General features: G+C 37.2%; 1 protein-coding gene and 1 pseudogene across 3 annotated transcripts; both read left to right on the top strand.

The window, feature by feature from the left end:
- The first annotated feature begins 20807 nt into the window (after window positions 1-20807).
- LOC140803233 (uncharacterized) lies at window positions 20808-28314 on the top strand. 3 transcript variants are annotated; one of them, XR_012111800.1, is made up of 6 exons: window positions 20808-21360; window positions 21946-22149; window positions 22318-22498; window positions 23152-23287; window positions 25889-26056; window positions 27147-28313. XR_012111800.1 is itself a non-coding variant. In XM_073158980.1 (6 exons), exons 5-6 carry the CDS (start codon window positions 25944-25946, stop codon window positions 27579-27581), a joined length of 558 nt encoding a protein of 185 aa, XP_073015081.1. In that variant the 5' UTR covers window positions 20808-21360; window positions 21946-22149; window positions 22318-22498; window positions 23152-23287; window positions 25889-25943; the 3' UTR covers window positions 27582-28314. The 3 variants fall into 3 exon arrangements, 2 of the variants coding, with proteins under 2 accessions (XP_073015081.1, XP_073015082.1); XM_073158980.1 differs by having other exon boundaries at window positions 25889-26066; window positions 27147-28314; XM_073158981.1 differs by having other exon boundaries at window positions 23152-23317; window positions 25889-26066; window positions 27147-28314.
- A 12478-nt stretch (window positions 28315-40792) lies between these two features.
- On the top strand, window positions 40793-42500 carry LOC140802815 (uncharacterized; annotated as a pseudogene).
- Window positions 42501-72089: the final 29589 nt, after the last annotated feature.

Here is a 72089-nt window from a genome sequence, read left to right as displayed (position 1 = left end):
GTGTTGAACGGCTTATAAAGGAGTTTATAAGCGTAAGGAAAATTAGAAGTATGACTTCTATAAAGGAGAAAATAGTTCAAAGTGTTGAACGGCTTATAAATGAGTTTATAAGTGTAAAGAAAAATAGAAGTATGACTTCTATGAGAGAAATGTAAATTTTGATTTATGGAAGTGTTCCTAAATTAAAATTTGGCCAAGAGAATAATGTAATTGAAAATTGTGATTTTCATAAACATTATTATGGACTAAATCAAATTAATTCAAGTGTTGAATTAATTAGACACTAGTGGACCTTGTAGAGTCCAAATAATTAAATTAATTCAAGTGTTGGATTAATTAAATAATATTGAGTCTTGTAGAGCTCAATTAAAATAATTATTTAAACTAGTGGGACTTGAGTAAATTCAAGTAATATTTAATTTGTCTCAAATATATTTGAGATAATTAAATTTAGTCTATGGTTTTTTATTTGATAGAAAACTATATTATATGAATGCATGGGAGGTGAAGAGTTGGGGAATACTTTTGAATAAAATATTGGCATGGCATGCCACCTTTTGGATCAACTTTTTGCAACCCCAAGAGAACTCTTCCCTCCTCCATTCCACTCCATATGGCCGAAACTTCCATCAAAAAATTCTCTCAAGATTTTTCTCCATTTTGTTCTTCAAATTGTTGAAGAATAAAATACTTCTCTTTGATAAATCTTCTTGTTTTTCTAGTGCAAAACAAGAAGGGATTTACCTAGTTAGTGGTGGGCTTGATTTTGAAGGAAAGAACTCAAAGAAAAGGAGGAGCTTGTAGATTTCTTCATGCCATTCAAGAGCCAAGTTGTTTACAACTTGGTTGGTGCCATCATCAATCTCTTGAGATTGATAGGTAACGATTTTCTAACACCCTATGAATGTCATTATGTGTGTTTTTGTATTTGTTGCACAAAGAAATGGGGTGGCCGAAATTTTCCTCATAAAATTCGATTTTTGTGCTTCCGTTGCGCTTCCGGCCACCGTAACCGGTCCGCTTTCAAGTGGTATCCGAGCTATGGTTACGTTTTTGTGTAGCAAATACAATATATATTATGTTGAGATCGATTTCTAACCGCATGAGTGTGTTTTTGCAACAAATCGAGGGCCGTTTATGGGGAAAAATTCGGGCAGCAAGTTGCTGCCCGTGTCGGGCAGCTCGGGCTGCCCGAGGGGCTGCCCGTTTCGGGCAGCTCGGGCAGCCCGAGGGGCTGCCCGAACAGCCCCATCATTTTTAATAAAAAAAAAAATTTTTTTGTGGTTGGCCGGAATCCGGCGACGGAGCTCCGGCGACGGCGATGACGACTAGGGTTTCCAAAAGTGTTTTGGATTATCAAAGTGTCATGGGCCTTGAGTTGTTGGGCCATTGGATGGCTAACATGTTTGTGAATTTTAAATGGGCCGAAAATGTTTTTGGTGAAAAATGATTTTTGGGCCCTTAAGTTTAAAATTACAAAAGTTGCAAATATTTTCTCATGAAATAAATAATTTAAGTTGGACTTTGATTATTTATAGTAAATTGTGATTTACAAGAAATTCGGTTATAAATAAATTAATTTGAAAGTAGACAAAGGTGTTTGTATACTTTGTTAATTTAGTTTATAATCGTGGCGGTTAGTGATTGGATCAAGATATATAATATTGGATCAATTAATTATTGTGATAATTAATTGATGGTGTATGATATGTGATATTATGCATGAAGGATGATCAAAAGCCCAAGCCCAATTTGCTAGGTGTATGCTAGGATATTTTGTGTTGAATGATTGTAATAATTATCAATTTATCAAGTGGGCTTGGTTTATGGCCCGTTCCCACCCCATGAGATGTATCCCTATTTGCCATGGATATTTATTTGTAAATATTAGTATAGTGGATGATCAAGATTGGAAGATGGTGGCCGTGATGATTATGAAGATCGAAGACATGTAAATATTGGAAGCTTATGTAAATGTTGCATTTGCATCCCGTGCATTTACCCTAGGATTGGACCTAGGTCCGTGTTTAGCTCACACGGACCGTTAGTTTTGGGGCGATTGATCATCCTTGTTTGTTTACTGTTTATAATATATGCATGATATGTTATAAATAATGAGTATGTGCGTTATTATTATGATAATAACAAAGTTGCATGAATCCGGCAAACATACGATCAAACATGGCGAGCTTTTAAAATAAAATTAATGATGAGACCTTTCAAAATTAAAAACCCTCATTTTGAATAAGATTCAAAATTAATATCAAGCCCGAAAAGGGGAATTATAAAATTGGTTATAATTTCCTTGTCTTCCATCGACAATGGGTGCATGATGAACGCTACCCGTACTCGGGGCTCGGCTCATATTATTGGGGGGGCCTTGGGTGCCGGAAAGCTGTGACATCCATTGACATAGTGATGTGAACTACGTGGAACTCCCATGATTTCGGCTCATATTATTGGGGGAACTCATGGCGACCGTCCATTAAGGTTCAACATCGATGGGTAAGGCTTGACACGTAAAGATGAACGACGTCTATAATGGGTCCTAATCAAACGTGAGACAAAAGTTTACGTTAAGGGTTGCATTGTGATGCAATTGGGAAACTACCTTTTAGGAATTGTGATTGGCTGTATAATCGGGATCATAATTCGCTAATTGGACCTTACGTACCTACTGAGGAAAGGAGTTTCCCGTTTTCACTAGAGGGTAGTGAAAGATGTCAAAACAGTGGGAGTAAATATTTATAAAGTTAAAGTCCATACTTTATATCTTACCAAATATTTTAAATAGTCATCAACATTTATCTGTTTTACTTTTCAGTACAAATTTTGACAATGTCTTCGATTCGCAATCCGATATCTGCAATACTCGACAAACACATGTTAACCGGACCTAATTACCTCACTTGGCTAAGAAACCTAAAAATAGTCTTGAATTCGGAAAGGGTAGCATATACACTGACTGAGTCGCCCCCTGTTGAGGCTCCGACTGACTGCACTCCTGAGGAATTGCAGGCTTACAAGGAATGGTGTGACCATGACTTGATAGCAAGGTGTTATATGCTGACTTCTATGAATGATGAGCTGCAGAGGCGTTTTGAGGGTGCAAAGAGTGCTGCTGACATTCATTTGCATCTCAAAGAGCTCTTTGGAGAGCAAACGCGTCCTCTTAGGCATGCTACCGTCAAGGAGCTGATCACTTTGCGCATGCGAGAGGGGACCTCGGTCCATGAGCATGGCCTAAAGGTGATCGGGCTCGTGGACAAGCTCGTTGGCATGGATCTGATCCTGCCTTCGGAGTTGACCACCGACGTGTTGCTGTTATCACTGCCTAGCTCATTTGATCCTTTTGTGGTGAATTTCAACATGAACAAGATGGAACCGACCCTTGAGGAGTTGGTGAACATGCTTGTTACGTTTGAATCCACCATCAAGAAAGAGAAGTTGGTTCTTTATGTGGGTTCTTCATCTGGTACGAAGATTGATCCACATGGGAAGGGAAAGAAGAGTTCTTTCCAACGTCCCGAGAAGAACGTGCCCTTGTTGAGGCAATCTCCGAACCCTGTTGAGGCAGCCAGACCAGTTAAGGCTGACAAGACTAATGATGTATGTCATCACTGCAAGAAGCCTGGACATTGGAGGCGTAATTGCAAAGAATATCTTGCCCAGAAGTGTTCTGGAAACGGTATGTTCTAAATTTAAGTAAACATTTTAATTAACTCTACTTCTTGGGTATTAGATACCGGTTGTGACTCACATCTCTGTAATGGGTTACAGGTGATGGGAAGAAGTAGGAAGCTTAAGGAAGGTGTGACCTTCTTGAGGATGGGCAATGGAGCAAGAGTTGCTGCCAAGGCTATTAAGGATGTTTACTTATTGTTGAACAATGACTTTAAGTTAATTTTAAGAGATGTTTTGTTTGTACCTGTTTGGTGTAAAACATTGCTTCCATTTCTTTTGTGATAAAAATGGATATTCTTGTATATTTAGCAAAGGTGTTTGCAACATTTACAAGAATGAATGTTTAATTGGTACTTGAGAACTTGAAAAACGATCTCTATAACTTAAAAGTAAAAGATATTCTACTAAATGTCCATTCAAAGGCACACACCATATGAGATATGGATGGGTAAGCCTCCCAAATATTCTTATCTTAGAATATGGGGAGCCCTGCTTATGTGAAGCAGGTAGTGGGAGATAAATTGGATAGTTGATCCATTTCATGTTACTATGTGGGATATCCAAGGAATTAAGTTGGATATTATTTCTATCATCCCCAAGAAACAAAGGTGTTTGTTTCTAGGAATGCAACCTTTTTGGAAAAGGGTTTTCTATTGGATAGAAAAAGGGAGATGATAGAACTCGAAGAAGTTCGAGAGACACCCACAATTATAGAACCCACACCCGAAGAGCCAAGAGAGGAGATACAAGCTCCTAGCAGATACGAGAAAGTCTCGAGACCACCTATGAGGTATGGTCAGCTTCTTGAAGAAGGCCATGATGAGCCTAACCATGGATGTGATCCATGGACCTTCAAGGAAGCGTTATCTGATGCCAATTCATCCAAGTGACTTGAAGAAATGGAATCTGAGTTGAATTCCATGCATTCGAACCAAGTGTAGGATCTTGTGGATCCACCTGTGGGAACTGTTCCTACAGGGACTTGGGGAGGATGGGAAGGTGTTGACCTTCAAGGCGCGATTGGTGGCAAAAGGATGTACTCAAAGACAAGGAGTTGGCTTTGAGGAAACCTTTTCCCAATCGCAATGTTCAAGTCTGTAGTGACCCGTTCCAGAATCACCTACTAATCAAAAACTAAGCATGCAATTAACCTAATTAACAATAATCAGAGATAACAGCGGAAAAGTCAACAAAATAATGGTTATACAACCCAATCGAAGTCTAGAATAACTCCAAATAAAATATCCAATACAACCATATCGAATCAAAACAATACCGATAAACTAAACCAACCAGCTACTCAACGTCCTCCTCCTGCTCCTCCTGAGCTGTCCAACCTGAGGCCTGCCCCGTGGGAATGGGGTGTCCAAGAATAAACAAAACCGAGGACGTGAGCGATAAGAACGCCCAGTACAAAAGTATGAGTATACAAACCTATATGAAATGCACATGCTATGATATGATACCAGGGTAGTCAAGAAACAGGAGTCACAAAAGGATCTCAACAATGCTCAGTCTAGAGGCGCCAAGTGGATAGTGCCGCGCGGTCCAACCTCTGGGTCACTGCATCCACTACAAGACAGACGTGGACCTAAAATGTCCCGGACCACCGAAGCCCTCCCGACCCGTCGGCCACTGTGTACTCTCGGTGTCCATGCGTCCACAAGACAGGGCTGAGCGGCCCCAAGATATAGCTTATCTCGAAAGAGATACAGCTCAACAGTAAAGGCTATCTCGAAGGAGAATACGGCTCAACATGAAATGCAACGTGCAGTAATAAACGTGACATAATAGCATGCATCATATGACATATATCAATGCACCACATAATCATGCAACACATATATGAATGTATACTCAACCAGGATATCTCGGATAGTACTTTCGTACCTCTATCACAGCAAGCCTAGCCTTACGCAACACCGCTAATCAGGTCTAGAACAAGCCTACGCATCAAAAGCATACTCAATCAATACTACCATGCTCGACTAGCAAAACCAGTACTCCCTAGTACTACCAAAGGTTTAGGGTTTACCTTCGTCCGTCGACAGCCCTTTGATGTCGATTGCCTCGTAACTCAGACGTCGCTACGCTACCACTCCTGGCAGCTCCTGGCTATCGCTCGACCAACAACTTAACCCTGGAATCTTCCAAATCTCTCACTAAAGATTCAATCTCAAGAAATGGCAATACCAAAATGAGGAATTCGAGCACTATTTATAGGCCATGTTCGGATCCTCCGAACAACACTTCGGAACGTCCGAACGCTACGTGTCCATTGGCTCTTGACAGCTCATGATCGGATCCTCCGATTATACACTTCGGACCGTCCGAACATGCACGTGTCCAGCTGCTCTTGACACCTCATGATCGGATCCACCGAACCTACACTTCGGAACGTCCGAACTCCCACGTGTCGATCAACTCTTGACACCTAATGATCGGATCCACCGAACTCACTTCGGACCTTCCGACCTCTTCGGTGCTTCCGAACCATCTTCGGTCCGTCCGATCATGACTCGGTCAAAATTACACATTAAACCTTCTTAATCACCAATACTCCGTTAATTACCCAATTTGGAATTCGGGCTACTACATTCTCCCCCCCTTAAAACGATTTCGTCCTCGAAATCAAGTTTAGAGAATGAACAAAACGAAATAACAACATCATTACCCTCAAGAGCATGCGTACGATTTTGGGATATAGATTTCTGTTTTGGGATTTCCGTTGACCAATTTACTAGTTTCCCCATTCTATGTTGTAGCAATGGCCGACCACTTTGGTGATGAGAGTAGTCAGGGAAGTGTAGGTCGTTGGGGTGACCAGGACGATTTGTTAAGCGTCATAAGTTACCGCATGTTTCTCTAGATGTCATTCTTTCCGTTTCTACTCCGATGGATCATTCGGTTTTAGCCAAGCGTCTAGTGATGGGTTGTCCCTTAGATTTTGAGGATAACGATGTTGTTATTTCGTTTTGTTCATTCTCTAAACTTGATTTCGAGGACGAAATCGTTTTAAGGGGGGGAGAATGTAGTAGCCCGAATTCCAAATTGGGTAATTAACGGAGTAGTGGTGATTAAGAAGGTTTAATGTGTAATTTTGACCGAGTCATGATCGGACGGACCGAAGATGGTTCGGAAGCACCGAAGAGGTCGGAAGGTCCGAAGTGAGTTCGGTGGATCCGATCATTAGGTGTCAAGAGTTGATCGACACGTGGGAGTTCGGACGTTCCGAAGTGTAGGTTCGGTGGATCCGATCATGAGGTGTCAAGAGCAGCTGGACACGTGCATGTTCGGACGGTCCGAAGTGTATGATCGGAGGATCCGATCATGAGCTGTCAAGAGCCAATGGACACGTAGCGTTCGGACGTTCCGAAGTGTTGTTCGGAGGATCCGAACATGGCCTATAAATAGTGCTCGAATTCCTCATTTTGGTATTGCCATTTCTTGAGATTGAATCTTTAGTGAGAGATTTGGAAGGTTCCAGGGTTAAGTTGTTGGTCGAGCGATAGCCAAGAGCTGCCAGGAGTAGTAGCGTAGCGGCGCCTGAGTTACGAGGCAATCGACATCAAAGGGCTGTCGACGGACGAAGGTAAACCCTAAACCCTTGGTAGTACTAGGGAGTACTGGTTTTGCTAGTCGAGCATGGTAGTATTGATTGAGTATGTTTTTGATGCGTAGGCTTGTTCTAGACCTGATTAGCGGTGTTGCGTAAGGCTAGGCTTGCTGTGATAGAGGTACGAAAGTACTATCCGAGATATCCTTGTTGAGTATACATTCTTATATGTGTTGCATGATTATGTGGTGCATTGATATATGTCATATGATGCATGCTATTATGTCACGTTTATTACTGCACGTTGCATTTCATGTTGAGCCGTATCTTCTTCGAGATAGCCTTTACTGTTGAGCTGTATCTCTTTCGAGATAAGCTATATCTTGGGGCCGCTCAGCCCTGTCTTGTGGACGCATGGACACCGAGAGTACACAGTGGCCGACGGGTCGGGAGGGCTTCGGTGGTCCGGGACATTTTAGGTCCACGTCTGTCTTGTAGTGGATGCAGTGACCCAGAGGTTGGACCGCGCGGCACTATCCACTTGGCGCCTCTAGACTGAGCATTTTGAGATCCTTTGTGATTCCTGTTTCTTGACTACCCCGGTATCATGATCATAGCATGTGCATTTCATATAGGTCTGTATACTCATACTTTTGTACTGGGCGTTCTTATCGCTCACGTCCTCGGTTTTGTTTATTCTTGGACACCCCATTCCCATGGGACAGGCTTCAGGTTGGACAGCTCAGGAGGAGCAGGAGGAGGACGTTGAGTAGCTGGTTGGTTTATCGGTATTGTTTTGATTCGATATGGTTGTATTGGGTATTTTTTTATTTGGAGTTATTCTAGACTTCGATTGGGTTGTATAACCATTATTTTGTTGACTTTTTCCGCTGTTATCTCTGATTATTGTTAATTAGGTTAATTGCATGATGTAGTAGCCCGAATTCCAAATTGGGTAATTAACGGAGTAATGGTGATTAAAAAGGTTTAAGGTGTAATTTTGACCGAGTCATGATCGGACGGACCGAAGATGGTTCGGAAGCACCGAAGAGTTCGGAAGGTCCGAAGTGGGTTCGGTGGATCCGATCATGAGGTGTCAAGAGCAGCTGGACACGTGCATGTTCGGACGGTCCGAAGTGTATGATCGGAGGATCCGATCATGAGCTGTCAAGAGCCAATGGACACGTAGCGTTCGGACGTTCCGAAGTGTTGTTCGGAGGATCCGAACATGGCCTATAAATAGTGCTCGGATTTCTCATTTTTGGTATTGCCATTTCTTGAGATTGAGTCTTTAGTGAGAGATTTGGAAGGTTCCAGGGTTAAGTTGTTGGTCGAGCGATAGCCAGGAGCTGCCAGGAGTGGTAGCGTAGCGACGCCTGAGTTACGAGGCAATCGACATCAAAGGGCTGTCGACGGACGAAGGTAAACCCTAAACCTTTGGTAGTACTAGGGAGTACTGGTTTTGCTAGTCGAGCATGGTAGTATTGATTGAGTATGCTTTTGATGCGTAGGCTTGTTCTAGACCTGATTAGCGGTGTTGCGTAAGGCTAGGCTTGCTGTGATAGAGGTACGAAAGTACTATCCGAGATATCCTGGTTGAGTATACATTCTTATATGTGTTGCATGATTATATGGTGCATTGATATATGTCATATGATGCATGCTATTATGTCACGTTTATTACTGCACGTTGCATTTCATGTTGAGCCGTATCTTCTTCGAGATAGCCTTTACTGTTGAGCTGTATCTCTTTCGAGATAAGCTATATCTTGGGGCCGCTCAGCCCTGTCTTGTGGACGCATGGACACCGAGAGTACACAGTGTCCGACGGGTCGGGAGGGCTTCGGTGGTCCGGGACATTTTAGGTCCACGTCTGTCTTGTAGTGGATGCAGTGACCCAGAGGTTGGACCGCGCGGCACTATCCACTTGGTGCCTCTAGACTGAGCATTGTTGAGATCCTTTTGTGACTCCTGTTTCTTGACTACCCCGGTATCATGATCATAGCATGTGCATTTCATATAGGTCTGTATACTCATACTTTTGTACTGGGCGTTCTTATCGCTCACGTCCTCGGTTTTGTTTATTCTTGGACACCCCATTCCCACGGGGCAGGCCTCAGGTTGGACAGCTCAGGAGGAGCAGGAGGAGGACGTTGAGTAGCTGGTTGGTTTAGTTTATCGGTATTGTTTTGATTCGATATGGTTGTATTGGATATTTTATTTGGAGTTATTCTAGACTTCGTTTGGGTTGTATAACCATTATTTTTGTTGACTATTTCCGCTGTTATCTCTGATTATTGTTAATTAGGTTAATTGCATGCTTAGTTTTTGATTAGTAGGTGATTCTGGAACGGGTCACTACAAAGTCCATAAGGATTTTATTAGCCATAGCTGCATAGTATGACTATGAGATATGGCAGATGGATGTCAAGACAAACTTTCTTAAATGGGGATTTTAAGAAAGTTATTTACATGTCTAAACCTGAAGGGTTTACATCTATCGGAAGTGAGCATATGGTATGCAAACTTTAGAGATCTATTTATGATCTAAAGCAGGCATCTAGGAGTTGGAACCTCAGATTCGACAGTACAATCAAATAGTTTGATTTACTAAGAATCATGAGGGACCCTATGTGTATAAGAAGGTCAGTGGGAGTGTTGTGACATTCCTGGTGTTATATGTTGATAACATTCTACTCATTGGGAATGATGTAGGAATGTTGCAATCAACAAAGATATGGTTAGCGAGTAAGTTCTCGATGAAGGACTTGGGTGAAGCATCTTTTGTATTGGGATACAGATCTATTGAGATAGATCGAAAAGATGGCTTGGTCTCACCCAGTCCACATACATTGATACCATCGTGAAGCAGTTCTCGATGGATGAGTCCATGAGAGGACATCTACCAGTGTGTCATGGCGTGTCCCTATCCAAGTCTGTCTCCCAAGACAGATGCAGAGATAGTGGCGATGACACGCATTCCGTATGCTTCGGAAATTGGTAATATCATGTATGGGATGATATCTACACGTCCTGACGTGGCGTTTGCACTATGTGTAGTGAAAGGATATCAATCGAACCCTGGTCTTCCACACCTGAAAGCTGTGAAAGACATCCTCAAGCAGTTGAGAAGGACCAATAAGTTGTTCTTGGTCTATGGGGTGGAGAACTGAAATTGGAAGGCTATACCGACTCTGGCTTCCAAAGCGATATCGATGACTCGAAGTTAACCTCTAGGTTTGTATTCATGCTCAAAGGTGCTGCTGTCTCTTGGAAGAGTTCCAAGCAAGACAATACTGCGGATTCCAGCAAAGAGGCCGAATACATTGCTGCATCGGATGCAGCAAGAGAGGCTGTTTGGATAAGGAATTTCGTCTAAGAGTTGGACGTCATTCCTAATGGAGTTGCTCCTGTCCCAGTGTTTTGTGAAAACACGGGAGCTATAGCTCAAGCAAAGGAGCCAAGGTCTCATCAGAATCCAAACTCGTATTGAGAAAGTACCACATCCTCGGAGAGATTGTGGATTGAAGAGTAGTGTCTATTGACAAAGTCGGCTCCGCAGATTATGTTGTTGATCCACTAGCTAAGCCTTTACCTGGACCATTATTCGACAAGCATCGCGAATCAATGGGTTTTAAGCATATGGGTAGTTGGCTCTAGTGCAAGTGGGAGATTGTTAGAGTAGGTGCCCGTCGAGCCAAGTGTTGGCCGAGTGTTCACAATGAAACTCTATGAATAAGCAGTCTTTATTTTAATAATATTTGAAATTATTACTTTGGCAAATCTTTATCTGTATACCCATGCTAGCTGCATAGATAAAGCCCTTGAATATACAAATAGTAGAAAGAATATGAGATGCTCATATGATGAGTATCATGAAACTCATATTTGTAATACTGTATATTCTAAACGGTTCCTAGTCGATTCAGCCGCCACTAAGAAGGATATAGGCCGCTCGAGTTAGAGACTAGTATCTGCGATGTGAGTACCATGTTTCATTGGTAGGGGACATTGTGATGTCCGAACATGCAGATAGGTGCTCTTGTAGAGTGCACTGAACAACCCTCCATAAAAGGACTTTCCAAGTGGTTCTCACTTATCGAGTGGAAAAGTCCTGGTTTATGGTTGTACAGAATTAGTCCTTATGACCCGGGACAACATTGAGACTCTATGTGCTAGAATTACACTTTGACTTATTTACCGACTCTCATGGGGTCATCAGGTGGCAAGGTTGGGTGTTCTGTCGAAACACATAGGAGTCGATGCATTGTAGTCGGGGATTCACCGCTTACCTTCGGGTATGGATATCCTATGTGTTATCATGTGTATGTAGATCGAAATCTCTGGCCAGAGTATGGTTGTAATTATGAAAGGTGTTTCATAGATTACACCATCGATGCAACTACGACATGACACATAGTATCGATTCATTGACAACTCTCGATAAACCAATGGTTGTCGAATCGATCGGGATATATGAGTTGAAGGGACCGTACTGTACGCTAACCATAATTGAATGGTTCTTGCAGGCACTATCATGTGATACCTAGGGAATCACGTAAGCGATGCTGCTAGGCGTTTAACGTGATTGGTTGGGTACTATCAGACTTGAGTTCTGACGTTCTTACTATCAAGGAGTTGATAAGTAAGAATGGAGCAATTGGGGTATGCTCGTATAAGGACATGTTTAGTCCGAATCACATGGAGATGTGAACCCACGGCTAGTTGTATCAATGAACCATTGAGGGCCACACAAGTACTAGCTTTGTAAATCCCGATGAGAAGTAAAAATAGTTCAATGTGTTGAACGGCTTATAAAGGAGTTTATAAGCGTAAGGAAAATTAGAAGTATGACTTCTATAAAGGAGAAAATAGTTCAAAGTGTTGAACGGCTTATAAATGAGTTTATAAGTGTAAAGAAAAATAGAAGTATGACTTCTATGAGAGAAATGTAAATTTTGATTTATGGAAGTGTTCCTAAATTAAAATTTGGCCAAGAGAATAATGTAATTGAAAATTGTGATTTTCATAAACATTATTATGGACTAAATCAAATTAATTCAAGTGTTGAATTAATTAGACACTAGTGGACCTTGTAGAGTCCAAATAATTAAATTAATTCAAGTGTTGGATTAATTAAATAATATTGAGTCTTGTAGAGCTCAATTAAAATAATTATTTAAACTAGTGGGACTTGAGTAAATTCAAGTAATATTTAATTTGTCTCAAATATGTTTGAGATAATTAAATTTAGTCTATGGTTTTTTATTTGATAGAAAACTATATTATATGAATGCATGGGAGGTGAAGAGTTGGGGAATACTTTTGAATAAAATATTGGCATGGCATGCCACCTTTTGGATCAACTTTTTGCAACCCCAAGAGAACTCTTCCCTCCTCCATTCCACTCCATATGGCCGAAACTTCCATCAAAAAATTCTCTCAAGATTTTTCTCCATTTTGTTCTTCAAATTGTTGAAGAATAAAATACTTCTCTTTGATAAATCTTCTTGTTTTTCTAGTGCAAAACAAGAAGGGATTTACCTAGTTAGTGGTGGGCTTGATTTTGAAGGAAAGAACTCAAAGAAAAGGAGGAGCTTGTAGATTTCTTCATGCCATTCAAGAGCCAAGTTGTTTACAGCTTGGTTGGTGCCATCATCAATCTCTTGAGATTGATAGGTAACGATTTTCTAACACCCTATGAATATCATTATGTGTGTTTTTGTATTTGTTGCACAAAGAAATGGGGTGGCCGAAATTTTCCGAATAAAATTCGATTTTTGTGCTTCCGTTGCGCTTCCGGCCACCGTAACCGGTCCGCTTTCAGGCAGCCCCTCGGGCTGCCCTTGCTGCCCGAAACGGGCAACCCCTCGGGCAGCCCGAGCTGCCCGACACGGGCAGCAACATGCTGCCCGAAATTCCCCTTGTCCATGCCTTGATTTTTGTTGCAAATTTCATTCTCATGCGGTTAGAAATCAATCTCAATATAATATCTTGTATTTGCTACACAAAAACGTAACCATAGCTCGGATACCACTTGAAAGGGGATCGGTTACGGTGGCCGGAAACGCAACGGAAGCACAAAAAATTTCGATTTTAGCATATATATTTCGGCCACCATAGATTTGTGTAGGAAATACAATAAAACACCAAAATGACATTCATAGTGTGTTTAGAAATAGTTACCTATCAACCTCTTAAGGTTGATGATGGCTCCAACTTAGTTGATATACAACTAAGCTCTTGATGGCAAGACAATCTACAAGCTTCACCTTGTTCTTGAATCTTTCCTTCAAAATTAGGCCCACCACTAGCAAACTAGAACCCCTCTTATTTTGCACTAGAAAAATAAAAGGATTTTTCAAAGAGAAGTATTTTTCTTCCTCAACACTTGAAGAGAAAAGTTGAGAGAAAACTTGAGAGAATAATGCTTCAATATTTCGGCCATTGTGAGCTAGAATGGGGGAAGGGAGACTTGTCTTGGACTTGCAAAAAGTAGAGACAAAAGTATCATGCCAAGCCTTGATAGTTGCAAAAGTTGTCTCCAACCCTTCACCTCCCATGCATGCATATTATATGGTTTATTATCAAAATAAAAACCATGGACTAAATTTAATTATCTCAAACATATTTGAGACTAATTAAACATTACTTGAATTTACCCAAGTCCCACTAGTTAAATAATTAATTTAAATTGAGCTCTACAAGACTCAATATAATTTAATTAATTCAACACTTGAATTAATTTAATTATTTGGACTCTACTAGGTCCACTAGTGTTTAATTAATTCAACACTTGAATTAATTTAATTTAGTCCATAATAATGTTTATGAAAATCACAATTTTCAAATACATTATTCAATTGGCCAAATTTTAATTTAGGAACACTTCCATAAATTAAAATTTACATTTCTCTCATAGAAGTCATACTTCTATTTTTCCTTACACTTATAAACTCATTTATAAGTCGTTCAACACATTGAACTATTTTTTTTTTTTTACTTCTCAACGGGATCTAGAAAGCCAGCACTTGTGTGGCCCTCAATGGTTCATTAATACAACTAGCCGTGGGTTCACATCTCCATGTGATTCGGACTAAACATGTCCTTATATGAGCATACCCCAATTACTCCATTCTTACTTATCAACTCTTTGATAACAAGAACGTCAGAACTCAAGTCTGATAGCACCCAACGAATCATGTTAAACGCCTAGCAACATCGCTTACATGATTCCCTAGGTATCAAATGATAGTGCCTGCAAGAACCATTCAATTATGGTAAGCGTACAGTACGGTCCCTTCAACTCATATATCCCGAACGATTCGACAACCATTGGTTTATCGAGAGTTGTCAATGAATCGATACTATGTGTCATGCCGTAGTTGCATCGATGGTGTAATCTATGAAACTCCTTTCATAATTACCACCATACTCTGATCAGAGATTTCACACTACATATACATGAAAACACATAGGATATCCATACCCGAAGGTAAGCGGTGAATCCCCGACTACAATGCATCGACTCCTATATGTTTCGACAGAACACCCAACCTTGCCACCTGATGACCCCTTGAGAGTCGGTAAACAAGTCAAAGTGCAATGCTAGCACATAGAGTCTCAATGGTGTCCCGGGTCATAAGGACTAATGGTGTACAACCATAAACTAGGACGTTTCCACTCGATAAGTGAGAACCACTTGGAAAGTCCTTTAATGGAGGGTTGTTCAATGCACTCTACAAGGAGCACCTATCTGCATGTTCGGACATCACAATGTCCCCTACCAATGAAACATGGTACTCACATCGCAGATACTAGTCTCTAACTCGAGCGGCCTATATCCTTCTTAGTGGCGGCTGAATCGACTAGGAACCGTTTAGAATATACAGTATTCCAAATATGAGTTTCATGATACTCATCATATGAGCATCTCATATTGTTTCTACTATTTGTATATTCAAGGACTTTATCTATGCAACTAGCATGGGTATACAGATAAAGATGCGCCAATATAATAAATTCAAATATAATTAAAATAAAGATCGTTTATACATAGAGTTTTATTGTGAACACTCGACCAACACTTGGCTCGGCGGGCACCTACTCTAACATGGATCAGGGTCAAGAAGAGGATTAGAGAAGATTAGATAGCGTGGAGATCCGGGCTTCGAAGCAACATAGGATTCAGCACTGATATGTAGTTGAAACTAGTTGAATTCTTGTAGATAACACAAGATTTGTATGTTCATGTTTAATATGTAATTTGATTAAATTACATTACGTTTACGCTTTGTATTTTAAAACAAAAAAAAATTTAGACCCTGTTTTATAATTGATTAATTATTCCCAATAATGATTAAGAACTTGATTAGCGTCCGGGTCCCCACATATCAGGCCTTGTACAATTTTTAAGGTACATAAAGGCACCGATAGCACTTAGATATGGTACTTCTGGACCAAGAATATCTTCATCATCTTCACATGGACGAAATGGATCTTTTTCTATGTTTAATGATCTAACAACCATTGGAGTACTTAAAGGATTTGCTTTATCTATATTAAAACGTTTAAGGATCTTTTCTGTATAATTTGTCTGGTGAACAAACATTCCACATTCTTTTTGTTCAATTTGTTAACCCAAACAATACTTGGTTTTTCCAAGATCCTTCATTTCAAATTCTTCCTTTAAGTATGAAACAACTTCTTTAATTTCCTTATTCGTTCCAATGATGTTTAAATCATCAACATATACAGCAATAATTACACATCCGGATGTTGTTTTCTTAATGAAAACACAAGGGCATATTGAATTATTTACATATCCCTTTATCATCAAGTGATCACTTAGTCGATTATACCACATTCGACTTGATTGCTTTAACTCATATAATGATCTTTGTAATTTCACAGAATAACATTCCCTGGGTTTTGAACTTTGTGCTTCAGGCATCTTAAATCCTTCAGGGATTTTCATATATATATTACTATCAAGTGATCCATATAAGTAAGCTGTAGCAACATCCATAAGACGCATTTCTAAATTTTCAGATACCGCCAAGCTAATCAAATACCAAAACGTAATTGCATCCATCACAGGAGAATACGTTTCTTCATAATCAATTCCAGGCCTTTGAGAAAAACCTTGTGCAACAAGTCGAGCTTTATATCTTACTATTTCATTTTTCTCATTTCACTTTCGAATAAAAATCCATTTGTATCCAACAGGTTTTACATCTTTAGGTGTAAGGACTATAGGTCCAAAAACATTACGTTTATTTAGCGAATCCAATTCAACCTGGATGGCATCTTTCCATTTTATCCAATCCTGCCGATTTTTACATTCACCAAAAGATTTTGGTTCATGATCTTCGTTATCATTTATGATGTCGATTTCCACATTATAAGAAAATATATCATCAATTTCATCTATATCTTTTCGGTTCCATATTTTTCCAGTATTAATGTAATTGATAGAGATTTCATGATTCTCGTCAGTTTGTGGTTCTGACAGAACATTTTCATCATCATATGTTTCTTCAGGAACACCATTCTCTATTTTGTGATCATCGTGTGTTTCTTCAGAAACATTATTCTTTATTTTGTGATCATCGTGTTTCTCTATGAATTTTCTTTTTCGAGGATTTTTATCCTTGGAACCGACTGGCCTTCCACGCTTCAGGCGTTTAATGACATCATGAGTATCTTCCATTTGTTTCTTTGGAATTTCAATTCGATCAGGGGCATTTGCAGCATGTATATATGATTTAGTTACCCCTTTTGTGTCTGTAAATGCATCTGGTATTTGATTTGCTATTCTTTGCAAGTGCACAATTTGCTGTACATCTTTTTCACATTGTTTTGTTCTTGGATCCAGATGTAACAATGATGATACATACCATGTAATTTCCTTTTCGGTATGTTTCTGTTCTCCCCCTAACATTGGGAAGATTTCCTCATTAAAATGACAATCAGCAAAACGTGCTGTGTACACGTCGCCTGTCTGAGGTTCAAGATATCTCGAACTGTTTCTTTTTAAGAACCAAAAAGGAATGATTGATGGACTATCATAACCGATATAAATTCCAACCTTTCTTTGAGGTCCCATTTTCTTTCGTTGTGGTGGTGCAATAGGCACATACACCATACATCCAAAAATTCTCAGATGAGAAATATCTGGTTTTTTACCAAATGCAAGCTGCAATGGGGAGTATTTATGATATGCACTTGGTCTGATGCGAATTAATGAATCAGCATGTAAAATTGCATGTCCCCATATAGAAATAGGGAGCTTTGTTTTCATAATCATTGGTCTAGCAATCATTTGCAGACGTTTAATCAATGATTCAGCCAATCCATTCTGTGTATGTACATGAGCAACATGATTCTCAACAATGATTCCCATAGACATACAATAATCATTGAAAGTCTGGGAAGTAAATTCACCAGCATTATCAAGTCTAATTTTCTTGATTGTATAATCGGAAAATTGATTCCTCAATTTTATTATTTGAGCAAGTAATCTTGCAAATGCAACATTTCAAGTCGACAATAAACATACATGTGACCATCTGCTGGAGGCATCAATCAATACCATAAAGTATCTGAATGGTCCACATGGTGGATGTATTGGTCCACAAATATCACCCTGAATACGTTCAAGAAACATTGGTGATTCAGTTTGGATTTTGACTTGTGATGGTCTTATAATAAGTTTTCCAAGAGAACATGCTTTACATTGAAACTTATTATTCTGAAAGATCTTCTGGTCTTTCAGTGGATGACCATGTGTATTTTCTATAATTCTTCGCATCATTGTTAAACCAGGATGTCCCAATCGATCATGCCAATTTGTTAATATCGAAGAATTATCAACTACCATGTTTGATTCAATGAGACTTATATGCGTATAATGCAATCCAGTAGGGAGCATTGGTAGTTTTTCAATCACATATTTCTTTCATGATTTATATGTGATAAGACACATATATTTCTCATTCCCTTCTTTCATTGTTTGAGTATCATACCCATAGGAATATATATCATTAAAACTCAACAAATTTCTTTTCGATTGTGGTGAATATAAAGCATCATTGATCAAAAATTTTGTACCATTAGGTAACAAAAATTGTGCTTTACCACATCCTTTAATCAAGTCTACAGAACCTGATATTGTATTCACCGTTGTTTTTGTTGGTTTTAGTTCCAAGAAATATCTTTTATCTCGGAGGATAGTGTGCGTTGTACCACTATCGGGTATGCAAACTTCAGCTTTGCTCATAGCATTTTCCATATTTGAACTTCAAAAAAAAATATGCAATGAAATAAATTATTGACAATATATATTTAAATATATCACATATCATAATTATATAATAAAAATTTATTCTATGAATACATGAAAAATAAATTATTGTACATTTATATTCTACCACTATATTGTTCATTTTCAGAGAAATCGTTGAGAAAATTACCAGCATCAATATTGTTCATTTCTATCCCACCAACATATTGATCATTTCCAGATAAATCATTCATAAAATCACCAGCATCAAAATGAGTTGAATCACTCAAACGGTCACTGCGTTCAGCGAAGTTGGTCTCCTTTTCTTTCCCCTTTAATGATTCTTTATAAATTTACAAAGGTGCTCAGGGGCTCGACAAACTTTGGACCAATGTCCTGGAGTACCACATCTGAAACAAGAACTTTCATATCTTTTTGAGTGATTCTCATTAATACTTATATTCTCATGATGCCTTTTCTGTGGATGGTTTGGGACGCTCTTTTGAGATGAGTTATAAAAATAACTATCTCTATTGTTTTCAAAACCACGGCCTCGACCACGACCACGGCCAATTCCACGTCCATGTCCACGTCCACGACCTCGACCTGGACCTCGACCTCGACCAAAATCTTGTCTTTGAGTTTGATTTTGGTTTCGAGGTTTAAATTCATTTTTACTTACAACATTTACTTCTGGAAATGCTGTTGATCCAGTGGGTCGGGACTGATGATTTCTCATTAATAGCTCGTTGTTCTTTTCCGCCACAAGAAGACAGGCGATGAGTTCAGAATATCTCGCAAAGCCACGTACTCTATATTGTTGCTGTAGAGTAATATTTGATGCATGAAACGTGGAAAATGTTTTTTCAAGCATCTCAGATTCTGTGACCTCATGTCCACAAAATTTTAGTTGCGAGATTATTCGATACATCGCTGAATTATAATCACTGACTTTCTTAAAATCTTGGAATCTTAACATATTCCATTCATCACGGGCGGTCGGAAGTATAACTTCCCTTATATGTTCAAATCTTTCTTTCAATCCTTTCCACAAAGCCATGGGATTTTTTTCAGTCAGATATTCACATTTTAATCCCTCGTCGAGATATCGACGCAAAAATATCATGGCTCTTGCCTTTTCTTGTGATGTACATATGCCATTTTCTTTAATGGTCTCGCTTAGACCCAATGACTCAAGATGCATTTCTACATCGAGAGTCCATGACATATAATTTTTTCCCGTGATGTCGAGCGCAACAAATTCGAGCTTTGTTAAATTTGACATGGTGGTACTAAAAAAAAATTACGATGCATTTTATTAGTTAATGAATATTGCAATACAAAGTAATGGATAAACAACAAGTACAAACATTTGTAAAAATAAAGAAAACACACGAGGAGGATATTCTCCGATAAATACAAGACTCGTGAGTATGATAACCAAAATAATTAAAAATAACCTTGAGAAAGTCATCTTCTTTTTTTCTTCGAAAAATTTGATGAAGAATAATTTTTAGAGAAGAAGAGAAAGTTGTAGTGATTGAATATGTTTGTGAGATCATATTTATAGGGCAAAAATTAGCCGTTTTTTACCATTTATGACCGTTGGTGTACAAAAAAATAAATGTATGTATTTGTATAATTTTATGGTAATAATATGATGTATATAATATTAGACATGTTTAAATAATTATGTATATCGTATCATATTATTATAATGAGTGTCATAATTTATTTTGTTTAAAAATCTTATAGTCTTTTATACTTGTCGTATCCCTTACCGGGAGTGTGGGATGTCGTCTTAACATCCTCCCAGGATTTATAACAAGTTTATGAAAAATTTATTTTTATTATTTCTAATAATATCATTATATTGTATATTAAATAAATACACAATAAATAAATAACAGTAAAATAAATATTATTACTTTTGTTACCTTTTTCTTCTGTTTAGAGCTTGGAAAAGTATGTAGGACTTTTAGGGCTTCGTGCTGATAACGTGTTGTGAAAAAGTAAAAATTTATGGTAAAAAGTAAAAATCTCAAACTCTCAAAATTTACCAAACTACACATTTTATAATATTTTTTTCTCTACTCAATTGTGATTTTCTTCACAAATGAGAGATCTATTTATAGAGTTTCATTGCACATAATCCAAAAAATAAAATACATCATTACCTACATCATCACACACAAATTTCTAATTTTACAACTCTTATTTTCAACATTCAAATATTCAACTATTACTTTTCAATATTCAAATCATTTATTTTCAACGGTATGTTATTTTTGGGGGCATGAGGAAGTTGAAATATTGGGGATTTTATGGGCTATTAATAATGATTCAAATTCCCAGTACTGTTCAGTATCTGTCATTTAATTCTCATTCGATGTTCCCACTGGATTTTACTTGCCAAAAATGCACTCTCCTAATATTCAATCTCATTCTTCTGAAACAATTCAACAAAATTTTCTTTGCCCGAGACATCCCACTAAAAATACTACTCGAGAAATAAATTTTGCTTCTAATCTTGCAAGGTCACGTTGCAGGGGCTGCTGCATGATTTCCATTTTGCACAAAACCCGAGTTCCCGATTCTTTTCTCCCTTTTATATAAAGCAACCTTTTGTGTATTTTTGGTTGGTTGCGTAAAAAAGTTCCATTTTTATGAGCGATTTCCTGTAAATGGCTGCTTCAACTTCCCTAGATAGAAACGTGAGCGATGGTGATGCTGAGGAGATAGATATGGAAGAGGAGTTAAAGAGAGTTCATTTGGAGTACGGGACTGGACTCCTTAAACCCCGTGATTCTACTGAAGAGCTTCTAAAAAACATGATGTAAGTCCCAATTCGTTCTGTTAATTTGAATTGGAGTATCCCTGTATGCAAGCTTATATATTTCCTTACAAGATTTTCATTTAATGGCTACTACCAAGATTCATGCTTTTTGAGGATTTGTGATATAATCTTTATTGGTTATTCAGGGTGTATGTTTTTGGTTATGCTTGTAGATAATCAGGTGGTTTATTTTTGTTCATTTTTATCGAGCTTAAGTATCATATTTTGAACCAATGGAACTTATTGTGTGGAGTGTCTCGATTATAAAGATTTCTGCTTTTTGAATAATTGCTATGAAACATGTACCCTTGTGGACTGCGGAGATTGATTGTTATAATTTCTAGAATGACAGACGTTACCACATGTACAGCACGGTATGTGTATGGATTTCAATTTCATCTAAATATAAGCAAGTTCCACATTCTTGACAGAGAAATTGAGATACAAGCAGGATTGTTTGTATGAAAGCGTGCTCTGTATTAGTCTTGGCTGTTTGCAGAATTCGATTGGAATTAATGGATTTTATGTCAAGAAATAGATTCCGATGACTCAGTTTCGAACTCTGATTTTTTATTTACACCTCAGAAAATGGAGCATCTTCCGCAACACTTAAGACAAGGGTGCAAAGAGTTGGTTAATCCTGCACTTGAACCTTCCAAAATAGCACTGATTTCCGATGACCTTCTAAGACATACTGAAGTGGATGTGAGGTTTACCACTGCATCTTTCATCACTGAGATCATAAGAATAACAGCATCTGACGTGCCTTACAGAGAAGAGCAAATGAAGGTAACTCCAGACATGCCAAGATGTGCTTCTTATTTTTCACGAATCAATTTCTGCATTTTTTTAATGTTTAGTCCAAAAATATTTTGTTATTTCAACTTTATCTGATAATTATATCTATCGTAAAACTCACGCGTGATGGATCGAATCTTCCTTTTGTTTCATATGCAGGATTATTTCTGTTAGTTAATACTGCTTTCAAAGATTTGCCTTCCATTTCTGGACGTGCTAACTCAAAAGTGGTTTCGATCCTGCAAACTATATCCCATTGCCATATATGCATTATGATGTTGAATTATGAGTTGCATGACATGGTTCATGAGATGTTTCACCTGTTTTTGAATGGAATACGGTGAGAGTTCCATCACTTTTCATCCTTTGTTTTTTAATTTTCCTTTCTTCCAAATCCTATGTATTGCTCACTACAATTTTTTATGTCTAGTATTTAATATTTAACTACCATAAGCTTGGAGTAATTAGCTGGTCTTGGAGCAGTTAAGCCTCATTGGATGGAATTAAATTTATAAGCCAAAAGTTTGATGCCTTTTGGGTTAAAATTTATAGATTGCCTAATTGAAATGAAATCTAATAGCTGGTTAATGTGAAATTTTGAGTTGCTTGACTTGGCCATCAAGATTCATTGATATAAGAAGATAGCAACTCGCTGTTAAACTCAGTTTCCTGAAAACCTTTTTTACGTTGGAGATTTCATTTTATGTTTATGTATTTTCACTTATTGCATCTAGTGTAGATTGCACACCGGAACTTTTGTTTTTACATTATTACAGAACCAATTGTATTTCGGGGTCAGATTCGACTCCTATCCTATAATCTTTTGCATATATCTACACTAGTAGGGATTTGGTACATAATGTCACCTCCTCGTTATCTTCTAATCTACACTTTTATTATTTACAAGAAAGTTCTGTAATAGCATTTAATCTTTATTGGTTATCTGTAGTCATAACTAGAAAATCCTGACATTTTATTCTTTGCCAACTTTAGGCCCGACAACTCAGAATCGGTGTCCTCAAGCATGGAGCATGTTATGACTATGATGATTCAAAATAATATGGATTAAGATGAGTCATCAGTGGAGCTTGCCAAGATACTTCTCGTTGCTCTGAAGAAAGAAAATGAAGTAGCTGTGTAACGCCTCGAAAATTTAAAGGTCTCGGGTCCACGTAAACCACATGCATGTAATTATTAAATTCTTTTGTATTTTAATTAAATTTTTTAATTGCATCAATTAATTATGTTATGCATTTTTGTATGTTTAAAATATATTTTTCTACGTGATTGCATTAAAATATATTTTTAAAGGTTATTCGAGTTGCGATCGGGGAACAGAGACCAAGTGCTGAAAAATAGAAAATGTTTTTATACAATAATTGTTTTTAATATGGGTGATGCTTTTTATTATTTTTTTAAAATATGGGGTTTTGAGGTGATTTTATACGCCGGGTCGTAATTTTTGTCGGTGTTGGATTTTTAACAAAAACGCGAATGTTGTGCCAACCCGGTTAATAAATTCACAAACTTGTTTAAGCAAAATTATTTTAATATTTTAAATTAAACACTAATGGGCTAAATGGGTCTAATTAACTTGTTAATGGGCCTAAGCTAGTAGTTAGTGTTTTAATTAACTATTTAAAACCAAAAACCTACCCCATAACCAAACAATTCACACGCCCCAGGGGTTACACACACACACACGGGCAGAATTGGAGCAAGTTTCAAAAGTGTTTTGGTCGGGCCAGGGCTGGTTTTATGGGCTGGGCTTGGTCAGGAGGGTCCCTAGGTGGGTTTGCTAGGTTTTGGCTTGATGTTGCTCGGGCGCGGCTCGAGTAAATTGGGAGATGGCTCGGTGTGTTCGTCGAAGGGTCAAAAACGAAAATTAAAGAAGAAAATTGAATCCATGGGTTCATGGGTGTGGCTCATGACTTGGTAGGGTAGAATAAATAGCAAAAATGTTATATTTAAAATTTGGGATCAAAATAACGAGTTTTCAATTTATTCGGGATTTAATCGCCGCACGAAACGCTAATTAACGAGTTAATTGAAACGCCTAGTTTTAGGCTTTATAAAATTATGGAAAATGATATTTAAGCTTAAATAATTATTAAAAGTCTAAGCTTTTAATAAGGTTTGGTTTAATTTGGGATTAAAACGCAGTAATATGTTACATTTAAAGATTAATTTAAAAATCATCGATTTAAGCCAAATAAAAATATGAAAATTCATGTAAGCTTAAATAATTATTTGGGACATGTTAGAGTCAATGGAATTAATAAAAAGTCAAAAGCGAGAAATTTTACGTCCATGGGTAAAACGATCTTTTTACACCTAGAAATTAGTAAACGTCGTGGCAGTGTCCTGAATGCTGTTTTATATGCTAATATGATTATTTTCAATGATTATGGATGTTTATGAATTTTTATGACATTGATTTTAAATGCTTACGATTTATTATGTCAAAATGTTATTTTAAAAGGTTATGATTTAATATGTTAAAATGTTTATTTTATACGTTTATGATTTAAAGGCATATTTTAAATGTTTATGATGTTGGAATGTTTATTTAAAATATTTATGGATTTTTATATGTTAAAAGATTTCTTTTAAAACATTTATGGGTTTTATGATTAAACGAAAACGTTAAAAGATATGTTGCATGTTTGGTTTAAAAGAAAAACGTTACATGCATGTTTAAATTTTATAAAGTGGTGAGAATATGAAACGTTGAAGGAAGTGAAGTAATTGTGACTAATACGATGATATGTTGGAAATTTCGCGAGGTTTATGGTCCTAGTGGGAGCCCGACGATCGTGTTTCCTTGGATACGGATATGAATATGTATATGTATACGATGATATGTTAATACGTAAGGCCAAGGCCCAGTTGACCAGTGAGACTGTTGCTGGTGTCCCCGCCGCCAAGTACGGTGGTTACATGTAGATGGATCCATCGCCCAACACATAGACGTAGACGTAGATGAACACGAAAGTCACAATTAAGGATCTGAATTCAACGAAAGGAAAAAAGAATACGTATATGGTGATGATAACATGAATATGAAAATGAATATGTTGAGGATGATATGAATATGTTTATGAAAATGTTTATGAAAAAGGATCATGAAAATGTTTTTAAAGTTGATGCATCATGAAAATGTTTATGAAAATGTTATTGTTTTAGGTTTATGCATCTTCATGAAAACGATATTTTAAGTACAAGTATTTTTCACTGTTGTATGTGATCTGTATATGTATTACTTGTTATCAAGAATATGATGTGTTGAGTCTTTAGACTCACTAGGTGTGATTGATGCAGATGATTATGATTATTATGTTAATGGAGGTCTTGATGGTTGATCTGACTGAACTGAAGGTGTACATAACCCGAGGACCGACGCTAGTTTTCCGCACTAATTATGGATTTTTGATTTTAAGTTATGTTAAAAGATTTTACGACTTTTTATTTATTTTTTGAGAGGTTTTTGAGAGATTATAGTATGGCTATATTTCTCAAATATATAGTTGGTTGTTTTATTTTAAAATGATGTCCAAAATATTTTATGCAATTTTTAGTGGTTCGGCCGATGCTAGGGAGGTTTAAAAAAAATTCTAGTACTTTTAAGAAAACGAAAAGGGCAGACGTTTCAAGCTGATCCTAGTATTAAATTTTTCAGGACATTAGTTTTGAAATAATGTCTTTTGATCTTTCTAATTGTTTTTTTCAGAATGTTTCACCACGTGCCTTTCAATTGGCAAAGAAAGTGTTAGAGAAATGTGCTAATGACCTCAAAGACTACTTTCCAGAGGTTGTTAGGTGCTGCTATGTGCATGGAGGTATCTGTTGAGGAGTATGATGATGTTGTTGTATCATCATTTAAAGTTTCAACTCAAAGGTCCGACTTGGTGTGTTTCTCTCGTAATGGCTTGGATTAAATGTTGATAAAAGATTTGTTTGACATCAATAAATATATTCTTGAATCAAATTTGATATCATTAAGATTATAATACATCAACATTTGCCACCATGTTAATCCATAAATATTTCTTATCCATATATGGTATTGAACTATTGATTGTATAAAAAATAAATGCAAGAAATTTTTAAGAGGTTTAGTCCTCCAGACATTATGTTGTAGATGTAACTCTTCGTGGCCAAACCATGTAAATTTTCTATCATGTTGCATTCTCTTAATAACGTTTTCACTATTTTAAATTCAATGAGATGGATTCTGTACTATGACTGGATTGAGAATTATGTATTCTAAGTTTTGATTTTGCTTTGGCCTTAAGCTTGAACAGACTTGTATGGCTAAGTTAGCAGTTAATTGACTAATTGTTATTTTTTTGCTTTTATTGATTAATCGAACCGTATAAATTATTGCTCACTGTGTTTCTAAAATTCTTGTGCTCCAAACTGGCATACATGGATGTTCCTGTTGAACCATATTCTTGTGAAAAGATTCTCTTGAAAATTAATTAAATACAATTCCAATACAACAGGCAATCATACTTCTCAAAAAAATGATCCTACAAGTGGTGGTGTTTTAGTGTGACATCCTTAGTTAAAAAGAAATTGCAAATGATAATTACTTTATTTCACTTAGTTAGTTTTACCACGAGGAAAGTAATTGTAAAAAGATTTCTATTCCAAATTCGTTCAAACTACGTGCCTTTGGAGCCCATAATCAAGTTTACATCCTAAGGAAAATGTATGTTTGCAGTTTTGTGCTTGGGGTGTCCAATTTTCTCTTATTGACAAACTCGGTTATTTTAGTCTTTCCAAATTTCTTTTCGGGGTTATTTTTCTCCATTGACTTGAAATTTATGATAGGAGTAAAATAGGCTGTTTGGTTTCCTTTTGTTCATATTACATTGCAGCAAAAATCGCGCTCCATTGGAATCAAGGAAGCAGGAATTAGGTGCAACTGTTTTCAAAGGTGGACGTATCGCTTTAATGACCGAATAATATTTCGTGTTTTCCAGGATGCTAATGAGATGGGAGTCTATGCTTCTTCTCGTGGAGAGGTTGATCTTGCAGGAAATGGTGGATTATCCAATCTAGTGGAGAATGACACTGATAATCTGAAGGATCATGAAAATGTTGAGGAAAATCACGGGGCGTTGTCACGTATCACAGATTTCATCAGCAAACAAAAAGGTGTTTTTGATATACCTGCACCAGATGGTGATTGCGCTGATGTAATCAACCCTTCCATAGATGATGGAAGTAAGACTCCTGTAAACAAGGGTAGTAGTGATGAAACAAGGAGGGCCTGTCGGAAGGATGAAAATGTAAAACCATGGTATAGGTGTAATTGTGTCAAGAACCAAAATAGTGTTGATAGGTTAAGTTCTATAAACTCAACTGATGCCTGGTTGTTCAAGAGAGATGGATTCATCGAAGGGTCGCGATTCTAGTTTAATGCCATTAAAGGAAGATTCTCAAATTAAAGATCATGATATTGTATTTCAAGCAAAATATTCAGAGCAGCATATTTCTTATGGTTCATGCATACATTCTCAATCAGAAAATGTAGGCAATCGAAATTGCGTGGAACGAGAATCGGAAACAGATGATGTTCCAGTTTCAAGAAAAAATGAATAGGAAACCACACTCTTTAATTAAACCAGAGGAGGGATTCGATCCTTTATGGATGCTAACTGAATGGGTACCAACCAAAGATTCTAGCTGCATGAAAAGTAGCTAGAAAAATGCTCGTTATGTGGACAGAATTACAATTTCCAGTGCTTCACAATCTTTGCAGTCATGCGGGGAACAATTGAATGCCCCTGTTTCTGAAAAGCATGTTTTTCTTGAATTGAGCACTAGGGAGAAGTTTCTCAAAGAGAAGAAGATGTTAGACTAGATCAGGATAATGGCCTATATATTTTGTCAACTTCAGTTAGGGGCTGCTGCATGATTTCCATTTTGCACAAAACCCGGGTTCCCGATTCTTTTGTCCCTTCTGTATAAAGCAACATGTTGTGTATTTTTGGTTGGTTGCGGAAAAATAGTTCAATGTTTCTGAGCGATTTCCTGTAAATGGCTGCTTCAACTTCCCCAGATAGAAACGTGAGTGATGGTGATGCTGAGGAGATAGATACGGAAGAGGAGTTAAAGAGAGACGTTGTAGAACCCGTAAATCAGACTACGTAGAAGCCATGCATAATTCTAGTATTTAAATTAAAATGATTTTTATTGCATGAGTATTTAAATTCTTTTCTTTAAATTTATTTATTTTACACAGTAGTTTAATTGTTATCTTTTCAGTTAAATAAGTGAGGCCGGACTGGAGATGGAGTATTGAGATAAGTTAATAAAGACTTATTTAAGAAGTGGTAATTTAGCATGTTAGTAAATATATTTTAAAAAGTTGGCATGCATGTTCTTTTTCTTGAACATCATTCACGCTGATAATATGTGTAAAAATTGTGAAAACGTATACAGATTTTTCGATCCTTGCACGTGTGTGCTTCGTGAATGGTTTGCTTGTGAAACATGAAAGCGGACCGGTTACGGTGGCCGGAAACGCAACGGAAGTCAAAAATTTTTATTTTCTAGCAAGAAATTTCGGCCACCCCTAGAATTTGTGCAATATTTACAAACAACACCAAAACATTCATAGGATGTAAGAAAAATACCTATCAACCTCTTGAGGTTGATGTATGGCACCAACTTTGTTGTAAACAACAAAGCTCTTCAAGGTTGAAGATCTACAAGCCTCCAACTCCCTTTCCTTCAAAATAAGGCCCACCACTAGCAAGGTAAACCCCCTCAAAAATTGCACTAGAAAAGTTTGAGGATTTATCAAAGAGAAGGGTTTATTCTCCAACAAAAATTGAAGAACAAAAACAAGAAAAATGGAGAGAAAAAGTGTATGTATATTTCGGCCAACTACATGGAATGAGGGAGGGAAGACATGTCTTGTGTGTGTAAAAAAGTTGTCCCTCAAAAGTTGCATGCTTTTGAATTTTTTTTTAATAAAAAGTAATCCACACCTCTTCACCTCCCAAGCATGCAAACCCTAGCATGTCATGTATATAATATGGTTTTTAACACATTAAAAACCATGGACTAAATTTTAATTATCTCAAACATATTTGAGATTAATTAAATACTACTTGAATTTATTCAAGTCCCACTAGTTAAATAATTATTTAATTGAGCTCTACAAGACTCAATATTATTTAATTAATTCAACACTTGAATTATTTTAATTATTTGGACTCTACTAGGTCCACTAGTGTTTAATTAATTCAACACTTGAATTAATTTAATTTAGTCCCCAATAATGTTTATGAAAATCACAATTTTCAACTACATTATTTACTTGGCCAAATTTTAATCTTAGGAACACTTCCCTAAATTAAAATTTATATTTCTCTCTTAGAAGTCATACTTCTATTTTTCTTTACACTTATAAACACATTTATAAGCCGTTCAACACATTGAACTATTTTACTTCTCATCGAGATTTACAAAGCTAATACTTGTGTGGCCCTCAATGGTTCATTGATACAACTAGCCGTGGGTTCACATCTCTATGTGATTCGGACTAAACATGTCCTTATTCGAGCATACCCCAATTGCTCCATTCTTACTTATCAACTCCTTGATAGTAAGAACGTCAGAACTCAAGTCTGATAGTACCCAACCAATCACGTTAAACGCCTAGCAGCATCGCTTACGTGATTCCCTAGGTATCACATGATAGTGCCTGCAATAACCATTCAATTATGGTTAGCGTACAGTACGGTCCCTTCAACTCATATATCCCGACCGATTCGACAACTATTGGTCTATCGAGAGTTGTCAATGAATCGATACTATGTGTCATGTTGTGGTTGCATCGATGGTGTAATCTATGAAACCCCTTTCATAATTACCACCATACTCTGATCAGATATTTCAACCCACACATACAAGAAAAACACATAGGATATCCATACCCGTAGGTAAGCGGTGAATCCCCGGCTACAATGCATCGACTCCTATGTGTTTCGACAGAACACCCAACCTTGCCACCTGATGACCCCATGAGAGTCGGTAAACAAGTCAAAGTGTAATTCTAGCACATAGAGTCTCAATGTTGTCCCGGGTAATAAGGACTAATTCTGTACAACCATAAACCAGGACTTTTCCACTCGATAAGTGAGAACCACTTGGAAAGTCCTTTTATGGAGGGTTGTTCAGTGCACTCTACAAGGAGCACCTATCTGCATGTTCGGACATCACAATGTCCCCTACCAATGAAACATGGTACTCACATCGCAGATACTAGTCTCTAACTCGAGCGGCCTATATCCTTCTTAGTGGCGGCTGAATCGACTAGGAACGGTTTAGAATATACAGTATTCCAAATATGAGTTTCATGATACTCATCATATGAGCATCTCATATTCTTTCTACTATTTGTATATTCAAGGGCTTTATCTATGCAACTAGCATGGGTATACAGATAAAGATGTGCCATAATAATAATTTCAAATATTATTAAAATAAAGATTGCTTATACATAGAGTTTCATTGTGAACACTCGGCCAACACTTGGCTCGACGGGCACCTACTCTAACAATCTCCCACTTGCACTAGAGCCAACTACCCATATGCATAAAACCCATTGATTCGCGATGCTTGTCGAATAATGGTCCAGGTAAAGGCCTAATTAGTGGATCAACAACATAATCTACGCAGCCGACTTTGTCAATAGACACTTCTCTTCTTTCCACAATCTCTCCGAGGATGTGGTACTTTCTCAATACATGTTTGGACTTCTGATGAGACCTTGGCTCCTTTGCTTGAGCTAAAGCTCCCGTGTTGTCACACAACACCGGGACAGGAGCAATTCCATTAGGAATGACGTCCAACTCTTAGACGAAATTCCTTATCCAAACAGCCTCCCTTGCTGCATCTAATGCAGCAATGTATTCTGCCTCTGTGCTGGAATCCGTAGTATTGTCTCGCTTGGAACCTTTCCAAGAGACAGCAGCACCATAGAGCATGAATACAAAACCAAAGGTTGACTTCGAGTCATCGATATCGCTTTGGAAGCTAAAGTCGGTATAGCCTTCCAATTTCAGTTCTCCACCCCATTGACCAAGAACAACTTATTGGTCCTTCTCAACTACTTGAGAATGTCCTTCACAGCTTTCCAGTGTGGAAGACCAGGGTTCGATTGATATCTTTTCACTACACATAGTGCAAACGCCACGTCAGGACGTGTAGATATCATCCCATACATGATGTTACCAATTGCCGAAGCATACGGAATGCGTGTCATCGCCACTATCTCTGCATCTGTCTTTGGAGACAGACTTGGATAGGGACACGCCATGACACATTGGTAGATGTCCTCTCATTGACTCATCCATCGAGAACCGCTTCACGATAGTATCATGTATGTGGACTGGGTGAAACCAAGTCATCTTTTCGATCTATCTCTATAGATCTGTATCCCAATACAAAAGATGCTTCACCCAAGTCCTCCATCGAAAACTTGCTTGCTAACCATATCTTAGTTGATTGCAACATTCCTACATCATTCCCAATGAGTAGAATGTCATCAACATATAACACCAGGAATGTCACAACACTCCCACTGACCTTCTTATACACATAGGGTTCCTCAGGATTCTTAGTAAATCAACTCTTTGATTGTACTATCGAATCTGAGGTTCCAACTCCTAGATGCCTGCTTTAGACCATAAATAGATCTTTGAAGTTTGCATACCATATGCTCACTTCCGATAGATGTAAACCCTTCAGGTTGAGACATGTAAATCACTTTCTTAAAATCCCTATTAAGAAAGGCTGTCTCAACATCCATCTGCCATATCTCATAGTCATACCATGCAGCTATGGCTAGCAAAATCCTTATGGACTTGAACATTGCGATTGGGAAAAGGTTTCCTCAAAGTCAACTCCTTGTCTTTGAGTACATCCTTTTGCCACCAATCGCGCCTTGAAGGTCAACACCTTCCCATCCTCCCCAAGTCCCTGTGGGAACAGTTCCCACAGGTGGATCCACAAGATCCTACACTTGGTTCGAATGCATGGAATTCAACTCAGATTCCATTGCTTCAAGTCACTTGGATGAATTGGCATCAGATAACGCTTCCTTGAAGGTCCTTGGATCACATCCATGGTTAGGCTCATCATGGCCCTCTTCAAGAAGCTGACCATACCTCATAGGTGGTCTCGAGACTTTCTCGTACCTGCTAGGAGCTTGTATCTCCTCTCTTGGCTCATCGGGTGTGGGTTCTATAATTGCGGGTTTCTCTCGAACCTCTTCGAGTTCTATCATCTCCCTTTTTCTATCCAATAGAAAATCCTTTTCCAAAAAGGTTGCATTCCTAGAAACAAACACCTTTGTTTCTTGGGGATGATAGAAATAATATCCAACTTAATTCTTTGGATATCCCACAAAGTAACATAAAATGGATCAACAATCCAATTTTATCTCCCACTACCTGCTTTACATTAGCAGGGCTCCCATATTCTAAGATAAGAATATTTGGGAGGCTTACCCATCCATATCTCATATGGTGTCTGCCTTTGAATGGACATTTAATGGAATATCATTTAATTTTAAGTTATAGAGATCGTTTTCAAGTTCTCAAGTACCAATCAAACATTCATTCATGTAAATGTTGCAAACACCTTTGCAAAATAAACAAGAATATCCATTTTTATCAGCATAGAAATGGAAACAATGTTTTTACAAAAATTAGGTACAAACAAAACATCTCATAAAATTAACTTAAACTATCGTTCAATAATAAGTAAACATTCTTAATAGCCTTGGCAGCAACTCTTGCTCCATTGTCCATCCTAAAGAAGGTCACACCTTCCTTAAGCTTCCTACTTCTTCCCATCACCTGTAACCCATTACAGAGATGTGAGTCACAACCGGTATCTAATACCCAAGAAGTAGAGTTAATTGAAATGTTTACTTAAATTTAGAACATACCGTTTCCAGAACACTTCTGGGCCAGATATTCCTTGCAATTTCGCTTCCAATGTCCAGGCTTCTTGCAGTGATGACAAACATCACCAGTCTTGTCAGCCTTAACTGGTCTGGCTGCCTCAACGGGATTCGGAGATTGCCTCATCAAGGGCACGTTCTTCTTGGGACCTTGGAAAGAACTCTTCTTTCCATTCCCATGTGGATCAATCTTCGTACCAGATGAAGAACCCACATAATGAACCAACTTCTCTTTCTTGATGGTTGATTCAAACGTAACAAGCATATTCACCAACTCCTCAAGGGTCGGTTCCATCTTGTTCATGTTGAAGTTCACCACAAAAGGATCAAATGAGCTAGGCAGCGATAACAGCAACACGTCGGTGGTCAACTCCGAAGGCAAGATCATATCCATGCCAACGAGCTTGTCCACGAGCCCGATCACCTTTAGGCCATGCTCATGGACCGAGGCCCCATCTCGCATGCGCAAAGTGATCAGCTCCTTGACGGTAGCATGCCTAAGAGGACGCGTTTGCTCTCCAAAGAGCTCCTTGAGGTGCAAATGAATGTCAGCAGCACTCTTTGCACCCTCAAAACGCCTCTGCAGCTCATCATTCATAGAAGTCAGCATATAACACCTGGCTATCAAGTCATGGTCACACCATTCCTTGTAAGCCTGCAATTCCTCAGGATTGCATTCAGTCGGAGCCTCAACAGGGGGCGACTCAGTCAGTGTATATGCTACATTTTCCGAATTCAAGACGATTTTCAGGTTTCTTAGCCAAGTGAGGTAATTAGGTCCAGTTAATATGTGTTTGTCGAGTATTATATGTAACGACCCATTACAGGCCCAGTGGACCGCCCATACGGCCCACTGCCCCAATCGACCCAAGGCTATCCCGATCTTGTGACTTGGCCCGTAGGCCCAGTGGGCTTGCCCACCCTGTGGTGTCACTCACGGGCTCTCCATAGGCGTCGTATGGGTTACTCATAGAACTCTTAAGCCCATGAACTTAAGTATGTGCCTCCCCAGGATCGAACCCAAGATCACATGGATATATAGATACTTGGCACAATCCTGGTACCAATTGAGCTACAGGGTGGGCAAGCCCACTAGGCCTACGGGCCAAGTCACAAGATCGGGATAGCCTTGGGTCGATTGGGGCAGTGGGCCGTATGGGCGGTCCACTGGGCCTGTAATGGGTCGTTACATTATAGATATCGGATTGCGCATCGAAGACATTGTCGATTTGTACTGAAAAGTAAAAACAGATAAATGTTGATGACTATTTTAAATATTTAGTAAGATATGAAGTTTGGACTTTAACTTCATAAATATTTGCTCCCACTGTTTTGACATCTTTCACTACCCTCTTGTGAAAACGGGAAACTCCTTTCCTCAGTAGGTACGTAAGGTCCAATTAGCGAATCGTGATCCCGAATAATATCAGCCAATCACAATTCTTAAAAGGTAGTTTCCAATTGCATCACAATGCAACCCTCTACGTAAACTTTTGTCTCACGTTTGATTAGGACCCAATAATATGACGTCGTTCATCTTTACGTGTCAAGCCTAACCCATCGATATTGAACCTTAATGGACGGTCGCCATGAGTTCCCTCAATAATATGAGCCGAAATCATGGGAGTTCCACGTAGTTCACATCACCATGTCAATGGATGTCACAGCTTTCCGGCACCCAGGGCCCCCTCAATAATATGAGCCGAGCCCCGAGTACGGGTAGCGTTCATCATGCATCCATTGTCGATGGAAGACAAGGAAATTATAAACAAATTTATAATTCCCCTTTTCGGGCTTGATATTAATTTTGAATCTTATTCAAAATGAGGGTTTTTAATTTTGAAAGGTCTCATCATTAATTTTATTTTAAAAGCTCGCCATGTTTGATCGTATGTTTGCCGGATTCATGCAACTTTGTTATTATAATAATAATAACGCACATACTCATTATTTATAACATATCATGCATATATTATAAATAGAAAACAGTACAAGGATGATCAATTGCCCCAATACTAATGGCCCGTGTGAGCTAGACACGGGCCTAGGTCCAATCCTAGGGTAAATGCACGGGATGCAATGCAACTATATTATTACATTAGCATCCAATATTACATGTCTTCGATCTTCATAATCACCAAGGCCACCATCTTCCAATCTTGATCTTCCCCTATTCTAATATTTACAAATAAATATCCATGGCACATAGGGATACATCTCATGGGGTGGGAACGGGCCATAAACCAAGCCCACTTTAAATTGATAATTATTACAATCATACAACACAAATATCCTAGCATACACCTAGCAAATTGGGCTTGGGCTTTTGATCATCCTTCATGCATAATATCACATATCATATACCATCAATTAATTATCACAATAATTAATTGATCCAATATTATATATCTTGATCCAATCACTAACCGCCACAATTATAAATTAAATCAACAAAGTATACAAACACCTTTGTCTACTTTCAAATTAATTTATTTATAATCGAATTTCTTGTAAATCACAATTTACTATAAATAATTAAAGTCCTACTTCAATTATTTATTTTATGAGAAAATATGTGCAACAATTGTAAATTTAAACTTAAGGGCCCAAAACTCATTTTTCACCAAAAATAGTTTGGCCCATTTAAATTTCACAAAATTATGTTGACCATCTAATGGCCCAACAACTCAAGGCCCATGACACTAAGATTGTCCAAAACACTTTTGGAAACCCTAGCCGTCATCGCCGTCGCCGGAGCTCCGTCGCCGGATTCCGGCCACAACAAAATTTTTTTTTTTTTTTTTTAAAACTTTTATCATTTCGGGCAGCCCGAGGGCTGCCCATGCTGTCCGAAATATTCGAGGGCTGCCCGAAAAAACTATTTTTTTTTTTTTGTTGTTTCAAATTTTCGGCCTTCTCATTTCCATGCACCAAAAATTTCTCAAGCGGTTAGAAATCGATCTCAACATAATATTACGTAAATATTACACAAAATCCGTAACCTAAGCTCGGATACCACTTGAAAGCGGACCGGTTACGGTGGCCGGAAACGCAACGGAAGTCAAAACTTTTTATTTTCTAGCAAGAAATTTCGGCCACCCTAGAATTTGTGCAATATTTACAAACAACACCAAAACATTCATAGGATGTAAGAAAAATACCTATCAACCTCTTGAGGTTGATGTATGGCACCAACTTTGTTGTAAACAACAAAGCTCTTCAAGGTTGAAGATCTACAAGCCTCCAACTCCCTTTCCTTCAAAATAAGGCCCACCACTAGCAAGGTAAACCCCCTCAAAAATTGCACTAGAAAAGTTTGAGGATTTATCAAAGAGAAGGGTTTATTCTCCAACAAAAATTGAAGAACAAAAACAAGAAAAATGGAGAGAAAAAGTGTATGTATATTTCGGCCAACTACATGGAATGAGGGAGGGAAGACATGTCTTGGGTGTGTAAAAAAGTTGTCCCTCAAAAGTTGCATGCTTTTGAATTTTTTTTTAATAAAAAGTAATCCACACCTCTTGACCTCCCTAGCATGCAAACCCTAGCATGTCATGTATATAATATGGTTTTTAACACATTAAAAACCATGGACTAAATTTTAATTATCTCAAACATATTTGAGATTAATTAAATACTACTTGAATTTATTCAAGTCCCACTAGTTAAATAATTATTTAATTGAGCTCTACAAGACTCAATATTATTTAATTAATTCAACACTTGAATTATTTTAATTATTTGGACTCTACTAGGTCCACTAGTGTTTAATTAATTCAACACTTGAATTAATTTAATTTAGTCCCCAATAATGTTTATGAAAATCACAACTTTCAACTACATTATTTACTTGGCCAAATTTTAATCTTAGGAACACTTCCCTAAATTAAAATTTATATTTCTCTCTTAGAAGTCATACTTCTATTTTTCTTTACACTTATAAACACATTTATAAGCCGTTCAACACATTGAACTATTTTACTTCTCATCGAGATTTACAAAGCTAATACTTGTGTGGCCCTCAATGGTTCATTGATACAACTAGCCGTGGGTTCACATCTCTATGTGATTCGGACTAAACATGTCCTTATTCGAGCATACCCCAATTGCTCCATTCTTACTTATCAACTCCTTGATAGTAAGAACGTCAGAACTCAAGTCTGATAGTACCCAACCAATCACGTTAAACGCCTAGCAGCATCGCTTACGTGATTCCCTAGGTATCACATGATAGTGCCTGCAAGAACCATTCAATTATGGTTAGCGTACAGTACGGTCCCTTCAACTCATATATCCCGACCGATTCGACAACTATTGGTCTATCGAGAGTTGTCAATGAATCGATACTATGTGTCATGTTGTGGTTGCATCGATGGTGTAATCTATGAAACCCCTTTCATAATTACCACCATACTCTGATCAGATATTTCAACCCACACATACATGAAAAACACATAGGATATCCATACCCGTAGGTAAGCGGTGAATCCCCGGCTACAATGCATCGACTCCTATGTGTTTCGACAGAACACCCAACCTTGCCACCTGATGACCCCATGAGAGTCGGTAAACAAGTCAAAGTGTAATTCTAGCACATAGAGTCTCAATGTTGTCCCGGGTAATAAGGACTAATTCTGTACAACCATAAACCAGGACTTTTCCACTCGATAAGTGAGAACCACTTGGAAAGTCCTTTTATGGAGGGTTGTTCAGTGCACTCTACAAGGAGCACCTATCTGCATGTTCGGACATCACAATGTTCCCTACCAATGAAACATGGTACTCACATCGCAGATACTAGTCTCTAACTCGAGCGGCCTATATCCTTCTTAGTGGCGGCTGAATCGACTAGGAACGGTTTAGAATATACAGTATTCCAAATATGAGTTTCATGATACTCATCATATGAGCATCTCATATTCTTTCTACTATTTGTATATTCAAGGGCTTTATCTATGCAACTAGCATGGGTATACAGATAAAGATGTGCCATAATAATAATTTCAAATATTATTAAAATAAAGATTGCTTATACATAGAGTTTCATTGTGAACACTCGGCCAACACTTGGCTCGACGGGCACCTACTCTAACAAAACAATGCACTTTTCAGTTGTCTGCTCACGTTTTCCATGGTTTTGTTGCAAAGGGGGCTGCTGTGGGTTGTTACTGAGGGTGTGATGGGTGAGGTATTGCTGTCAACAAGCTGGAATCATTGGAGTGCAAGTTTTTGGGTGAAGACCGAGAGTTAGGGCCCTAGGCGGCTAAGGTTGGGGAGATCGCGTTCAAGGTTCGGACTAGCAACGAAAGGACCGATCCTTGCCATGGACCAGACCCTGGTGGGTCTGATACAAGGCCTGGAAGGGTTCCACAAGTGCTAGAACCAACCCCAAGTGCGACCGTACGTGCAAGGTGGAAGGGTGGCCGCGAGTGCTTCTTTGCTTGTTCGGTTGTGGGCAAGGGTTGAGGGCTTGCATGGGGCTGTAGGCTCGATGCAAGGAGTTCAAGGGAGTCCTATGGTGGTCAAGGGAAGGTAAGTCATGGCTGGTTCCATCAGATTTAGGCAAGAGTCGAAATAAGGAAGGATGGTGGCTAGGGTGTTCGGGTTAGCACGTTCTGGAATTTCCAGCAGCTTGCTGCCTATGGTGCGAGTGACTAAAGGGCTTGTTTTGAGGTTTTTAGGACCTTTTAGATGTTTATAAGGTGTGGGAAAAAGTTGGGGAATATTTGATTATATTTTGGGTCGATTCGGATTAAAATCGGCACCCCGGTTGAAGTTTTAAAACGAATTAGATAAGTTGTGTTATGGGCTCGAGTTTACGTCTAAGAATGCTAATAATTATTTTTTTTGGAACATTTTAAGAAGTTTGGTAAACTTCGGGTCAATTTTAGAGGTCCAGGGTTGAAACGACAATTTTTGGGTTTATAGGGGCAAAATGGTCATTTTTCACCCGGGGTGAGATTTTGGTCCTAGCAGCGTCCTGAGCACAAATCATGATATTTTTAAATGTTCATGCATCACGTTTATGATTTTTACGCTATTATAATAATTATGGTACATGCTTAATTTAAAAGAATTAAGTGAGAAAGTGAAGAGCACTCCGTCTCCGCCGCGCCGCGTCGTTATTTCGTTTGTTTTCTGTCAAAACAAACCAAGGCATGTTTATATCTTCTTTCACTCTTCAATCAAGTCATATAGGTATTTTTAAATATCGCAAGTACACGATTTTAATGCAAGAAGATCGAAATTGTTCCTATTTAATTATGTTGGCTCATTATATTAGGTGCATAGAAAATATTCATTTTTGAGTTTATGCGATATTGCTTGTGGCCATCTCACTATCATGGGAGCATTATTTTATCCGGTCGCCAGTTACCGGTCATGGGAGCATTATTTTACCCGGTCGCCAGTTACCGGTCATGGGAGCATTGTATTATCCGGTCGCCAAGTTACCGGTCAGTTCAGTTCAGTTCAGTGCAGTGCAGGGGCCACTTGCGTAGACCATAATCTCAACAGAAAATTATAACATGCTATTTCAGTACAGGGCTCCAAGGAGCAAACATTTTCACTATGATTTTCAGTTCAGTTATGCACGTATTATAATTGCTCATGACAAGTTATTTTCACTTTATGCCTCATGACATGATATTTTTATCCCATGCAAATTTTACTATATTATTTACTCGTTATTTACGATATATGCATGCTGAGTCTTTAGGCTCACTAGACTTGATTGTTGTAGGTACTGATGAGGTCGGGGTCGAGGGCGGGAACTAGTGAGCTGGCTTGGGTCGGCAGTAGTGGAACCCGAGGACCTCATTTCAGCATTTATTATTTTTAATTCAAATCAAGTTTTTATGTTGCTGAATTATTTTTAAGTCATTATTTTGCAAACATTAGATTTCTTCCGCTGCTATTTTGAATATCAAACATTTTTATCAGTTTAGCTTATGATTGAGACATTTTAATTATTTTAAAAAGAAAATTTTAAATTTTTACGCAAATTTTCGGACCGTTACAGATGTTTTGGAGTATGGGACTGGACTCCTTAAACCCCGTGATTCTACTGAAGAGCTTCTAAAAAACATGATGTAAGCCCCAATTCGTTCTGTTAATTTGAATTGGAGTATCCCTGTATGCAAGCTTATATATTTCCTTACAAGATTTTCATTTAATGGCTATTACCAAGATTCATGCTTTTGAGGATTTGTGATATGATTTTTATTGGTTATTCAGGGTGTATGTTTTTGTTTATGCTTGTGGATAATCAGGTGGTTTATTTTTATTCATTTTTATTAAGCTTAAGTATCATATTTTGAACCAATGGAACTTAATGTGTTGAGTGTCTCGATTATAAAGATTTCTGATTTTTGAATCACTGAAATGAGACATGTACCCTTGTGGTGTGCGGAGATTGATTGTTATAATTTCTAGAATGGCAGACATTACCACATGTACAGCACGGTTGTGTATGAATTTCAATTTCATCTAAATATAAGGAAGTTCCACAATCTTGACTGAGAAATTGAGATACAAGCTGGTTAGTTTGTATGAAAGCGTGCTCTGTATTAGTCTTGGCTATTTGAAGAATTCGATTGGAATTAATGGATTTTCTGACCGAGGAGGGGCTTCTTTCGGAACTAGATGGGTGTTGTAACTGTTGTTGGGGGGTCGGGAGCAATCAAGCTTATTTTTGGCTCCATCAGGCACTTCTTGTGCTCTGCTTATTTATTTGCAGATCCTTTGGCCTTTGTTAGTGGTGGTCTTTGCTGCCTGTTTAGTTCTTTTTGTGTATTGAGTTTGCTGCCAATGCTAGTTGCATTAATTATTCAGCTAACGTCGTAACAGCTTTTTCTTTTTATTTTGGTTTGAAGTATGCCAAAATATCGAGACAATATCATTTTTAATGAAACTTTAGGACATATGACTGGACTTTTAATACAATTAATTTCTCTATCTTTAAATCTTTGATCTTATTTGGTTCGTTCAAATTCGCACATTATGTTCATTTGCTCGTAATTGATTTTAGTGATCCTTGATATTGATTGTATACGTAATTATTTACACAGTTAACAATGCAAAAGTAATATCTTGTCATGTCTGTTAACATTCCTGAACTACATTATTTAAATTCTTATCTTTTCTAACATGCTATTGCATCCCTCAGTTAATGATTATGTGGTCGTTGGAGGAGGGCATGCTGAGACTATAGCAGTGTGTGCAACAAGAAATGGAAAGTTAAAGCCAAAGGCCATTGCTGCTGTTGCTCCCACCTGGGCTGGTCCCTTCCTCCTGTGTTTGGTAAAGATTCAAGTATGGTGACTAGGTAGGCGTTACCCTCAACATTCTTAGCAGATTATCCAAATTATGATGAGATTTCTTTTAATGAAGCATGGTCATGCCACTCGTCTTGTTTTCCTTTATGGTTAAGAATCAAGTCTTTCATCGGTTGACAACATATTCAAAATGTTTTCGCTGAGAGTTCAAGTTTGCATGTGATCTTTATTTGAGTTTTTTTCTTGGAAAAAAACTGTAAGATGTGTTTATCTGTTGTTGGATGCTAGACGTATTGATTGTATGTAATCAACCTTGCCTCCCCCACATCTTTTATTGCATTTAACCAACCTCGTCTTCCCCTCTATCTTGTGAATTTTCAGGTATGGGCTTCTTAGAGGGACCTTAAGGTCCTGCTGTGGGTTGGATGATGTACAATGTGCTTGTGAGTATATGAGAAGACAATCAAATCTCAGTACAAGTCCCATGTATATGCAGATCCTGAAAATGTGACACCTAGTATTATTGAGAGCAGATATGAGCTAACAAAACTGAAAGGTGCTCAGTATGTGCCTGCTGCTTTCTTGATTGGGTTGCTTGATCTAGTAAATTCCTGGGAGGAGTTTATGGAACTATTTCTGGGGCTAGAAGGCAAGCTGCCTGTGCTAGTTATGTCCACATCATGCGCACCAAAGATATCAAAAGCCGAAATGGAAGCTCTTAGGGGAACGAAAGGAGTAAGCAAATTGTGGAAGTGCCTGGTGCTCTCCTTCCTCAAGAAAAGTATCCTACAGCTGTCGCAGAAGAGCTATACAGGCTTTTAATCGAGACCTTTGAAGCTAAAGCTTAAGAAATATTTATATACCGAGTGGCAGAGAGCGTAGATAAATGGTTTTCTCCTTTACAGAGTCACGCAAGAGGGGCAAGTCGAATTTCTTAACATCATATTTACGTAATAGTTCTGCGAATCAAGATCATTGAATGCTATATTACCGATTCCTGCTGAAAGTCTTAAGGTTAATCCTTCCCTTTTTATATTTTATCCAAAATTTTGTTGATGATAATCATTTTGAACGAATTCGGATTTGGCGATAAATTGTAACGGAAACCTGAAATCTGTCCTATTCAGACCATATGTTCCAGTCCATGATACAATATCAGCATTCTGGTTCGTAGTTACCGTCAGAAATTTGTTTTAGACAATACTTTCATGTGACAAATATCGTTTACATACAAGACATGACTTACTTTGTTTTCTGTTTTGTACTTTACAAGGTCTCATTTCAATTTTCTTCTCAGCCCATGTGTTTAGCTTACAAGTAAAAAGTTCTCTTTGAATTTCTTCGCGCTCTGATATTGATGCTTTCATGAAATCGGCTATAAACTCATATATGCTCAACCAGAATTATTAAAGGTTCGAAGCACACTGACGCGCACATGCACACACCGCAGCCTTGGTTCAAGCCGCAATTCGAGTATGAAATTGTTTGGTTACAATTCTAACAAGTATGTATTTCCAATTAATCCAAAGTGTGAAACAATGTTTAAAAAGTCATTGCCAATGAGATTTTGAAACTTTGGGACCAAATGGAAAACAGTCGATGGATTTTTCCACATAAAAGTCCTAATTCCAAATAATCATTCTTGAAAAATTAATTTTTAAAAGTTCCAAACCAATAAAAATTTGGCCGATAGCATTGTTGGTCGGTCATTTGGTATGCATATGTCTTTTCTCCAAATCTACTACTGGTGTCTTCCCACCACTCATTCTCAAATGTGTAAAATTAACAAAAATGTGGAATGAGACATTTATCACATATTTCAATATTATATGATCGAGCATATGTCGGTATATCAAAATTTATAACTGAATCAAAAGTCATAACTTGTAATAAATGTGTAATTCTAAACATTCAAATATCACGTTTCAATTATCGCGTCTGAACAAATATCGATTAAAATAAAACTAAATAAATTTTAATTTGTGCTCTCAAACTCGCTCACTATAACCTTGATTGGCTTACATCCTTATCCAATCCATCTTACACGTGTGTGAACTCTAATCTCACTATGCTGATTGTTGTCTCAGTCAAGTTTGTGACCATTTGTCAATGAGACAAAAATATATAGTAATAATGTATTAATTAAGATATATAACTAATTAAATCTTCGAAATGAACCAATTTCCTCACATTTCTTGTACATATATGCGTGTGTATATGCTGAGTTCAAATTGCTGTGTTATTTGACTGGGACGCTAATACGTACAAAGTTTTATGCTTGCGTACATATGCTTATCTGGTTTAACTCGGATTCGATAGTTTTTGCCGAATTAAATCAAAAATATAGACTTACTTTTTCGAAAATAAAAAATTTTATATAGTTTTTATCCAAACTATTGCAAAATATAAAGTTCCCTCGTCATTAAGGTAAGTGGATGGGATTGTGGACTTGGATGAATTGCCTTCCTTTCTGCTGCACCAATGATTGGCGTTATTAGAGTATCTCCGATAAATTATATCATTATCATTAATTATAAATTATATATATATATATATATATATATATATATATATATATATATATATATATATAATTAGGCGAGTGATTGATACATAAAATTATACGATCTAAAATTTTGGATTGTATTATAATCATTAATTAAAAGTTTTATATAAATATATATGTAACCATCAACTAGATCATCAACGAGTGATTGATACGAAACATTATAGGATTTAAAATTTTGATTTGTATCATTATCAGTAATTAAAAATTTTAGTAAATCAAGAACTATTTAGAATTTTGTCTATCTTAATTTAATTTTATACGAGCATAAAAAAAATATGTCGGGAAAAGACGAAAAATAAAAATAAATAAAGATCCTACACTTTGAATCAATTAATTGACGAGCAGTAATTACTAGTGCCACATTTGTACCTTATCAAAATAACCTAACACGATATAAATCTTGATTTTCACATTCACTTGTTTTCAAATTCTCAAATTAAGACCAAATATAAATTGTATTTAATTTTTTGTATTACATAATCTTTTTTCCCTTAACCTTGTCGACAATTTTAATGAATCACTACGGCTAATATTTTTTTGTCTTGTCTTGTTCACGATGAAGATGTGTGAAAGGAAAAAAGTTGTGTGAGAGTACGTAATATGCATTCAAATTTAAAAGGCGGCTAACAATATATGAATGCATAATATATATATATATATATATATATATATATATATATATATATATATATATATATATATATGTGTGTGTGTGTGTGTGTGTGTATAGATTTATATACAAAAACAAATCAATATCTATATATTTGAATACTTTATTATTATTTTCTAGATTTTTTTGTAAGAATTAATGTTCAGCCCACCAATTTTATATGGTAAAAACTTGTGTGAGATGATTTCATGGGTCGTATTTTGTGAGACAGAAATCCGTGAAAAATTATTATTTTTTATGCTAAAAGTATTATTTTTTATTGTGAATATAGGTTGATCCGTCTCACAGATAAAGATTCGTGAGATCGTCTCACAAAAGACTTGTTCATTTTATGAAATGTGTTAAATATAAATTGAAAATAATTTCAAAAAACGGTAAAAAAAATCTAATTTAAAAATGATGTGTCAAGTCGTTTAAAACTTGGAGGATTTTGATTGGTTGAAGGCCCAGAGCAGACAACACTGACCATTTCCTCGGTTTAATCATGCCCACCGCTCATATTAAATATTCATATTTTAAATAATATTTAATTATTATGAATAATAAATATATATTTTTACATGATTTTGATGGTGCAAACAGAAGTTTGACTTTTTTTAATAGTTTTAATTAAATAATTGACAGTCTTAAATACTTCAAAGGTCAACACCGCATTCCCCGCAGTGGGTCATCTTGTCTGAAGATCCACACGTGGCAAAGTGGTGCCATGCATCTTGCTATTTGTGGACATCTAATTTATAAATTTTTTATTTTATTTTCTCGAGACAGTAATAAATATGATAATTTATTTTCACCTTAGGATCATGGAGAATCTTATCCAGCAATTTGTGATATTGTTTGACAATTTAAATTTTAATAATAATAATAATAATAATGTTTTCACCCAAAATAAAAAATTTATGCATTTTACTTCTCCGTGGTATTTTAATTTTTTACAAACCATTATTTTTTATGTTATGTTTGTAGGTTTAAAAAATATCTATTAAAAGTGATAACGATACACGACAGTTACATAATTATATAATTTAAAATATTTGGATTAGTATTATTAATATAAACTATATCTTTTAATAAAATGATAAACGTTTAGCTACAACCAGAGGTGGAGCCAGGATTCATGAGAACCTGGGCTGGCTCCATCATATATTAGACAGTAATAGGTTCGACGAATGTTCTAAAATCGAATTAGCTGAATTTTTTTTTTCGACAAACTTTATTATGAATATCTAACAAATCAAATCGAAAAAATCAATTATTTCGGTCATAACACAATTAACCGAAATTTTATAATTTTTTTTAAATAATCATGGTTTAAATTAAAAAAAAAGTCCAATATATAAATTAGATTAAATAAATTTAAATTTTATTTATTATAATAATATTTTTAAGTATAGTTCTATTGTTCAATAAATTTTATTAGAAATTGTATTTATATACTTATAAACTTTATTAGAAAATTTAATAATATTAATTTTATTTATGAAAGTTCAATTTGTTAGGGTTAACTGAAAGGATCGGTTAAACGAATAAAGAGTGTTTAGAATGTGGGTTGAATAAACACTCCTCAAAATTTAAAAATACTTCGACAATTTGAGTTCAGTTTTGTTATAAACTGATATTAGGTATCACGTCGGTCAATGACAATCAGTTAAACTGAATGAAACAGTTGCAGAAAATAAACTGACTGAAAGATAGAGTATCTAACTGAAAAGTAACGACTGAAGTAAAGATAACACAATTTGTTTCTGGATGTTCGGAGACTTGAATAACTCCTACGTCACCCCTTCTATCACGAGGATAGGATATCCACTAAAAGACTTTGATCAAATACAGGATACTGCACTGACCCACTTCAGTTTGGACTTATCACTTTGCCACAACTGAAAATCTTAGTATATAACACTTTTACAGATGGTAACTGATCTTAGCACAACTTAGAAAAACTTATCAAAGATTACACAGTGTTATTTAAGCTCGAGAATGTAGCCTTGAATGCTACTGATATAACCAGTAAACGTGAGCTTTTAACTTCTGAATGTGAGTAGATATTTTTGCAGCGTAACAGCAAGTAGAATGTAATAGCTGAAATCAGTCGTTGTGTGTTTCTTCGGCTGCTATCTTCGATTATTTATAGGCTTCTCTCTCAACGGTAACATTAAAGGATATTTGAATATTCTAACCGTTGATTGCCACGTCGATATACTCTGACAGTCGAACACTGCTCATTTTGAAATGCGGCGTTCCATTACCAGTTGCAGGTAGTTGTACTATTTGTCGGTTGTCGCTTTCAACTGATGACGTGTACAGCTGAGAGATCAGCTGGTAAAGAGTCAATTGACGAGAATGACTGAAGAGATGTTCAGCTGAAAGAGCAGCTAGCTGTTCAGTTATAATTCAGTTGCGTCGATCAGTTAGCTGAATTCAGTTGCTTAGTTCAGTTGGTTTATCTTTTTGTCAAACACCGGAATTCAGTTTCCAACCATTTCCCCCTTTATGGTATTTTGACAAAACTAGAGTAAAAGAAAATCGAATAACTGAACTCATAGTAGATAAAATAAGAGGTAGAACAACTGAACTCATATACTTCACAAATACAAGAAAGACTGCTGCTTATTGAGATTTCTTCTACTGATCTAAAATCTCTTTGAGCTCTTCCCTCTTTTTGTCAAACAGCTCCATCTTGACAGATAATTTCCGAACGTCAGTAGATAGAAGCCGGACAGAGGTGGAAATGTTTTCAATAGCAGAGCTCATTGTGACTTGTAGCAAATCTATCTTTCTAGAGACGAGTGTCTCGACACTGTCAACTCGTTTGTTAATAGAATTTTGAGTTGCAGTGAGACTCAAAGCTATCCCCCTGTTCTTCTGGATTTCTTCAACTGCAAATGAGAGGGAGGTAACAGCAGTTTGGATGGACTTCAGCTTTTCGGAGTTGAACTGTTGAGAGTCTTCCAATTTTAAGGTGTGAGACAGTTGCGTATTCTGAATCTTTGAGATGGCTGAGAGCATCTCATTCATACTATCCTGCATATTCTGAATTTCTTCGAGAACAAGATCAAAATCTGATGAGGATGGAGGAGGAGACTGATGAGAGGTTTCCGGTCCTCTTGTAATTTGATCAAAGATAATCAATTCTTGATCAGTTGCTATTGTTTCAGCAACATTCTGAACTGAAGTGATTGCAGCAACTTCTTCTGGAACTGGAGGTGGAGAAGGTGGATTCTGATCAGCAGATGAGCTGCCTAGAAGAATAATAGAATCTGATGAAGCCAAAACTGGTGCTTCTAGAGGGTGATCTAGGGAATCAGTTGGCACAACAGTTGGAATAGCTTGTTCAGCAGATAGATCTTGCTGAACTGGTGCTTCTAAAGAGATAGGAACCTCTGGATGGATTTGATCAACGGGGTGATCAACTGGATTAGAAATAGGTTCACTCAATTTGGATTCTTGCACCACTGCTTGGATAATTTCATCAATGTTCGCGAAAGATAATTCTGCTTCAGTGTACATTTGATGTTCACCAGTAGGTGATTGAGGCATATTCTGAACTGGCTCTTCAGTTGGAATAATGGCCTGTTCTGAGGGTGACTCTTTCTGTTGAGAGGAATGTTCTTCAACTATTTCCTCTTCATCATCGTCTGGATCTCCTTGATGAAGGACTAACTCTTGATCCATTTCCCAAAACTTTATCTGAGATAGCAAGCCAATCAGATCGGTGTCTTGTTGAGTAATCACCGCATGATCAGCATAGGCAGTAGGATTTGTTGGAACGTTTTTAGCCTTCAGTTTGTCAAGAATTTGTGCTAACTTCTTCGCTCTCATCTGATCAAACAAATAAGTTTATCTCTCCAGAGCTTGAACAATTGTTGCCGCTCTGACCATCTTGAGGACAAAGGCTTCCAGTTTGATGAACTTGTTTAGCTGAGATTTCTTTCTCAGTTGCTTGGAAAAAATATGAGTACGATAAGCTATCCAAGCATCATAGAGTTGAAGTTTTGATGCTGCAAAATTATTAACCATATCCCAAACAAGGTCAATGTGGGTTTGAATGGCATTGGATGGCCTGGGCTCTTCAATCAATTTGCCCTTGCCTTTATCAGAACTGAGGATGTGTGGAATTTCCAGACCAGTTCGAGTAGCATCCACCCGTTCTATAGTAGGACGAGCAATATTAATCAGAGGAGCTTTGATCCTAACTGTTTCTTTCTTTGCACCAGCTGATTTTTCTGGTGGGATGATCTTCAGAAGAACTGCTTCAACTGGCTGCTGAGCATCTGAAGAAATTGGCTTGACAATAGGAATAGATTCATCTGTAGTTGTTTGCTTAATCCTTTGGGTTCTCGATTTCTTGGCTATCTTTGGGGAAGGAGTTTTCTGTGAATCTGATTCACCCACAACTAATTTCCTTTTTGTTGACTTCAGTTGAGCCAATGTCTTGGCCTTTTTCACTGATTTAGGGGCCGCCTGTTGAGTCCCAATCTCCTGCTTTATCTTTACAAACTGAGCAGGAGAAATGTCCAATTTGTTCTTGAGTGGCATAGTATTTTTCGCATTGAAGACTTTGAATTTGGATGATTTTTCTGAATCATCTGCCACTAACCCCTTCACTTTCAGCAGATAGCTCAGTTGCACTGCAAAGCCTTTGGACTGTATGGATGATAGAAACATATTATTTAAAATATTGAATATAAGATGCTTCCAGTTGAGTTTACGTTCGGCCATAATGATAGAAATGACCTGAAATTTTTCCAACGTAAGTGCAGCAAAAGATCCAGCTGTCGCCAAAATCCCTTTGGCGATGATATCAGCAAGTAACTGAACCTCGTGCTTCAGCTCCTTCTTTGGATCGGAAACTTTGATTTTTCGTCCATCAGCAGAAAGTGAGATTTGCATTTCTTCAACATCAGATGCTTTTACATCAGAGAGGTGTGCCAGTCATTCAGATGATAAAGAAAAGATTTCTCCAAAGGAATCTTCAGAGATGGTCAGCAATTGACCATTGATAGTAGAGGTGATGTTTCCATCAGAATTGATCATACCGCTAGAGTAGAAATCCTGAAGTTCTTTGGGGTAGATCTCTTGTGATGATTGTCCAAAGAATGTCCTTAACCCACCAGTTTCGAGTTTTTGAAATACATTCTTGACATCAGCGTCGTCGAAGGATAGAATCGATCCGAAGTTGATAGCCATTGCATTCAACATATAAGCGGGAGTTTGATTCGCCATTTGGAACTGAATGATTTCCTAGAAAATAGAAGGATGAAATTTGTTTTTACTCTCAAGAGTTTGTAGATAAACATAAAGTAAAACTGAAATGGAGCGGGGAATGGTACATATGTATGTGACTATTCAAATTCTGGACACGTGTCAGTCCATAGAAATTCTGAATTACAACGTGTGTACGTGTGCTGTAAGCGTGTGTAATTTAAACGGTTCAAAAGGTGTCCACGTTTCCACCAATCATTTGCTAAAGGATAGCATTTAATGCTTGAAGAACAGTCACGTCACTTGATTTGGAATATAATATGGTTAATTAGTTAACTTATATGAGAAGATTAGTGAAAAACTCAACTGAATGATCAGTTGTGAGACTGTTTCCTCAGTTGAGAGTTGACTAACAATTGTCTTCTTAGTTAACATTTTAAAACCAATATTCCCCCTTAATAGATGCATAAAAGATAATTTCGAGAAAATAAACAAGATTAATTAAAAGAAATCCTGATGCTTAGTAGTGTAAACGTCTGTCATAATGAAATAGTTCTTTCATCTTCTTTGTCCTGTTCTATAAATAAGATCAGCTTTGTCAGTTGCAAGCATATTAGCAAATTATATTCAGTAAAGAAAATGGCAGGTGCAAGCAGTTCAAAATCTCTGGACATGGCTGAGGATTTTATGAAAGCAGCTCTGGAGAAGAGAAAGGTTGAGATGGAAGATGATGTTTTCCATCAAATGCTACGCTACTGGGAGAATCTCCAAGAACTTCAGTTTCTTTGGGAGAATGAGATGGCAAACACTCTCATTTTTCTGGAAAAACTGGAGAAATATCGGGAACGCTTGCACGTTGCCCATGCTATGAATATTTTCCAATCAGACAATATTTACGAGCTGATGCTCTACAAGGAGAGCAGGATCCTGGAGCTCATATCTCAGTCTGACAGTTTTCATAAGACTTGCACTGGAGATTTAAATCAATGGATGGCCAAGTGGAGGGCTTTTGTTCAGGACGAATTGTATAATGTAATTCGCAACAATTTCTTCAAATGAATGAAATGATGTTATCAGTTCATCTCTGTCTTGTTATTTTCCTGCATTACCTGATTTCATCAGTGGATAAGTAAATCATAAGCACAAGTACTGAATACAATGAACTAATAGAAGATTAACTGACATCAGTTGAAAGTTATATCAATAAAGAACTAATTGAATGATCAGTAAATGACAGTAAAACTGATAGAGGAATTAACAACCAAGACAGGAGCAAAAACTTATTAGGATAAATCAATTAATCAAAGTATATTGCGAAAATGAGAAAACTTAGTCTCAGCCAGTGGTTTGGTGAAGATATCAGCTGCTTACTGCTCAGTTGAGACGTATTCCAGTCTGATGTTCTTCTTCAAGGAATGATCTCTGATGAAGTGATGCCTGACATCTATATGCTTGGTCCTGGAGTGAAGAACTGGATTGTAGGTGATAGTAATCGTACTTGTATTATCACAGAATATGGGCGATTCTTTAGCATAAATTCCATAATCTCTCAGTTGTTGCTGAATCCAGAGCAGTTGAGCACAGCAGCTTCCAGCAGCAAGATATTCTGCTTCAGTTGTGGAAGTTGCTATGGATGTTTGCTTCTTGCTGAACCAGGAGATCAGTCTGTCCCCTAGAAACTGACATGATCCACTAGTACTTTTACGATCAAGCTTACATCCTGCATAATCTGCATCTGAATATCCAACTAAATTGAAAGATGAATCTTTAGAATACCATAACCCAACATTTTGTGTGCCCTTAAGATATTTCAAAATACGCTTGGCAGCTGTAAAGTGTGATTGCATAGGATTTGCTTGAAATCTAGCACACATACATACAACAAATACAATATCAGGACGACTAGCAGTTAGTTATAATAATGAACCTATTAAACCTCTGTAAAGTGTCGTCTCAACTGATATTTCCCCTTGATCAGTGTCCAGTTTTACTGATGAGCTCATGGGAGTACTTGCAGCTGAACACAATTCCATGCCAAACTTCTTCAGTAATTCCTTCGTGTATTTAGTTTGACTAATGAAAGTGCCCGACTCCAGTTGCTTCACTTGTAATCCAAGAAAGAATGTCAGTTCACCCATCATGCTCGTTTCAAATTTCTCCTGCATTAACTTAGCAAACTTCTCGCATAATTTGGGGTTAGTTGACTCAAAAATAATGTCATCAACATAAATTTGAACGAGTAGAATATGATCATTCTTGGAGAATTTGAACAATGTCTTATCAACTGATCCAACAGAAAAATCGTGATCAGTTAGAAATTTTGAAAGGGTTTCATACCAAGCTCTTGGAGGTTGCTTAAGACCATATAAGGCTTTGTTCAAATGATAGACATGATCAGGAAGGTGATGATTGATAAAACCTGGAGGTTGTTCAATGTAGAATTCTTCCTGCAACTGGCCATTCAGAAATGCACTCTTTACATCCATTTGATAGACTTTGAAGTTTTTGAATGAAGCATAGGCAAGGAATATTTTGATTGCCTTCAGTCTTGCAACTGGGGCATATGTCTCATCGTAATCAATTCCTTCTTCTTGCCTATATCCTTGTGCTACTAGCCTTGCTTTGTTGCGCACAACTGAACCATCATTGTTCAGTTTGTTCCTATACACCCATTTTGTACCTATAACAGTTTTTGAAATTGGTCTTGGAACTAAGTTCTAGACATTGTTATGGATAAACTGATTTAGCTCCTCTTGCATTGCATTTATCCAGTTTGGATCAGCAAGAGCTTCATCAGTCCTCTTGGGTTCTAGTTGTGATACGAAAGCTGAATGAATGAATAGATTGAGCATCTGATTTCTTGTTCTTACTGGATCAGATGGATTACCTATTACCAACTCTGGAGGATGTGATTTCTTCCATCCGAGTTCAGCATTTATTGCTTCTAAATCAGCAACTGCTTCTATGGGCAACTGAATGTTTTCAGTTTCAGTTGGAGCAGTTTCAGTTGGTAACTGAATGTCATTTGGTTGCTCTATCAACTGATCATTAGGAACAGCTTCTGGTTCAGCTGGTTGATCTAACACTTCTGGTTCAGGTGTTTGGAGGTTGCTTTGATTATTATGGATGTCTTCTTCATCATCATCATCATCCAAGCTTATATCTGTAAATCTATCAGCTAGCTCAACTTGATCAGTTGGCTTGTCAGTTAGTACAGTTTCATCAAAAACAACATGGATAGATTCCTCAACATTTAAAGTATTTTTGTTAAAGACTCTATAAGCTTAACTCACTGAAGAATAACCAAGAAATATTCCTTCTGCAGATTTAGCATCAAAAGCTTTTAAATGAGTTTTATCATTGACAAGTATAAAACATCTGCAGCCGAATATTTTAAAATATGAAACCACATTTTTCTTTCATGCCAGATCTCATAAGGTGTTTTCATATGATTCTTATTAATCATTGATCTGTTTTGAGTGTAACACGCAGTGTTCACTGCCTCTACCCAAAACCTTTGAGAGATACTAGAATCAGCAAGCATTGTTCTAGCAGCCTCTTTGAGGGTCCGATTTCTCCTTTCAGCACCATTTTGCTGAGGAGTTCTAGCTGCTGAGAGTTCATGCTTGATTCCGGACTTCTCTAAATAATCTGAAAGAATTTGATTTATAAATTCAGTTCCTCGATCGAATCTGGTTCTGTCAATTCCAACTGATTTTTCATTTAATAATCTTTTGAAAAGCTTAATCAGTTGAGCAGTTTGGTCTTTGGACTTGAGAAATATAACCCAAGTGAATCTTGAAAAGTCATCTACAACCACCCAGGTGTATTTCATTCCCCCTAAGCTCATGACTGGTATTGGACCAAATAGATCCATATGTAACAGCTCTAAGCATCGGGAAAAAGATTTACGGCCCTTGTTCTTAAAAGAAGATTTGATTTGTTTACCAAACTGACATGCTGAACAAATTTTATTTTTGGTAAAATCTATTTTGGGGCAATCCAGTAACCAGATCGTGGTTACTCAAATATGCAATAGACTTGAAATTTAGGTGGTTTAATCTCTTATGCCACAACCAGTTTTTAGAGGAATTTGAAGCAATAAAAAATACTGGTGCATAAGGTTGATCATTCCAACTGACTTTGTAAGTGTTTCCACACCTTTTGCCAGTTAGAATGATCTCTTCAGTTGAGTTTTTGACTGAACAAGAATGTTTGTCAAACTGAACTGAGAATCCATTATCGCATAATTGACTGATGCTGATCAGATTATACTTGAGATTCTCAACTAATAAGACGTCATTAACGATGAAGTTACCATGGATAAGCTTACCCTTACCCACGGTTTTACCTTTAGAATTATCTCCAAAACTGATGTTTGGTCCAGTGTACTTAATCAGTTGAGATAATAAGTTTGAATCTCCTTTCATGTGGCATGAACATCCACTATCCAAGTACCATATAGATTCAATGCTTGTACCTGTTACCCGCAATCACACAAAAGATAAAATTCAGGTACCCTTTTCTACTTAGGTCCAAAGTTGATTAGTCTTTTAGGAATCCAGACTTGGATCAGTCTAATTGACCGTCCAGTTGCTGTATTCCATATGGTTTTTCCCGATCTGTGTGTGTTTGGTGTATGGTGTACAGAAGAAACAACATGTGATTTGCTCTTTTTCAACTGATTGTTCAGCCCTATCTTTTCTGAACTGGCTTCCTGTTATAGTAATTTGAGTAGCCATTTGAGTAATTTTTGCTGAAAATTTTTTGTGGCTGACTTCGTGAATCAGTCATAACTTTTGAGCTATAACCAATACCACATCTTTTGCCCTTGTTCATACTTACAGTTGGCTGTTCAATCAGTTTACTTGGCTCAGATTGTTCTTGTACCTTAACTGATTTGACAAAGTGAATGTATTTCCCTTTATCCATATTCAGTTTTGGTCGAGTATCTTTGGGAGACATTTCATCTTGGTTACTGAACCCTAAACCAGTTTTATCAGTAACTGATTTTTGTGAGTTCTGTATATCAGTCAATGCAACAGATGATTTGTTCCAAGCCTGAATAAGCTCAGTTTTCTTTGAATTTTCAAGCATTAACTTTTGAATTATTAACTGATCCTTGCTTCTTTCAATATTGAGTTCAGCAATCTCCTTTTTCATACTCAACATGTCAACGGATTCATCAGTTTTAGTCTTATTGTCAATAGGATCATTTTTCTTTGCTCTGGCCTTTTCAAATAATAAGGCAACTTTATGATACTCACTGACCATGTCATGCAATGTTGAAATAAGTTCTTCTTTTGTAAAATCAGTTGAGCTAAAGTCAAATACATGTTGACTGATGGACTCCAGTTCTGTGTCACCAGCCATCAGACATTTCACTTCCTCTTCATTGTCACTAGAACTGCATGAAGTTTCTGGTTCTGACTCCTCGCTGTCAGTGTTTGCCCACTTTGATTTGCTCTCTTCAGCCAAGAGCATTTCATGCTTCTTCCTGGAGAACTTCTTATCATCTTTGGATCTCTTTTTGTGCTCATATGGTTTCTTTCTTCTTTCAGTGGAGCCTTGACTGTCTTTCTTTGGTTTGGTACAGTCAGCAATGAAGTGACCTGGTTTGCCACAGTTGTAGCAAGCGTTTGATTCTTCCTTGGAATTGCTTCTTTGATATTTATTTTGAAAGTTTCCTTGATTTTTCCTCATAAATCTTCCAAACTTTTTGATGAACAATGACATGGCATCATTGCTTAGTTGATCAGCAGCTTTTTCAACTGAACCAGTTGGTTCTGTTCTAACAGCAGCTAAGGCAGTCGTGGCTGCTAGAGTAGAAGATTCTCCTTCTCGAGTTTGCAGCTCAAACTCGTAGGCTTTCAAATCAGCAAATAGATCATGAAGCTCAACTTTGTTCAGATCCTTGGACTCCCTCATTGCCATGGTCTTCACGTCCCACTCCTTGGGAAGACCTCTGATTATCTTCAATGCAACTTCTTTGTTTGTGTACACTTTTCCAAGTGCATTTAATTCATTGATGATGCAGCTGGATCTTTCATCATAATCATGCATCGTTTCACCAACTCTCATTTTGATATTGTCAAACTTCTGAACAGCAACAGAAAGTTTGTTTTCTTTGGTTTGTTCGTTCCCTTCGCAAAGCTGGATCAGCTTCTCCCGAATCTCTTTGGCTGTCTTGCACATTTTGATTTTGCTGAAAGTTACTTTATCCCACTTCTTATATAGTATGTCCTTTGCCACATTATCCAAGTTGTCTTTTCTTTTATCCTCTGTGGTCCATTCTTCTCTGGGCTTTTCTATACGATGAGGTGCCCCATTAGTAATGGCAACAGCTGTGTTCGCTTTCAAAATCTTCATGGGTCCATAAGTTATAACGTACCACATATCATCATCTTGTGCAGCTAGGTGAGCCTGCATCCTGATCTTCCAATCATCAAAGTCTTCTCTAGAGAACATAGGAATCTTATTGAATGAAGACATAATGAAAAATTTGAGTATAGATATTCTGAGACGGGATACAACCGGTCTGATACCACTTGAAAGGATCGGTTAAACGAATAAAGAATGTTTAGAAGGGGGGGTTGAATAAACACTCATCAAAATTTAAAAATACTTCGTTCAGTTTTGTAATAAACTGATATTAGGTATCACGTCGGTCAATGACAATCAGTTAAACAGAATGAAACAGTTGCGGAAAATAAACTGACTGAAAGATAGAGTATCTAACTGAAAAGTAACGACTGAAGTAAAGATAACACAATTTGTTTCTGGATGTTCGGAGACTTGAATAACTCCTACGTCACCCCTTCTATCACGAGGATAGGATATCCACTAAAACACTTTGATCAAATACAGGATACTGCACTGACCCACTTCAGTTTGGACTTATCACTTTGCCACAACTGAAAATCTTAGTATATAACACTTTTACAGATGGTAACTGATCTTAGCACAACTTAGAAAAACTTATCAAAGATTACACAGTGCTATTTAAGCTCGAGAATATAGCCTTGAATGCTACTGATATAACCAGTAAACGTGAGCTTTTAACTTCTGAATGTGAGTAGATATTTTTGCAGCGTAACAGCAAGTAGAATGTAATAGCTGAAATCAGTCGTTGTGTGTTTCTTTGGCTGCTATCTTCGATTATTTATAGGCTTCTCTCTCAACGGTAACATTAAAGGATATTTGAATATTCTAACCGTTGATTGCCACGTCGATATACTCTGACAGTCGTACACTGCTCATTCTGAAATGCGGCGTTCCACTACCAGTTGCAGGTAGTTGTACTATTTGTCGGTTGTCGCTTTCAACTGATGACGTGTACAGCTGAGAGATCAGCTGGTAAAGAGTCAGTTGACGAGAATGACTGAAGAGATGTTCAGCTGAAAGAGCAGCTAGCTGTTCAGTTATAATTCAGTTGCGTCGATCAGTTAGCTGAATTCAGTTGGTTTATCTTTTTGTCAAACACCGGAATTCAGTTTCCAACATTAACCGAAGTTTTATATTAAACACTGAAATCGAACGGAACTAACCTATATTTTAAAAAAATTAAACCGAACTTCCAAATAAACCAAATGTAGGACAAAACTCTTGTCGCTTTACCAAAAGCTATGACTGGTGGTAATTGTGCAACTCAAATATTTTGAATTGTACAGCAGCTCAAACGTCATAGTTCGACAACTCTACCTAATAGGCACAATTATTGCACCTCAACACCGAGACGAATTTTCAATTAATTCATTCCGGTCTATTATTCTGGTTGAAACTGATATTTTGTTCACTATTAGATTGTAATTGATGTTTGCTCGTTATTTAATGATATGCACTCTTTTGGTTTAAAAATAACTCGTCAGTTTTTATTTTCTTCATTCCCTGAGTTATTTAACTAGAAATATTCAATATTCCCAAAAATTTACAACAAAGAATTATTTTTCAAATTTCATACTTATTCAATTTTCGGTTATTATAAATAGAAAAATCACAAAACAAGCACAACAATAATTGCACATCAATAATCATCAAACATTTCAACCAATTGATTATTATTCTAAAAATATGCAACAATAGATTTTTATGGTGAAAATTTAAACTCCAAAATTCATATAAATTATAAGACAATATTATTGCAACTAGAATAATCACAACTAAATATTTAACATAATTTTAGAGTCGTCAAATTTTTATCTCAAAGTCGCATAATTTCAGAACATACGACAATAAACCAACCAATATACATTAATGAATTATGATTTATGAGAGTTGTCTTATTTTTATTTTTTAAACATGAGACTAAAAAAATAAAAAAATAAAACTAATAAATTTATTCTATTTTTAATATTTTTAATATGGGGCTGAAAATAATTTAAAATTTTAAAATACTAATTTTTTTAAAAAAAATAGGTGAGGCTGGAGCCCACCCTAGCCCAGCTCCGCCCCTGGCTACAACCAAATGAGTTAACGAATACGACAAGGTATAATTTAATTTGGTAACAGGGAAGCGCCCGTGTTATCGGGTCATCATGGGAAGTCGGCTGCGGGCGGGTCGAAAAGATAAGGGAAATCGGGGTTAGGACCGGCCCAGGTGAAAGGAATGCTCTTTTATAAGCCATCCATGAGTTGAAAACAACTAGACAAGCAGACGAGAAACAAGCCCAATCTCTCAGCTCAGCCCGACCATTATAAGAAGACTTAATGAATCAAAGACCATTTATGTGTCCTTACATCGATATCACTCCCAAGTACTTCGGAGCATGTGTCAATCTTGGGCCCACAAGCATGGAGTACCATACTCCAAAATTCAGTTATAACAGTGTCAGGGAGGCATGGGCAACCAACTGCCATGAAGAGTGGTAGGGCACTAAAAACAAGGTCATCATTGTCTTCTCTCTTATAAATAATCAAGTTTACTTAATTATGAAACATACAATTCACTTAACATTTTTCCACGAACACTCAACATATACTCTCTACTACACTTTTCTTTATGTAAACACTTGACTGACTTGAGCGTCAAACGTTATTTACTCTTAAAGTGTGTAGATTCTTCAGCCTGATTATTATCTTTCCAGTCTCTAGTGTGTCCGAGAAGGACCTACCCAACCCGTAAATCGCACCTAACTAATCCAATTTACCCGACCATCATCATTGGAGCCGTCTGTGGAAAATCATATATAAGACGTGGATACGGTTTCCACCAGAATATCAGTTCAAAGGGTTGATTCCTAGAGAGAGACAACGGACTCAGAGGTCTCCCAAGAGAATCCACCCCCTCGGACACTTTCACATAGTCGGTGTTATGACTGGAGATTCAGTATCAACCAAGGATACTAGTTTCCAATAGTCTCAGGTCGTGATAATCGGTTCAATTCTATTGCAATAGTCTCAGATCGTGATCTTCGATTCAATTCAATGTTTTGGACTAGTTTCCAATAAGAAATGGGTACACGACTTGTGATGAGTACTGCTTCCTCAAATAGGTGGTCTGACAGAGCGTACGATTCAGACACTCGATGATTAGCTTTCGAGTTGTAGTTATGAGTTCAAAGAGAGTTGGTAGGAAGTTTTACCATGAGTAAAATTTTCATATAATAATAGTTTTTAAGTGACTATTTGTATAGCTCCTTTTGAGGCTCTTTATGACAGAAGATGTCGATCACATCTATGTTGGGACGAGTTTTGTGAAAAGTAATTTACTAAACCTGAGATTGTTCAAGAAATGAATGAAAAGTTCAGTTGACTCGTTAGAGAATAAAAAGTGCTTAGGTTCGTCAAGTGAGTCATGTTAATAAACGTTGAAGACATTTGAAACTTCAAGTTGGAGATTTAGTGTTTTTGAAGATCTTTTCGTTTAGGGGTGTTGTTCGTTTTGACATGAGAGGTATGATGTCAGCTCATTTCTTGGCCTTTATGAGATTATTGAGCGCATTGAGACTTGCGCTTGTCGATTGGAGTTGCCAGAGTCGTTGTCTGACATTCACTATGTATTTCATGTATTTTTTGCACAAGTGTTATCCTGATCCATCTCATGTGATTCAGCCTGATGAGATTGAATTTGATCTCGCTTTATTGTATATTGAGTCTCATGTATGAATTCTAGATTGCAAAGATAAAGCTCTTCATATCAAAGTTATACCACTTGTTCGAGAGATGAAGTAAAAAAATCAATTTGGGAGACAGAAGAAGATGAAAGCACCTTATCTGTACATGTTTGATTCTTAGTATGAGGTTTTTGTGTATTCGCTTAATATGTAAGATGTATGTGTGTAAAGAGAAATTTTGAGGACGAAATTTGTTAAAAGGACGGTGAAATGTAAGGTTCTTTAATTGATAATCTGGTAATTTGAAATAATTAGAATAGTTATTGAGTTTTTAAATTAAAATAGTTATTTATGCCAAATAAATTTAGAAAGTGCATTAAAATTTTGTATTTTAGAATATTGGAGATTCAAAATGATATAAAATACATATAGACTAATAACACATTAATGCAAAATAAATACAAAATCGTGTTAATTAGACACAAGTTACTATTATTAGTACTACATATACACACATTTCCCTGTTTAATAAACAAAAGCAAAAACAAGACCCTACCTTTCACCCCATTTCCCGTCGTCCAAACCCGTCACCCTGTAGTCGTCGTCATGCTACCTCCATCTGCGACGAAACAGAGCAACAAACCAAGAAATTTAATCCCCAAGCCATTTCTCCCTGTTCATGCTCTGTGTAGAGCCCAAAATCAGTATACGTATAACACATGCATTTATTTAATTGTTAAATTATTTATTTAAGTTTAAAATGATTTATAGCGATGAATGACCTATTTAATTTGCATTATTTTAAATTATTTATTTTTATGTGATGCCTTAAATGTTTTCTTGAGTTTCTTGTTTAAGGCGATTATTCGATGCGGGATCGAGCAAAAGAGATTGGCGACGACTTTTGGCGATTTTTAAAATGTGGTATTTTATTTTAAGTTAGAAAAGGGCAAATTAAATGAATTATTTAGTTTTAACATTTTAAAGCGTAATTTATTTATTTGGTGATTTAGGAATTTAAAACCCTTAAAATTTGTGTTTTAAATTTTAATTTGAGATTTTTTAGTAAAGTAAAGGTGGGTTAGCATTTTATTAGTATGTTAATTATTTAATTAAGCAATTTATCCCCTTAATTTAACCCAAACACACGCACACACACACACACACAATTACATGACACACACACACATTTTCATTTCATATTCAGATTTTTTTGAAGAGAAAATTAGGGTTCTTAGAACTAGAGAGCAGCCGCCCTCCCTCTTCAGTTTTGCAGCAGATTTTCGTTGAGTTTTCTTCAAGAAAATCGTTCCATGATCGTTCCGGATCAACCATCGCACCGTTCCCGCTTCGGTATCGTCGGTTCGGTAATTTCAATCATCAAAAGACATGTATAACCTATTGTTTCTGCATCGATCTCGTTATATTATGTGTTGTGATGTTTATAATGCGTGAATATCCATGTATGTTGTGAAAAAAGTTTGAGCAAAAACGTTCGGAATGATTTTTGGATCAAAATTTTTAGATCTAAGAATGTGTCTGCTGTCATTTCGTGCGCTGCGGATTTTTCGGTAGCTTATCTTGAAAAACTTTCAACATACAAAACGTATAAATTTTCGATATCTTCGATTTGACAGTAAATACGAAATATTTGGATAAGAATTGAGTGAGTTATGTTAGTTTTTGTAGAACTGCTCAAAATGCGTTTTTCTGAAATGTGTTCTTGTCATATTCTTGAGAATGTCTTGTTGCAGGTTTCGTTGGGAATCGTCAGGGGTTCTTTCCTGTGTTTAGGAGTGTCCAATGGGGTGATCATGTGAATTTTGGGGTGTTGTCTCGGGTTGGTGAGGTTTTGCATGCATTAGAAGTCATAGGGAACCCTTGCGCAGAATTTTGGGTTGATTTGCGTGGAACTAGAGCCGCAGCGCTGCCAAGAAGCGCCGCCGCGCTGCTCCAGACGAATTTAGGTGCTCTTGCTTCCTTTGGGTACTATTAAGTCGTTATGTCCTAAGTATACTAAAAGTTAATTTAGATGTTATGATGTTTGATTGGGGAACGTTGAACTATGTTTTAAGCAAGGTCTGTGCCTTCTATTGTGTGGGAAAATTCATACTTCTTGGCAAGATTTGTTTCGGGGTTGAGTCGGGGGTTAACATGTTGTTATCACGGTCAAGTCCCGAGCATTTCCAGAAGGTCATAAGTTAGTAAGTCAATGGGTGATGTATTCAATAGGCATGATTAATCTGTGGACTTTAAAGTTCATGGTTGCACGTTAGAATGTGCAGCAAGGACCCGAGCGAGATCCAACGAATCCCTCAACCCCAAGTAAGTTTGTTCGACTTGCAAAAGAAAATATTTTAAGTTTTTTAGCTATGCTAAATATTTTGTGACCAAATTATGAACGAGTTTGGAAGTCGGTGAACGTGGCCGAGGACCTCTCCACCCCGGTAAAGCATGACCTGGTTTAGATCAGGATTGAAAAGTGGTAAAGCATGACCAGGGACCAATCCACCTGATAAAGCATGACCGAGGATCTCATGTATGTGGTAGTGGATTTGTCCCTACCAGCCAGTATTATGGTTTAGCCTGATCAGGCACATTTATGTATGGTTCACTTGCTTTGAAACATATCTCTACGCAAAATGATAAAGTTTATGTATGTTCAAGTATATATGAAGCAAGCATGTTTATGAAAAGTTTTATGATGATGGCACGTCTATGTTTATGCTACTACGTTCAAGTTTCAAGTATGTATGCTCTATTTTAAAGATGCATGTGATTTTATTATGTATTACTTGTTATATCCAGTTTATACATGTTGAATATTTAGATTCACTAGACTTGATCGATGCAGGTGATGATGACTTTGAGGAGACGAAGGGTGGAGACCAATGAGCCGACTTGGACTGAGCAGGAAGCTAAACCCGAGGACCGCCCATGTTTTTAAGAAATTATGAAATGTTTCAAATACTCTGATTTTCATGAAGTGGTTTATGATGTTTAAACGATTATTACTTTTGGCAAACTTGGTTTTGGTTGTTTTTATTGCAAATGTTTTTAGACGAACAAGTTATTTTAATGCAAATTTGAAAGTTTATTTTGTATTTAAGAAAATTTTAATTTTTCCGCAAATTTCAAGTAGTTTAAAAGTACGGTACGTTACAGTTGGTATCAGAGCGGTGTTCTTGTAAAGGGTTATGCCTATTGCCGGTTGTGAGAAGCTCACAAAGTCACACCTCAAGTCTGTAAGTTCTAAAGTTTTAAATTATTTCATGTAGTAAGTATCAAGTAATGATTTCAGCATGTGCATATTTGAATTCAATTTACATGCATCTTATGATATTAATATTATGTTCATGCATGTTGGGTTTACATGTTGGGTAAATGTTGGAACAATATGCCTCCTAGATGTAGGATTGTGCGTGAAGCAGGCGATGAGAATAGGGAAGCTCAGGATGAGGAGAGGATCACTCCTCCTCGTCCACCCCCAGATATGCAGGCTGAGATGCTTGCAGGAATGACTCAGTTATCTTCGCACATTTTGCGGGGAACCAAGCTGCAGTGGATACAGGTGCGAGGCCCAGACTAGAGGCTGTGTATGAGAGGTTCAGGAGGATGGACCCAAAGGAGTTTTCGGGGGCCACTGACTCGATGATAGCCGAGGGATGGATTAAATCCATCGAGGTGATTTTTGTATTTATGGAACTGCATGATGCAGACAGGGTCAGGTGTGTCACATTCATTCTGACAAGGGACGCCAGATTGTGGTGGGAAAGTGCATCAGTGTCAGTAAACTTGCAAACACTGACGTGGAATGGGTTTAAGGAGGTTTTTTACTCCAAGTACTTCACTGAGGAAGTATGATCCAGACTGACTAGGGAGTTCATGACTTTGCGATAGGGAGACAGTAGTGTTGCAGAGTTTGTCAGGAAGTTTGAGAGGGGGTGTCCTTTGTGCCCCTGATAGCTAACGATGCCTGGGAGAAGCTGAGGCATTTTATTGATGGGTTGCGGCCGGTCTTGTGCCATGAAATGAGGATTGCTAGTCCTACCACTTATACTGTGGCCGTGTCGAGAGCTTTGGCGGCAGAGCAGGACCAGAAGGATATTGGGAATGACAGGCAGGGAAAAAGGCACTATCAGGCACCTCAGCAGCAGCAATAGGAGCGACCTCAATTTAAGAGGTCATTCTGGGGGCAGCAGGGGAAGAGGTCATTTCAACGACCACCGAAAGCCAATGGTCCTGTTACACAGCAGAAGGCTCCTCAGAGGCCGGGTGAGTACCCGGTGTGCCCGAAGTGCAACTGCCAACATCCGGGACATTGTTTATATGGATCGTGCAAATGCTTCAAGTGTCGAGCCAGCGATCATATGTTGAAAGAGAGTGTTCACCATGCCAACAGAGGAGGCAAACCCAGACACGACCCTGTTGACTTGTTACTTATTTAATTCAGCACCGCATTATTCTTGCCGTGCATGTTTCGAATTTTATTTGGGATTATTAGTGTGCTAGTTAATATTTTGGTGACTTGGGATAGAATTTTAGGATATGCTTGAGGTTAATATTTAAATTTTTTGAGATATAAGCTTTGTGTGTTGTGCTAACGTCTCTCAGGTAATATTTTCATAAAAAGAGTATCCACGAAGGCCTTGATATATTCAGGGGTCACTCACTCTGTCAGGATCGGTTATTGACTAATTAGTGTTTAGAAGGAGGGGGGGTTGAATAAACACTACTAGGAAATTTAAGTATTTTTCAAAAAGGATAGTTCAGTTTTGTTACAAACTGAACTAAGTATCCCGTCGATCAATATCAATCAGTTAAACTGAATAAGCAGTTGCGGAAAATAAACTGTTTGATAGATAGAATATCTAACTGGAAATAAAAAGCTGAAGTAAAGATAACACGGTATGTTTATGGATGTTCGGAAAATTGAATAACTCCTATGTCACCCCTTCTATCTCAAGGATAGGATATTTACTAAAAGACTTTGATCGAGTACAACGCTTGTACAGACCCACTTCAGTTAGGACTTATCTATTGCCTAAACTGAAACTCTTAGTATAATACAATGATCTCTGTAAGTAACTGAACTTAGCACGTTAATCGAATTTTCAATATTTCAGAGTGCTAGTTTGCTCAATGTGTAGACTTGATCGCTACGAATAGATCTGATACGAGTGAGCAGAGATTTTTTGACAGAGTAATGGCAAGTTTTAGATTGGTTAATCACTTATTTGTCAACTGCTCTTTTGTCATATTTATAGACTTCTCTTCTAACGGTAATTTTGAATTCTCGTATCCGTTGATTTCCACTTTATCATTTCTTGGACAATGTTCTTGATTGCCGCTTCATCATTTATTGTAAGACGGCGTATAAATCTTGATAGCCGAATTTCGTTGTTCTATGCAGTGCGGCTTTCCACATTCAGTTGCTGTCTGATATGTCTTTTTGTCTGTTTGAATGATCTTTCCCGAGGTATCTTCAGTCGAGGAGCTTTAATGTATTCGGCTGAATGTTTTACTGATCAGTTCTCAACTGATCAGTTTGTGTCAACTGATTTTAGTTGAATGTTCAGCTGCCGAATATGCTTTCATGTATTAGTTGGTTTAGTCGATTGATTTATGTTTTTTCAAACTCCAGAATTTAGTTTCCAACAGTTTCCCCCTTTATGGTGTTTGACAAAACCAATAGATTTAACTCAGCTCTTTGTTGATAATAGATTATGCAACTGAATTATAAGATAGCAGAATCCTTTGTAGATAATATAAGTTCTGAGAGAATAACATCAGTTGGAGAAAATAACATCAGTTGATAATAATCTGATAATAATCTGATTCATTCAGATAATTATTTAGCTGTTTTCCCCCTTTTTGTCAAATACCTCCATTTTGTCCGATATCTTTTGAACGTGAAGGGAGAGAATTTTGACATCTGATGTAATGCTTGAGGCAATAGTGGTGAAGGAAATCTGTAGTAGCTCCATTTGCTTTGAAACAAAGGCTTCCAGTCGCTGAAATCTTTGACTGTTTACATTTTGTTCTGTAGATAAGGAATCGAGTAACCCCTGCTTTGTTTGATCCATAGTTGTGACAAGGGAGTCCATTTTGACTCTAAGAGCATTCATTTTCTCTAAGCTGGACTCTTTTAGATGATCCAATTTTAGAGTATGAGATAGTTGCGTGTTCTGAATTTTAGAGATGGTAGAGATCATTTGCTCCATATTATTGTGTAAATGCTGAACTTCCTCCAGAATAAGATCAATATCTGAAACATTCTGAGGAGGAGATTGGTAAGATGATCCTGTTTCTTTGGTGATGTGTTCAGAAACGACTAATGTGTGATCAGTTGAGACTGGATCATCAACATTCTGAATCGAAACATCAGTTTCAATTATTTCTCCTTGAACTGTAGGTGGAGGAGATGAATTCTGTTCAGTAGAATGACTGGTCTTAAGAATAACAGATGGTGGAGAGTTGAGCACCGGTTCTTGTAGCGGAGGATCTTGACAAGCAAGAGGGTCGTCCGTTGAAATATTCATGTCAGCAAATGAAGCTTGCTGAATTGGTTCTTTTGCAGAGATAGGAGCCTCTTCATCAGTTTGATCAACTGGATGATCAATTTTGTCATTTGTAGATTTACTTAAGTGAGAATCCTGAACAATTACTGAAATGATCTCGTCGATGTGAGCAAAAGAAAGCTCAGCTTCGGTGTATAGTTGTTGTTCAGTCGGAGGTGACTGAAGCTTTTCTATAACTGGTACGTCAGTTGTAACAAGGGCCAGTTCAGACGATGGTTGCTGCTGTTTGTTGTTCCGTTGGAACATACTCCAATCTGATGTTCTTCTTCAGTGCATGATCCCTGATGAAGTGATGTCTGACATCTATGTGCTTGGTTCTGGAGTGAAGAACTGGGTTATATGTTATAGCAATTGTACTTGTGTTGTCACAGAATATTGGTGACTCCTTTGCATCGACACCATAATCTTTCAGTTGTTGCTGAATCCAAAGCAGTTGTGCACAGCAGCTTCCAGCAGCAAGATATTCTGCTTCAGTTGTGGAAGTTGCTATGGATGTTTGCTTTTTACTGAACCAAGAGATCAGTCTGTCTCCTAGAAACTGACATGATCCACTTGTGCTTTTTCGATCAAGCTTGCATCCTGCATAATCTGCATCTGAATAGCCAACTAAATTGAAAGATGAGTCTTTAGAGTACCATAAACCAACATTTTCCGTGCCCTTAAGATATCTCAAGATACGTTTGGCCGCAGAAAAATGTGATTGCTTAGGGTTAGCTTGAAATCTTGCACATATACAAACAGCAAACATAATATCAGGACGACTAGCAGTTAGGTACAATAAAGAACCTATTAAACCTCTGTAGAGTGTCATCTCAACTGATATTCCCCCTTGATCAGTATCTAATTTAACTGATGAGCTCATTGGAGTACTTGCTGTTGAACAAGATTCCATGCCAAATTTCTTCAGCAATTCCTTGGTATATTTTGTTTGACTAATAAATGTTCCTGAATCCAGTTGCTTCACTTGTAAACCGAGAAAGAATGTCAGCTCACCCATCATGCTCATCTCGAACTTTTCCTGCATTAACTTAGCAAATTTCTTGCATAATTTGGGGTTAGTTGACCCAAATATAATATCATCAACGTAAATTTGAACAAGTAAGATATGGTCATTTTTCGAGAATTTAAACAAAGTTTTATCAACTGATCCAACAGTAAAATCATGATCAGTTAGGAATTTTGACAAGGTTTCATACCAAGCTCGTGGAGCTTGTTTGAGACCATACAATGCCTTGTTCAAATAATAAACATGATTAGGGAAATTATGATTGATAAAACCTGGAGGTTGTTCAACGTAGACTTCTTCCTGCAATTGGCCATTTAGGAATGCACTTTTCACATCCATTTGATAGACTTTAAAGTTCTTAAAAGATGCATAAGCAAGAAATATTCTGATTGCCTCCAGTCTTGCAACTGGTGCAAATGTCTCATCATAATCTATCCCTTCTTCTTGTCTATAGCCTTGTGCTACGAGCCTTGCTTTGTTGCGCACAACTGAACCGTCTTCGTTCAGTTTGTTCCTGTATACCCACTTTGTACCTATAACAGTTTTAGAAACTGGTCTTGGAACTAAGTTCCAGACATTGTTATGAACAAACTGATTTAGCTCTTCTTGCATTGCATTAATCCAATTAGGGTCAGCAAGAGCTTCGTCAGTTTTCTTTGGTTCTAATTGAGATACAAAAGCTGAATGAATAAATAGATTGAGCATCTGATTTCTGGTTCTCACTGGATCAGATGGGTTACCTATTACCAGTTCTGGAGGGTGTGATTTCTTCCATCTATATTCAGCATTTGTTGCTTCACAGCCAGCAACTTCTTCGTTGGGTAACTGAATGTTCTCAGTTTCATTTGGAACTGATTCAGTTGATAATTGATTTCCATTAGTTTGCTCCATTAACTGATTGTCAAGATTTGCTTCTAATTCAGCTGGTCGATCCAATATCTCAGGTTCAGGTGTATGAAAGATATTCTGATTTTCGTCTGAGTCATCATCTTCCAGACTGATATCTGTAAAACGATCAGCTAGCTCAACTTGATCAGTTGGCTTATCAATTAGTGCAGTTTCATCAAAATTAACATGTGCAGATTCTTCAACATTCAAAGTTTTCTTATTAAATACTCTGTAAGCTATGCTAACTGATGAATATCCAAGGAATATTCCTTCTGCTGATTTGACATCGAATGCTTTTAGATAATTTTTACCATTGTTGTGAATGAAACATCTACAGCCAAATATTTTGAAGTAAGTGATTATGCTTTTTCTTCCATGCCAGATCTCATATGGTGTTTTCTTGTGATTTTTATTAATCATTGATCTGTTCTGAGTGTAGCATGCAGTGTTTACTGCTTCTGCCAAAAATCTTTGAGAAATACCTGAATCAGCAAGCATCGTTCTAGCAGCTTCCTTAAGAGTCCGATTCCTCCTCTCAGCTACACCGTTTTGCTGAGGTGTCCTTGCTGCTGAGAACTCATGCTTGATTCCAGTATTTTCTAAAAAGTTTGTAAGTGTTTGATTGATGAATTTAGTTCCTCGATCAGATCTGATTCGATCAATCCCAACTGATTTTTCATTTAAAAGTCTTTTGAAAAGTTTAATCAGTTGTGCAGCAGTATGGTCTTTGGATTTGAGAAATATAACCCAAGTAAATCTTGAAAAGTCATCTACGACCACTAAGGTGTATTTCATTCCCCCTAAACTCATGATTGGTATTGGACCAAAGAGATCCATGTGCAATAATTCTAAGCATCGGGATGAAGATTTACAGCCTTTGTTCTTAAAAGAGGATCGAACTTGTTTTCCATACTGACATGCTGAACAAAGTTTTTCTTTTGAAAAATTTATTTTGGGCAAACCAGTTACAAGTTCATGCTTACTCAGATAGGCAAGAGATTTAAAATTTAAATGATTTAATCGTTTATGCCACAACCAGTTTTGAGATGATTTAGACGCAATAAAGCATACTGGTGTATAAGGTTGATCATTCCAACTGACTTTGTAAGTGTTTCCACACCTTTTGCCAGTTAGAATAATCTCTTCAGTTGAGTTTTTGACTGAACAAGAGTGTTTGTCAAACTGAACTGAGAATCCATTATCGCATAACTGACTAATGCTTATCAGATTATACTTAAGATTCTCGACTACTAAAATATCATTAATGGTGAAGTTACCGTGGATAAGCTTACCCTTACCCACAGTTTTACCTTTGGAGTTATCCCCAAAACTGATGTTTGGACCATTGTATTTGACCAGTTGTGACAATAAGTTTGAATCTCCTGTCATGTGTCGTGAACATCCACTGTCCAGATACCATATTGATCCAATAATTGTTCCTGTTGCCTGCAATTAAACACAGAATAAGATTCTGGTACCCTTTTCTATTTGGGTCCATAGTTGATTAGTCCTTTTGGAATCCAGACTTGAATTAGTTTAACTGACTGTCCTGTTGCTGTATTCCATATAGTCCTTCCCTGTCTGTGTGTGCTTGGTGTATAGTGTGTGGATGATGTGACATGTGTTTTGTTCTTTTTCAACTGATTTTTCAGCCGATATCTTTTCTGAACTGGCTTACTATTGTAGTAGTTTGAGTAGCCATATGAATATTTCCTGCTGAGAGTTTTCGGTTGCTGATTCCATGAGTCAGTCTTACCCTTTGGAGTGTATCCAATTCCACATCTCATGCCTTTATTCATATTCTGAGATGGCTGTTTAGTCAGTTTGCTTGACTCTTCTTGATTTTGTACCATAACTGATTTTACAAAGTGAATATATTTCCCTTTGTTCATATTCAGTTTTGGTTGAGCATCTTGGGAAGACAAATCATCTTTACCACAGAAACCTAAACCAGTTTTATCATCAACTGATTTCTGAGTGTTCTGTATATTAGTTAAAGTTTTAGATGATTTGTTCCAAACTTGAATGAGCTCATTGAGCTTTGTATTTTCAAGCGACAATTTTTGAATCATTGATTGATTCCTGCTTCTTTCATCAGTGAGTTCAGCAATTTTCCTTTTTAGACTCAACATTTCAACTGATTCATCAGTTTTTGTTTTATTGTCTTTGGGATCATTTTGCTTTGCTCTGAGTTTTTCAAATGACAAAGCAAGCTTTTGATACTCATTGACCATGTCATGAAGAGTTGAGATGAGTTCTTCTCGTGTAAAATCAATAGAGCTAAAATCAAATACCTGCTCGCAGCTTGATTGATCTTCTAGGTTATCTGCCATTAGACATGTTACTTCTTCCTCATCTTCACTTGAACTGCAAGAGCTTTCTGGATCTGACTCTTCGCTGTCAGTTTCTGCCCATTTGGCTTTGCTATCTTCAGCTAGAAGTACTTCATGTCTCTTCTTGTAAGGCTTCTTTTCGTCTTTAGACCTTCTTTTGTGCTCATACATCTTTTTCTTTCTTTCAGTTGAGATTTGATTGTCCTTTTTAGGCTTTGTACAGTTGGCAATAAAATGACCGGATTTGCCACAGTTGAAACATACATTAGATTCTTCTCTGGAGTTGTTTCTTTGATAATTCTTCTGAAAATTTCCTTGATTTTTCCTCACGAATCTTCCAAATTTCTTAATGAATAGAGACATGGCATCATTGCTCAGCTGATCAGCAGTTTTCTCAACTGAACCAGTTGATTCATTTCTAACAGCAGTCAAGGCAGTAGTTGCTGCTGGAGTGGATGGTTCACCTTCTCGAGTTTGAAGTTCAAACTCATATGCTTTTAGATCTGCAAATAAATCATGAAGTTCAACTTTGTTAAGATCTTTGGATTCCCTCATTGCCATAGTTTTGACATCCCATTCTTTGGGAAGTCCTCTGATTACTTTCAACGCTATTTCTTTATTTGAATACACCTTTCCAAGTGCATTTAGTTCATTGATAATACAGCTTGTTCTTTCATCATACTCATCCATTGTTTCACCCATCTTCATTCTGATGTTGTCGAACTTCTGCACAGCAACTGAGAGTTTGTTTTCTTTAGTTTGATCATTTCCTTCGCAAAGTTGAATTAACTTTTCCCAAATTTCTTTGGCGGTTTTGCACATTTTGATCTTACTGAACGTTACTTTGTCCAGTGTCTTATACAGTATGTCTTTTGCAACGTTGTCTAGATTTGCCTTTCTCTTGTCCTCTGTAGTCCACTCATCTCGAGGCTTTTCAATTCGGTGAGGTGCCCCTTCAGTAATAGCAACAGCTGTGTTTGCTTTTAAAATTTTCATGGGTCCATCAGTTATGACGTACCACATGTCATCGTCTTGTGCAGCTAGATGAGCCTGCATTCTTATTTTCCAATCATCAAAATCTTCCCTGGAGAACATTGGAATCTTATTGAATGAAGACATAGTGATTAGATTGAAGATAGATAATCTTTGACAGGATATGCCTTGCTCTGATACCATTTGTCAGGATCGGTTATTGACTAATTAGTGTTTAGAAGGGGGGGGGGGGTTGAATAAACACTACTAGGAAATTTAAGTATTTTTCAAAAAGGATAGTTCAGTTTTGTTACAAACTGAACTAAGTATCCCGTCGATCAATATCAATCAGTTAAACTGAATAAGCAGTTGCGGAAAATAAACTGTTT

The sequence above is a fragment of the Primulina eburnea genome, chromosome 10 (genome assembly GCF_022965805.1).
Source record: "Primulina eburnea isolate SZY01 chromosome 10, ASM2296580v1, whole genome shotgun sequence".
In the NCBI taxonomy this organism is placed as follows: Eukaryota; Viridiplantae; Streptophyta; class Magnoliopsida; order Lamiales; family Gesneriaceae; genus Primulina; species Primulina eburnea.
The sequence above is the reverse complement of the archived record's forward strand: the minus strand, read 5'-3'. Positions and strand labels throughout refer to the sequence as shown.

Excerpts from the sequence above, each read along its gene's own strand:
- LOC140803233 (XM_073158980.1), top strand. The coding sequence starts at position 25,944 with ATGACCTCAAAGACTACTTTCCAGAGGTTGTTAGGTGCTGCTATGTGC. Across the intron at positions 26,067-27,146 it reads CAACTCAAAGGTCCGACTTG|GATGCTAATGAGATGGGAGT; the intron begins GTGTGTTTCTCT and ends CGTGTTTTCCAG.